The 69,981-nt window shown below is 43.0% G+C and overlaps 10 protein-coding genes across 10 annotated transcripts; 6 read left to right on the top strand and 4 right to left on the bottom strand.

Annotated features, from left to right (window-relative positions):
* Positions 1–14,329: 14,329 nt before the first annotated feature.
* Positions 14,330–15,684, bottom strand: MYCFIDRAFT_78138 (uncharacterized protein; the record flags this gene model as incomplete). The annotated part of the gene is made up of 2 exons (XM_007930750.1): positions 14,330–14,562; positions 15,048–15,684. The coding sequence occupies 2 exons, from the start codon at positions 15,682–15,684 to the stop codon at positions 14,330–14,332; spliced, it is 870 nt and encodes a 289-aa protein (XP_007928941.1).
* Positions 15,685–16,003: 319 nt separating this feature from the next.
* On the bottom strand, positions 16,004–17,525 carry MYCFIDRAFT_212052 (uncharacterized protein). Its single transcript, XM_007931153.1, has one exon. The coding sequence runs from the start codon at positions 17,286–17,288 to the stop codon at positions 16,269–16,271; it is 1,020 nt and encodes a 339-aa protein (XP_007929344.1). The 5' UTR covers positions 17,289–17,525; the 3' UTR covers positions 16,004–16,268.
* MYCFIDRAFT_208577 (uncharacterized protein) lies at positions 16,004–18,396 on the top strand (the record flags this gene model as incomplete). The annotated part of the gene is made up of 10 exons (XM_007931152.1): positions 16,004–17,314; positions 17,338–17,370; positions 17,399–17,420; positions 17,452–17,624; positions 17,653–17,843; positions 17,879–17,937; positions 17,965–18,118; positions 18,150–18,216; positions 18,253–18,303; positions 18,381–18,396. Exons 1-10 carry the CDS (start codon positions 17,280–17,282, stop codon positions 18,394–18,396), a joined length of 801 nt encoding a protein of 266 aa, XP_007929343.1. The 5' UTR covers positions 16,004–17,279.
* A 12,502-nt stretch (positions 18,397–30,898) lies between these two features.
* Positions 30,899–32,271, top strand: MYCFIDRAFT_183545 (uncharacterized protein). The gene is made up of 3 exons (XM_007931151.1): positions 30,899–30,950; positions 31,008–31,429; positions 31,492–32,271. The coding sequence occupies exons 2-3, from the start codon at positions 31,058–31,060 to the stop codon at positions 31,918–31,920; spliced, it is 801 nt and encodes a 266-aa protein (XP_007929342.1). The 5' UTR covers positions 30,899–30,950; positions 31,008–31,057; the 3' UTR covers positions 31,921–32,271.
* Positions 32,272–32,313: 42 nt separating this feature from the next.
* On the top strand, positions 32,314–33,483 carry MYCFIDRAFT_32009 (uncharacterized protein; the record flags this gene model as incomplete). The annotated part of the gene is made up of 2 exons (XM_007930619.1): positions 32,314–32,582; positions 32,634–33,483. The coding sequence occupies 2 exons, from the start codon at positions 32,314–32,316 to the stop codon at positions 33,481–33,483; spliced, it is 1,119 nt and encodes a 372-aa protein (XP_007928810.1).
* A 7,968-nt stretch (positions 33,484–41,451) lies between these two features.
* Positions 41,452–44,182, top strand: MYCFIDRAFT_86878 (uncharacterized protein). Its single transcript, XM_007931150.1, has 10 exons — positions 41,452–41,661; positions 41,714–41,794; positions 41,849–41,901; positions 41,952–42,209; positions 42,279–42,943; positions 43,010–43,165; positions 43,229–43,439; positions 43,509–43,566; positions 43,619–43,831; positions 43,881–44,182. Exons 1-9 carry the CDS (start codon positions 41,524–41,526, stop codon positions 43,649–43,651), a joined length of 1,653 nt encoding a protein of 550 aa, XP_007929341.1. The 5' UTR covers positions 41,452–41,523; the 3' UTR covers positions 43,652–43,831; positions 43,881–44,182.
* A 6-nt stretch (positions 44,183–44,188) lies between these two features.
* Positions 44,189–46,880, bottom strand: MYCFIDRAFT_86877 (uncharacterized protein). Its single transcript, XM_007931149.1, has 4 exons — positions 45,999–46,880; positions 44,704–45,942; positions 44,435–44,642; positions 44,189–44,379 (listed from the first exon to the last, which is right to left on the bottom strand). The coding sequence occupies exons 1-4, from the start codon at positions 46,347–46,349 to the stop codon at positions 44,336–44,338; spliced, it is 1,842 nt and encodes a 613-aa protein (XP_007929340.1). The 5' UTR covers positions 46,350–46,880; the 3' UTR covers positions 44,189–44,335.
* On the top strand, positions 46,837–47,048 carry MYCFIDRAFT_177339 (uncharacterized protein; the record flags this gene model as incomplete). The annotated part of the gene is made up of 3 exons (XM_007931148.1): positions 46,837–46,894; positions 46,923–47,010; positions 47,036–47,048. The coding sequence occupies 3 exons, from the start codon at positions 46,837–46,839 to the stop codon at positions 47,046–47,048; spliced, it is 159 nt and encodes a 52-aa protein (XP_007929339.1).
* Positions 47,049–50,692: 3,644 nt separating this feature from the next.
* MYCFIDRAFT_31919 (uncharacterized protein) lies at positions 50,693–52,072 on the bottom strand (the record flags this gene model as incomplete). The annotated part of the gene is made up of 1 exon (XM_007930614.1): positions 50,693–52,072. One exon carries the CDS (start codon positions 52,070–52,072, stop codon positions 50,693–50,695), a length of 1,380 nt encoding a protein of 459 aa, XP_007928805.1.
* Positions 52,073–53,334: 1,262 nt separating this feature from the next.
* On the top strand, positions 53,335–54,390 carry MYCFIDRAFT_110089 (uncharacterized protein; the record flags this gene model as incomplete). Its single annotated transcript, XM_007931147.1, has 3 exons — positions 53,335–53,508; positions 53,561–53,711; positions 53,762–54,390. Coding segments are annotated over 3 exons (954 nt in total), but the record flags the coding sequence as incomplete, so codon positions are not given.
* Positions 54,391–69,981: the final 15,591 nt, after the last annotated feature.

The raw sequence follows: 69,981 nt of genomic DNA, 5'->3' as shown, positions 1-69,981 counted from the left end.
ATATCTATTACTAGATCGACGTAGAGTATCTCTTAGTTTTTTCAGTTCCTTTATTCGTAGTATTAAGCTCTGTTGCGGTATCCTAAACTCTAGTATTATTATTCTCGGCTATCTAAACATCTCCGTTACTATCGGTCGTATCGATAGAGGTAGCGGCTATAGGTCTAAATACTATTAGTTAACGTCTTAAAGAAAAATATGCCGGCTATAGCTACCGGCTGTAGCTACTAGCTACGGCCGCTAGCTAGATTAACTTACGCTACTAGAACTTTACGCTCGAAAACTAGCCGCAATTCTTTCCTTCTCTTAGCCTTCTCTTAGGTTATCTTCTTATTCTAACCTTTACTTTTTTCTATAGGCGCTAGCTATCGATAGAATACCTTATTCCGCGCCTTTCTTCTCTTATCCTTAGCTCTTTTATCCTTATCTATCTTCTCCTTTCTCTCGCGGTCTCGTACGGAATTCTTCTTCGTAGAGTACTCCTCTTTAGTCTTACGCCTTTTAGTTAGATACTTAGGCAAAACAAACTCGCGGTCTTTAGTTCTATCTTCTATTTAGCGCGCGGCGCGCTTCTCTTTTACTATTATAAGGAAAAGGGGCGGGGGCGTAGCGTATAGCAGTTATTATCGGTATAGATATAGAGGAAGAAGTTAAAAGGTATAAGAATATTGCGAAGCCCTAATTGTTGCCGCCTACGTAACGTTATATAGGTAAGCTTTCGCAACTATAGTAACTACGCCCTAGTAATAGCAAGTACGCCCTAGTAACGGTAACTACGCCCTAGCAACGGTAACTACGCCCTAGTAATAGCAATAGAGTGTAGCAAATATAACCTAGTAACTATTATAGCCGGCAATCGTAGCCGGTAGTCGAATAAGAGTGTCCTTATAGTAAAACTACGCCCTAGTAACGGTAACTACGCCCTAGTAACGGCAAAAGAGCGTAGTAAATGTAATAGAGTTACTATTATAGCCGGCAATCGTAGCCGGCAGTCGAATAAGAGTATCCTTATAGTAAAACTAATATAGTCTCTAGTTCGAACTAGGAATCTATATAGTTCGAAAAAACCAAACTAGAACTAGGGAGCTAGTTCGCCGCTAAGAAACTAAACTATATACGTTTAGTAGTTCGGAAACCGAACTACTACGGGGTCTAAAGGTTAGTTACGAGAGTATAATAATATAATGCTAGAAGAAGATCTTACCTATACTAAGAAACTAGTAAAAGAATACAACCCGAAGCTAAGGGAAAGAGGGAGTCTTTAAGGCCCTTCTTAGGTACCTTAGAGGTACTCGAAGAGGCTTCGTAGGAGTTTAGAAGAATAAGGGGGTTTATAAGAATTACGAGCGGGTAGGACTTAGTTAAACATACGGACACTTTAAACGGGATTACTATAAGTATAAAGAGAAGCAAGAAAAGGAGGGAGATAATAAGGATCCTAAGAGAAAGGAAAATAAAAATACGACGAGAGTAGCGGCTTAGACTACTCTATTATACGATACGGATAAGGATCTAGACGATTAGATCCTAGACTCGGGATGTATACGGCATACGACCTATAAACGGGATATATTTGCCGACTATCTAGAGGAAACTAGAGATATTACGCTAGCCGATAGAAAGAGAGTACTAGTAAAAGGTACTAGAACGATACTAGTTACCTTTAATAGTACTAAGACTAGTATTAAGGACGTCCTATACGTACCGGACTTAGCCTATAACTGTTACGAGACAGTAAGGTATAGGAGATAAACGAGTTGTCGTACGGTTCTATCTAGAGGTAGAAGGAAGCGTGCGAGGAAGTATCCTCGCTAAGACTTGATGCCTTAGGCCCTAACCTAGGTCTAAGCAACCACTCCGTAACAGTATTCCCCTCCACAATAAGGAGCTCCTGCGACGACTTAACGACGTGCAAACAGGCCTTTCTTTCCTATGTCTATAACTATGCTTCGTACCGCTATGCTATAGCATGCAAGTTATACAAGTCCGGGCGGGCGTTACGGGCACCTTACGCTATCCGTTTACTAGCAGCTTACCGGAACAGCGTTATGCCCTAGCAGGAGGCAAATGTCGCTGCAAGTGCTAGGTTCTGTCTCAACTACTCGGCAGCGAGTCTGTTTAGGGTCGGACGGTCTAGCATGAACTCTAAAGATCGTTACGGTAGAACAGTATAGCCCTTTTGTATTACCGACAGTCTATACTGCTTTATAGGCAGCAAGTCCTTAGCTACGGCAGGTTTCAGTCTACGTAGATATCGCTAATAATACTCGGCTACTAGCTCTTCCGCACTAGGAAGGAAGTCATCCTATCGGTTCTTAGTCTCTAACCTATCCTTCTATCGTGCCTTGTACTATATCTCTCCGTCGGCAGCTTTCCTAGAGCTATAGATTCTCTCTAACTCCCACTCTTCTTCGGGCTGTCTACCTTCTTCCCTAGTAATTAGTACAGGCGGTAGAGCGTTAATAAGCTCTTGCCCTAGTAGTAGGTCGTCGGCGGCAGGCCGCAATATTACTATATAGAAGACAGGGTGAACTAATCGCATCGAATCTAGCAGGTTAAGCTTATATAAGCGACGACCTATCGCTTTGTTAATAGTAAAGGGTCCTAACTACTTCCTGTCTAGTTTCTTGCTAGGGCGGTTAGTTCGGAGGTTTCGAGCATCTAGCTATACTAGGGTTCTAGGCTAATAGTTAGCAGCAACTGTTCGGTAAGTATTCGCTTAGTCTACGTTAGTAACCTATGTTAGTATATGCGAGGCGCGGCATTCTTCGAGAATGCTACGTATTCGCTTAGCGAACTCATCCGCTGCCTCGAGTTTAGGCAGTTGCTATTTAGTAACCTATAGGCGTAGAATGTCGTAGAAACCTATAAAGGGGTAGCGGCCTATGTTAGCGAAGAAGGGCGTTATACCTGTCGCGGAGGCGACGTGGTTGTTTATCGCGAATTCCGCTAGCGGTAACTAGGCAGACTAGTCGTCTTGTTGTTAGGAGCAAAACACGCGTAGGTATTGTTCGAGCGTTTAGTTAGTACGCTTAGACTAGCCGTTAGTCTTAGGGTAGAATGCTAAAGACAGGTTTTGCTTAATGCTAAGATTGACGCACAATCTTTTAAAGAATACGCTAACGAATTGCGAACCGCGATCGCTAAAGATGACATTAGGTAATCCGTATACGGGCAAGATAAAGTAAAAGAACAGCTACGTAGCATCTTCCGCATCCAATCGGTTAGTAGGTAGCAGGCGCACTTGCTTAGTTAAGCAATCCGTTACCGTAAGGATATAGCAATAGGTTTTCTAGTTGCTAAGGTGTTCGTTCTAACTTAGAGGAAGATCGACAATATAGTCGAGGGTAATGTGCTTCTAAGGTTTAGTAGGCGTAGGTAATAGGGATAATGTCCCTAGCTTCTACAGACGGGAGGGTGTAGCGCCTCGGTAGGCCCTATAATTGCGTAGGTACCGAGCGATATTAGCAGTTATCTTAGGCTAGTAGAGGTTGTTGCGCAAGATAAGCTCTAAGGTACGGTTAATGCCTTAATGTCCGGCTAGCGGACTATCGTAGAATCTCTAGATAGCGCGTATCCGGAGGTTCTTGAAAGCAGGGATATAGAACCTTTTGTTAATCTAAAGTCGCTTCTAGTCAATTCGACAATCGCTTAGCGATACCTTATAGATTCTTATCTAGGGCGAGACAGTTCCTTCTCGTAGATGCTAATCCATTTCTTTTATAAATATTAGTATGCTGTCTTGCTCGTATGCCTAGCTGAACATCTAGTTAATAGCCGATTCTATGTCAATCTCCGACTGCGCTTTCTTAGCTTCCTCTAATACAGCTTCGGGCGTCGTTTCTGCTATTTCCCCCCCCTCCTTTTCTTTAGCGTTGTCCTTAACGCTAATATTAAGACAGGATTCGTAACCGCTGTCTTCTTTACACTTCATTGCGAAGCTAGTAACTATATCTAAGTTGTCGCTCTTTAGTACTACTCGTTCTTAGTGTTACAGTCTCGGATCGTTAGCGTTAGAGGGTATGTCTTAAGAGCGTCGCGTAAGGCTGTTAGGCTTTGTTCCTTGCTTGCCGGGTCGATAGGTTATCTTGAAACTGAATTGTAATAGGAATTCAGCCTATCGAGCTTAACGCCTATTGAGCTTCTTAGTAGATATAAAGTATTCTAGGTTGCGATAATCCGATAGTACCTTTACATCTTGCATTATTAGTTCTAGCTCCTACTCTTCGAAACATTTAATAATAGCGAGGAGCTCTTTATTATAGATGTTATAATTGATCTCGGTAGGTACTATCTTCTTAGAAAAGAAGGCGATTAGTTTGAGTTGCCTATTACGTATTTAAGACAGGATACCGGCTGTAACCTAGTCGGATGAGTCGGTTTCTACCTAGGTCTCTTTACCGGGGCGGAAATAAGAGAGAATAGGGGCAGTTACGAATGCTTCCTTTAGCTTGTCGAACGCAGCCTAGCAATCGTTAGACTACTACTAAGGAAGGTCTTTCTTTGTAAGGGCAGTTAACGGTACTACTACGCAAGAGAATCTATAGATAAATCGCCGGTAGAATCTAGCGAACCCGAGGAAGGCTTATACGTCCTTCAGATTTCGGGGTGTCTGCTAGTGCTAAATGGCTTCGACCTTAGACGGGTCTATTTCTATCCCTTTAGTTATAACGAACAGGCCTAGGTATTTGACCCTCTTAATATAGAATTCACTTTTGTCGATATCAATTAGCAGGCCTATATCTAGCAGCCTCTAAATAACCCGTTCGACTTGTTTAGCGTAGTCTTCTTCGGTACTATCGGTATAGATAAGGACATTATTAAGGTATACCGTAACAAAATCGTCGAGGAATTCGCGAAGGATTGTGTTAATGTGCCTTTAGAAAGAACTCGGTCCGTTGTATAGTCCGAAGGGCAGAACTTTATACTAATAGAGGCCGTAGCGCGTAATAAATGCAGTTAACTACTCGTTACCCTTCCGAATACGTAAGTTGTTAAAAGCCGCGACGATGTCTAACTTCGTAAACCACTTAGCGTAACAGAGCCTGTCTAAGGTTTCTCTAATAAGCGGGATCGGATAGCGGTCTTTTACTATAAGCGCGTTTAAGGCACGATAGTCGATATATACTCGGAGGCCGCCTCCTAGTTTTCGGATAAGTAGGACAGGTAACGCGTAGGACGAGTTCGAAGGCTCAATTATTCCTTTTGCTAGTTAGTTATCGACGTACTTCTTCGTAACTGCTAGTTGCTTAGCATTTATAGGATAGCCCTTCTAGTAGGGAGGCTAAGCTCCTAGTTTTAGATCGATAGCATAGTCGGTTTTAGGATCGTAGTTTAGGAGTACCGTATAGTCCTTAGTCTTAAAGGCTTTAGCGAGATGATAATATCGCGGCATTAGCTTGTCTTTCGGATCTATATCTTTGGACTTCTTTATAAAGATCTTATAGTCTTCTAGAGACATTGTAGAGAGAGCGACCTCTTTAAGGCTCTTCAATTGAGGGTCGTTAAGGTCTTTAGGCTATAGCACAAAAAGTTCATTGCCGGGCCTTTTCGCTATTCGGACGAAGGTATTAGCGCTAATAGTGCAGATATTAGCTACGGCTTCGTTCGTACGAGGGACAACCTTCGTCTTATAATCGAGTGCGACTATATAGGGCTTGCTATACAAGTTATATACTAGACAGCATTGAGCTGAATTGAAGTCTAAGGTGCGGTACTGCTAGGAAATATACGGGTTATGCTCTTCTAGCTATAATATGCCGAGGACTAAGTCGTACTAATCGATATTAGTAAGGTAATATAGCGATGTGTCGGTATAATTTCCGATAGTAATAGTAATGTATGCTGCTTTCGTTAGATGCGTACGCCGTCCGTCGGTAAGGCGAAGTCGTCTTAGAGCGGACAAAGAGAAGGTATCGATATAATGCTTACGGATAAACTAAGGATAGGCGAACTATATAGTAGCTCTACAGTCGATTAGCGAGCGTACCTTATTAGGTAACGGCTTAGGTAGTTTCTTACGCGGATTACGATTCCGACGCTTCGTAAGGCGGGGAGACAGGATGCTAGCGGAGCAGACTATATAGCGACTATACTAGGGTTGAACTAGTACCTAACCCTACTAGGACATGCCTATAGATTATATAGAGGCGCTAGCGTAGCCCTCGTCCTCGTTAGACAGCGAGTAGAGTTTCTCTTTATAGTTGCGCTCTTTATTAGCCTTAGGTTTGCGGCTTACTCCTAAGGCTCGTCGTTTTCCGAATACTCGCTATTATTATCCTGTTCGGCTTCGTCGTTGTCGTCTAGCGGCTCTCTATCTTCGGGTCTAGATTCTTCTCTTATAAGTGCGAGGCGAACGTTACGGTTATACTTATTCGTAGGAGTGCTCTCGTTCACATATCCGAAGGTAAATAGGCCCTTACTAAAGTGCATAACGCAGGCTACATCTCGGGACTAATAGCCGATTTCCCGGCAGCGGAAGCAGCGGTTCTTACGCTTGAACCTCTCCTTCTCGGCATCTGTCGCGGGGGTGATCTTGCTATACTTTATAGGAATAACACGCACGGCTTTGCGGTTATTAAATCTAGCAGCAGCTCCGGCGCCTGCTACTCGTAGGGCTCTAGCAGGTCCGGCTGTTAGACGATTGTTATTGTTAGTACGCGCACCCTTCTTCTTATCTCTAGCTTTTGCCTAATCCTTAATTATGCCCTATAACTCCTGTAAAGCTCTTGCCTCCTCGTAGAACTTATTAAAAGGTAGACGCTACTTATTCTTAAGCTCGTGCTTATAGGTGCTATTAAGCTTATTCTAGAGCTTGAAGGAGTTTAGTACTTCGCGGGATTAAGAGAGGGTAGTACGGTACTCGATAATCTAATCGTTAAACGTATCCTTGCCATCCGGTTGTTATATAGTCGTAAGGCGTATCTATGCTAAGACTATTCGTTCCTTAGGATTTTGTCCCTAGTTAGCATCGAAGGCATCCTACATATCCTTAAGAGATTGCTAGACATCCGCTTCCTAAGTGTTGTCGATAAGCATTGTCTACGGCTCTTCGGCAGTAAGCATTACGGCGTACTCAAAGCAGCTCGCTACTTCGTCGTACTCGAAAGTATTCGCGAATTTAGCCTTTATCTTAATCTTCTAGGCTTAGTATTTTGATCGGTCTCCGCTAAACACTTCCGGGTCTAGCTATCGCACTCGGTTCTTTGGAATGTAATATTAAGCGGCGTTAGATAGCGCTACACTTACTCCTCGGGGTATACTAGCGGCGAGGGGAGTAAGGAGAGGGGCTTAGCTAGGAGCCTATAGAGGCTAGACGGACTATAGTCGTTAGAAGGCTCGTTAGTAGACCTACTGCAAAGGATTAGGAGCAGTAGATTGCCGGAGAGGCGGTTGAGGGCGTTAGCCTAGCATCTCTACTAGGCGCTAGCGAGGCGAAGCGACGTTAACTAAGTCTCGCTCGGCTTGAGTCCTTAGATTAATATACGAATACTTATTGAGCTACTGCCGGATAGTAGCAACTTTATCGGTCCGGTACTATAGCTACTACTCTAAAGCCTTAACTTATTGTTCGAGAGCAATCTTCTGCTAGTTTAATATCTATAGCCTATAGTTTGCGAGCGTCTTAAGCGCCTAGTATTCTTTACTAAGCGTTACGTTAAGCGGCTGCTTGCCTATCTTCTTCGCTTCTTAGAGCTTTTGTTCTAGGTTAGCGTGCTTTATTTTCTACGATACTGCTTTACTTATCTATTTCTTATAATCTCGGGCATTAGCGGACTAGTTCTGCTTAAGGGACTAGTATTCTCGGAAGAGGTGTATAGTACCGTAGAACTAGGCGCGCGGTCGGACAGCCGTCTTCGTTGCGAATTCTATAGTGCTAGAGGCCACGTAGTACTCCGGTCGAAAGTTGCTCTCGTCTTAATCGGCTAGGTCGAACGTAGGCGGTTCTATAAAGAAGTCGTTTAAGTCGATCCGGTATAAAGTGCTATCTAAGTCGCCCTTATCGTCGGAATATTAGTTAGGATCCATTATTTAATCTTGCTACTCGATATAAGCAATATCCGGATAGTGCTTACTTACGATGCGCTCGCTCTCTAGTAAGATTGCTTCGATTTAGTCGATAAACGCAGTATCGATAGGACCTTCCTCTTCTTCGTTATTGTTTATATCGTTGTTAGTGTCTAACGGAACTAGCCCTAAGGCATACGACTTGTTAACTTTAGACCTATTATCTAGGAAGGCGCCTAGGGTTTGAGGCATTCGAGGCGACTTCTTAGTCCTTCGCGATAGAAGGGCCGGAGGCTGCTAAGAGCGCCCTTAAGTTTAGCTCTAATCGTTAAAGTTGACCGGTATACGCACGGGAGACATATATTCTACTAAGGGTTCGCGTTTAGGGTGTTTGCGTCGTACGCGGGCTCGAGCACTATTGTCGCGAATGTAGCTATTCTTAGCCTCTAGTGCCTAGATGTCCGATTTAGTGTCCTTATCGACCCTAGGTTAATTTTAATATAGCTATTGCCGCTTAGAGGGAAGATCGCGTCTCGTAGCTAGACTTCCGAAGCTCTTTCCTTAAAACCCTACAAACCTAGTACTCTTTAAGGTAGTTAGCTTCCTAAAAGGGTTAGTTAGCGACAGCTCTAGTTCTTCTCGAATAGGAGGTCGTAGGCTCGCCTAAGGTTGAAGGAAGTCTTTAATTAGCGCTTTCGAAGTAGCCTTTACTATTGCTAGAGGTAGCTCGTCGCCTTTCGCTATAGCGGAGGTTTTTAGTATATTAATGTTAGGGTTCGTATCGATGCCGTCGTAAGTAGGAAAAGTTCGTCTAGAAATTCGTTAAAGAGGAGAAGCTAGTAGATTAGTCCCTTCTAGGAAGGCCTTTTCCTCCGGATCCTCCTCTTATTGCTGTTTATAGGCTAACTGAGCTACTTAGTGTTCTCGTAGTGCTTGACTACCTTTAGCTTTAATTTTGGCGATATCTTGTAGCAGCTTTCTCTGCTTATTAGGATCGGTAGGAGCCGACTGTTGCGACTCCGGTATACTAGATATAGGACAATTGAATAGTAAGCAGTATGTAGAAACTGAACCGTAAATAGACTTGAAATAAGACTAAAACTGCAGTATATAGAAACTAAGTATAGAGAGTATAAAGACCAACTGTTTAGTTAGTACCTAACCTAATTTCCCCCGCTCCTACTCGAGCGGTAAATGCTCGTTAAATGGTTCTGCAGCTACTATATCGCTGCTATATAACTTTTATCTCTCTCTTAACGTGTTTCGGATTGAAGACCCGACTAGATATACTAGCGCTCTATAGCTAGCACAGCTCTCGGACTAACGGCTCGTAATACGCCGATCCTAGTAATAATCTATCGTCTATTCCTAATTGTATCGACTCTGCTAATAGTTAGTCGTCTAACTAGTGGATGCATATACGCGCTTCTCGCGTTGCTCGAAGGGTAGTAAAAATTTCCTATCTCTTCCTAACTAAGTATGCCGCACCGGCGCTTCTCCGATAGCCCTAAAACCTTTCTATAATAGACTTAACGGGTAGTACGACAAAATGTTACGAGATAGTAAGGTATAGGAGATAAACGAGTTGTCGTACGGTTCTATCTAGAGGTAGAAGGAAGCGTGCGAGGAAGTATCCTCGCTAAGACTTGATGCCTTAGGCCCCAACCTAGGTCTAAGTAACCACTCCGTAACAATAACCTACTCTCTATAAGCTAACTCGCGGAGCGAGGGATTACTACTCTCTTTAATAAAGAAGTAGCGATTCTAAAGCGAAATAATAATATACTCGCTAAGGTAATTAAATAAGGAAAGACCTATATCCTAAAGGAAAAACGGTCTATACGAGTAGTAGATAGTACTACGGATAGTACTAGTCTACTATAGTATCGGCGCCTAGGACATTCTAGAGAATCTAAGACCTCTAGGCTAGATAAAGCCTTAGAAGGAATACCGAAGACAGTAAGTAGACTAAACTACTCTACCTATATTACGGCTAAGAGTACTAAAGTACAAAGTATAGAAGAGCTAGAACAATCTAAGGAACCCTTAGAGAGGGTATAGATCGACTTTTAGGGCCTATATAAATACGAGACCCTAGGCGGAAACCGCTATGTATTAACGATAACCGACGAGGCTACTAGACGGTCCAGTATCCGCCTTACTCGCTATAGGAGCGAGGTATACACTAAGTTCCGAGAATGGAAATACGAGGCCGAGCGGGACACTAAACTAAACCTCACAGAACGATGCTATGAAGAGCAACAATGGCATTGACGTGGCCTCACATGGTCGTGAGGGGCCAACAGCATCACTAAGGGAGATGCGCAATCCTAGCCTGTCCGATCCGTGAATTCACGCATCTCCGTGAATCGCAAAGCCATCGGCCTAGATGTGAGCACGCATGAGAGCCTTTACGAACATAGTCGCGCATACTCAGATTGAGGATGGCGTGTATTGCTGATAGCCAACTATCATTCCACTTTGCTTGCCATGCAAATGAGAGCCGCATAAAGATGTGGGAACGTTCAGCCGATTTCAATCTACCAGCCAGCACTGTACATGTTATATGATCCGCTACGAAGTACTAATCGAGATGAACAGGCCCAACTTCACGTCTTCGCAACCTCCTGCGAGCACTGTATTCATTCTGCCACTGGTTCAGCGCATCAACGCCTTTGACCATAGCCACGAAAGGCCAGATGGCAACAGGAACGACTCTTTCTTGCACGAAGACCCAGCTCTTCTGGCCAAATTCCTTGCCTCTTTTAGCTGCGTTTCGCAGGCGTTCGCGCGCTGCTTGTCGAGCTTGCCTGGCCTGCTCTGCTCTTTCAGCCTCCGCCTCTTCTTCTCTGCGTATCTCTTCTTCCCTGCTGGTGCTTCCTTGTTGCTCTGCTTCGTCTACTTGATAATTTTCCCTTGAGCTGCCAAGAGCGAGACTCTGTTCCTAGAAGCCTGCTGGCAAACTGTTGCATACCCGTCGAAGTCTCCCACTGATGTCTGTCCAGGCATATCTGAGGCGTGAGGAACTGTTTCTAAATAAGATGCGAACTCTATCGGCAACGGACCTGTCATCGTACGACTGGTACAAAAAGATATAGTCATGAAGTCGTGTGGTAGCGAATCCAGCAAGCACTATGTACAAGAATACAGTAATCCCGATCGATAAAACGGCGAATAATTTTCGGCCGAGGAGAATGAAGAGACCACCTATAATCGAATGGTCGAGAGAAAAGCCACTGAAGAAGAGTCCAATTAAAGGCCAGAGGAGGTAGTCGTAGAACCAGTTGATACTATCCTTTTCCGGAAGGTTGAGAATGCCAAGACCTGGGAAACCCTACTAAGATTTTGCTAGTAAATCGACTATTTTGTCCCATTCTTTAGCTATATAGCCCTAAACACGAGAAAATATATGTTGTTAGTATAGCCGTTGAATATACAGTCTAAGGTATTGTTATTAGTATTGTTCTAGCTCTTCTACGCCGTACGCGCCCTCCCTACGGCCCTACCTACCGATACTACGCGACTCGCTAAGTACTATTTTAACGCCGGTTATAAGGTGGTTAATATCGTATTAAAGACAGGTACGAGCTAGTCGACTGTATATCGTTAGAAGTTCTATTATAATCAATTTAGTAAGGTGTTCTTACTATCGAAGCGGTTTAAATCGAGTCGTAAAAGGAAGATAACGAAGGAGATAGAAATCTATCTGCTTAAGTACTTGTCGAAGCGACCGGAGGCATACCTCGAGGAGATATATATCGTACTATTCGATCGCTTCGATATCGAGGTAGATCCGTTAATAGTATAGCGCTATTTATATAGTACTAGATAGATACGCAAGGCCGCTCGGAAGATCGCGAAGGAGCGTAGTACGCTAGCAAGAGCCGCCTAGTATACTAGGAGTTAGAAATAGCCTGTCGATAAGTTAGTATTTATCGATAAGACGGCTTCTAATAAGAAGACTAGACACCGCAAGTTTAGATAGTCTCCGAAGGGTATAGATTGCTACGACTATTAGTATACGCAACGGCAAGAGCGAATGTTAGTACTTCTAGCGCTTACAATCTATAGCTATTTACCGTATACGCTCTGTGTCTAAGGCGCTATTAATTAAGTTACCTTTAACGACTAGATTAAGAATAAAGTACTACCGCTTCTAGACGAGAAGATAATTATTATAATAGATAACGCGTTAATCTACTATAGCGATAAGGTTAAGTCGATAATCCGGTTAGCTGGATATACGCTCGAGTACTTACCGCTATACTCTCCTAACTTAAATCCTATCGAACAGACCTTCGCGCTACTTAAGAAATAGCTTAAGAAGAATAGAGACCTTATAGCCGACTTCGAGACCTTCTAAGAGTTCCTTATATAGGCGCTAGACTATATTAGAAAGATAGATATAACAGGGTTGTTTAAGCATAGTAGATATAACGTAAACGGCTTTAATAAAGCTAAAGCTAAAGCGGAGATTAAAGCGGAAAGCTAGCTTACTCGGAATTTCTAGTCGCTTCAAATCTAACTACTATAACCTTGATTATATATCTTAGTATTTATAGGATACTAAGATAAGATGGATATAAAGCTCCGTTATGATTTTTATATATATAGCTAGTATAGTGTTAGTATAGCAAAATTAATAATAGGATTGTAGGTACTGCTAAGCTTTATATATTACCTCCGCTTTCAACTCCGAGAATAAAGCCGGAAAGCACTCTCGAAGCAACGATAGTAATAGAGATATATACAACGGAGCAAATAGCAAGCCCTTAGATTCGTAGTTTGTATATAAACGCCTAACTAAACTGAACAAATAGAAACAGCCGTCGCTCCGTTACGAATATCGTTATTATCTTACTCTCTCTCGGATAGTTTCTCCTTCTAGAAGCGCTTTAAGCAGTTACGTAACGTACCTAAGTCGCCTTTATAGAAGCTAAGCTCCTTCCAATCTCTTATAGGAAGTTGATATAACTAATCGCAGTTATATCGTTTAGTTACAAAGTGTGCTTCTATCTTTAAGAGCTGTTCTTTATCCTTAGCTTCCTTCTATTCGTGCTAAAGAGCGGCCTATTAAAAGAACTGTCTTAGTAGGCTTCTTAGCGGTGTATTCAATTGCTAAGCAACGTATCTTGGAACAGGCGACTCTTACGACTAAGCGTCTTTAACTAGCACGGCGGTAGCGGCGGCGGCGGCGGTACCTAGCTTCTAGTTAACTAAATTGAATATAGTCTATAGAAGACTAATATAATCAACAGCTAGCGGCGGAGCTAGATATATAGGCGTAGAGCGAGCCCTTGCTAGTGTCTGTACTTAGAAGGGCTCCTTCGCGGCGGTAAGTAGACTGTTTAGTTTACGAGCCTGCTGTTTCTCCTTATATAGCTACATCTTCGCGAATACACTATATAGCGGCTTCTTGAGAGTTATACCTTCTTGCTTTGTAGCAAGGGTATAAGACTACAGCTTTGTAGCCTTACTATAGAACTAGTAATAGTAGCGATCGATATCTAGCAATCCTTTAGGCCTATAATAGTAGTTACTATAGTTCTCGCAGCTAGGAAGGGTATATATATAGTTAGCAAGAAGCTTAGTAGTGTAGTTGCCTTCTTTCCGCTCCTTAGCAATAAAGGCAAGGCTATCGATATTCTATTAATTATTCGGCTTCAATTTGCTAACCTTAAGGATAGCTCTAGTTCCGGCATCTTTTATAGCAGTCTTGAACTCGATATTAACCTTAATCTTATCTCGAGCATTATTTATTAATTCTATAGCGTAGTCGAGAGCCTTATTATAATCTTTTACTATAGAAGGAATTAGTATAGGTTAAGCGGAAGAAGCCGTTAGGTAAGAGCGACAGCAATAGCAAGAATATCGTTACCTTACCTTTCTTCTAACTCTGCTTAAACTAGTTACCCTTCGACACCTTCGCGGCGGATACGACTAATATATAGTTACCGACGTAGAGCTGCTTCTTCTACGCTTCTTCGTTAGCCTAATAGTACGTATCTTTAGCGTATTAAGTGCTAGTACTAGTACGGTTATAGTTCTTAAAAGCTAGCTTATTATTGCTAGTAAGAAGGCGCTAGGTTTGCTTATACTAAAGGTCCTTACGAGGGTTATAAGACAGCGTAGATATATCTTCCTCGTTTATCTACTAACTATTAACTAGGCGCCGCGCCGGCGAGGCATTAGCTAAACGCGTTAACTCGCTAGCCTTAACCGCTATATTGTTATCTTCTACTATAGTAGTAGCGGCATTATTAACCTAGAAGTCCTTATACGTCGCTGCCTCGAAGGCCGGCATATTACTAAACTTCTCCTACTACGCCGTCTTCTTCTTTCTACCGCTACCGCTACCGCCGCCGCCGACCGCCTTCTTCTCGACCGCCTTCTTCTCGACCGCCTTCTTCTCGACCGCCTTCTTCTCGACCGCCTTCTTCTTAACCGCCTTCTTCTTATCCTTCTTAGTAGGCGACTCGCGCCGCTTAACCGCTTCCTTATACGCTAGAAGGTCCTTCGAGGCCTGTTTCCGCGATCGAGACGCGCGCTCTATAGCTACCGAGTATTCGAGATATAGGCGCTACAAATTAGTTGCTATTAATATAGCGATAAGAATAGCAACCTCTAGCGGCAATAAGGCGTAATAATACATATTAAAGAGGCTGGATTAATAAGCGGTATAATAGTAACCACAACAGGCCTAAGGAAGTCTAATCTTAGAGTTCTATAAGGCTTAAAAAACCAGGAGTCTTGGCATTCTCAACCTTCCGGAAAAGCATAGTATACCACCTTTCGGAAATTCGAGGTTTCGCTTTGTAGGATAGCTTCGTATAACATGAATACCACTGCAACGAGGCTGATGGCAACAATCGAGAGGAGAGGTACAACTGCGAGAACTTTGATAGCCGTTTTCTGTCTGCTCTCCGAGAATTCTAGGCCGGATGGCTGTCTGTCAAGTTCCTCGTTCTCAGGGATCGGCGCTATGTGGCAAACATCAGCAAAGTGCTCCCCATAGCATTAACGCGGTGATAGAGACTTACTGCACTTCATTTCGAATAGATGTGCCCCATTGAAATCCTCCTCGCCTGCACAAGCGTTTTCCACTGTGTGCTTCAAGCACCGTCCTGCAAATGCGACATCTCCACCTCGTCGAGGATCTGACACAGATTTGGTGAGTAGAACAAGGCAATAGTAGATCATTTCAAGTCTGGACAGACATTCCACATCCTCAACGAATGGTTGACCAGGGGTCACGTAGAGACAAGCACCGCGAGAGACCGGGCTGAGATCATCCGGTCTCTCCTCGAAGAAAAAACAGGTACTAATACATTTGTCGCCATCCTGCTCGAAGGCAAATTCATCCGACTCATCGACAAAGCAGAGAACATGAAATGTATATCCTCCGTCAAGTAGGGTATATTCCTGCACTTTTGGCACAGGATGGTCCACATAGATGACCTCAATGTCTCCCTCAAGAAACAATGGAACCTTCCAGTCTCTCTGTTGACCCTCGTCGAAGTCAGCGAATAGAACCATGCTTGCGCCGTTCTCGATATAGTCACCCAACTCCGTTGGCACCCATCTGTTGTAATGATGTTCTGTTGGTCGTAACCTTGACCCAGTGTTGAAGAACAGCCGCAGTGGCAGGATGTCAGAACTGAGCACGATTCGCTCCATCTTTGCAGAAGCATCGAGTTTGCGAAACTGAGGATGTTTGAAGCCAAAACAGCTCGCCAACACGACCTATATATCGGCAGCCTGCGTCGTAGTGCGGCCGTTGAGAGCATTCCAGACTCTACGGAAAGTCTCAGGTGTGGGGTTAATTATCAAGAAACAGTCATCAAAGATGGCCCGGTAAATGGCATCTCTAGGACGAAGCTTAGATGCGGCCTGATCGAAAGAAATATTCTGGCACCAAACCCTAGCATACTTTTTCTGCGACTCTTCTGAGTCGGGACGGCGAGCAAGATTGCAAAGACTAGCAGGAGATCGAGAGCATAGAGAAACCCGAAGTAGAGATAGCCTGGGCATGGCCAGGCTTTGTCATAAGCTAGATAGTCTGCATACAGTATGATTTCGAAAAGAGAAACCATCAGATGAGTGCTCAGAAGAGAGCGCTGATGCACTCTGCGGTAGCTCATGTGGGTAAAGGTCATGGCGCTAGGCAGCAGACACCCCCCTTGAACCCTCCAACAAAGGACAGCTAGCAGTGTGAGCCTCCTTCTTGCGAACCCTGGGACAAGAACATCGGAACAAGGCATCTAGTTACCATCCTCCGACAAACCGACGGCACCAAAGCTGAGCTTCCACAACTTCTCCTCGGCCGTCTTATCAAAGGCATGAGGAGCATATCCAGGTCCAGCAAAGTGCTCATCTGCGGTAGCGGCGCTTGAGACACCAGCATCGGCGAGGTACACACCACCTTGCTTGTTGAAGTGAGGATCGAGCGCCGCCCAGACAGTGGTCGCTGCGCCCTGCGCAAGAGGTCTCGCGAAAGGTGCCATGGGAGCGAATCCAGCAATCTCTTCCTGCGACATGTGGCGGCCGAGTGATGTCTCGAAGATCATGCCTGGGTGCACGGAAACAGCACGAATTCCGGATGCGCTGTAGTGACGATCGATGGAGTTCGCCAAGTGGATAGTGGCGGTCTTGCTTTGGGCGTAAGCGACCATGGGGTTGTAGCCTTGCCTTTTCAAGTCGAGGTCATCGAAGAAGACGCCTCCGGCCTTGTGACCTGCACTGGAGAGTGTGATGACACGGCTGGGAGACTGTGGAGTAGCGGCGGCAAGTAAGGTGGACTTGATCAAGTGGAAGAGCAAGAAGTGGCCAAAGTAGTTGGTGCCAAGCTGAGTCTCGAAGCCATCGACGGTGCGGCCCTCGGGGACTGCCATAATACCAGCATTCAGCACGAGGATATCAAGGCGTTTCTCCTGATCGAGGAACTCCTTGGCTGCTTTCCTGACGCTCTCGAGGTTGTCCAACTCCAAGCCGATCAAGACGGGCTTTTGGCCGCTGGGGTTGCTTGCGACGAGTGCATCCGCCACTGCCTGGCCTTTGGCGAGGTCACGACCTGTGAGGTAGAGCTTTGCGCCGGTGGTGTGAAGAACGCGAGCGGTTTCTTGACCGAGACCGGCCGATGCTCCAGTGATGAAGATGACCTTGTCTTGCAGCTTGCCCTCGAGGCCAAGATCTTTCACAATGTCTGCGGCCGTTGGACCAGATGCAGGCCCATCGACGTATCTTTCGGCGTACGGCTGGTAGGGAGCGCTGGAATGAGGCATGGTTTGGTGGCGGCAATGGCAATGGCGTTGTGGGTGAGGGTGTTGTGAGTGATGTTGTGATGGCCGCCAGGAGACTATTTGAGTCTGATCTGTTGCAAAGGGAAAGCAAGGGATGGAGGAACAGAGGCTGATGTGGTGTTTCCTGCTTATTCGGTGCCGCCAGGAGACACCGCCAGGACAATATCATGGGACAGCAAGCGCTTTTCTTATACATCATATCATCAATCCTCAAGCAGGTTGTACCCCGCCGCTTTACGAGAGGGGCATCTATACTGACGTGAAACACTATAGTGAAGTTGCTTTCAACTTGACTACATGTCAGCCATCGGCGCTAACGTGGTCAAACCCGATGCCCTGTGTTGAGGCGGCGACGAGCAGGGCTGTTTGCGTACGAGGCTACGAGCGGCCAACGGGTAAACGAGGGTGGCCCGTTCCAGCCAGTGCCGAGCTGTGATCTGCCAGATGTAGGGACGCCACGAACGCCACGAACGCGCAAGGAGCTGAATTCCTCCCGAGGCCGTGGGGCAAAGGATCTCGAATCATTCAGCCTTACCGGTGCTTACTGTAGTACCTGTGGTACTGCCACTCAGCTGCCCAAGCCTCATGTGCGCCATTGACTGCCCGCATGAGCAATGTTCTCGCGCTCCACGTCCGTAGTATACTGTATGCACGCTAGGTATGCCCGTATGTACGCGAGGTGATTTGGTGCGACGAACGAGCTGTGCCTTACCGGCGCATCTGCCACAAGGCGCGTCCTCTAACCCTGCCTCCGCCTCCGTCTTCGTGGCACAACTTCGTGTCGCAGTTGCGCGCGGCTCTCGCCCAGAATTGTATTACAATAGCGGCAATGGCAATCGGAAGCGACACGCCCATGTCACGCTACTGTATACTCGCCTTGGCTTGTCGTACAAGCCTATCTTCTTCCCCGGTGAGGTACTTCGGGTAGAAACGTTGATCGTGGAAGCGATTTATGCCTGAAGTTTGGAATCTTCGACATCTATAGTTGCTGTAACAAGTGTTGTACGACAAAGTTATATAAGCTACTTCTAACTTGGGGTTAGGAGCGGCGTCGCTTTTTACAACAGTTATGAGCCCGGAACGCAAGTGAAGAAACAAGAAAGTTCGAGAAATTACCCGATCAGGCAATCCGCTTGCGTAAGGTTAAACCTTATCCGACGTTACTCCGCAAATCGAAGAAAGCGACTAACTTCGAACAACAATAAGATAACGGTTATTACTCCGCTATAGACGCCGGTCTATAGGCGAAAAGAACCGACTAATACGAACCAAACGATCTAAAAATAATAACGATATAACTAGTACGAGTCGAAAAATCTAACAATAAAGATATCTACTACTAAGACGCCTATCGGTACGGTAAAGGGAATTCCGTAACTTAGTACCGAGAACTATACTATCTAGATCGATCTAATTTAAGACTATTTATCCGGATAAGGCCTTTAGAAGTATAGGAACGGTATACCGGAAGCTATAAGCTAAGATTCGGCTAAAGTAAGAGAGGCTAAAAAAGAAGACGTAAAAGTAGTTGCGTTTATTAAGTCTACGGCCGGGGATAAGCCTATATACCTCCTAGGACTACGTACGACTAGGGAGGTAATCGATAAAATAAAGGAAGTAAGCGAAGTATCGATAAAGGAACGGGTTTCGACGCTACTCTCCTATTTCTATTCCTTTAAAGCTCTTAAGGATATCGATACTACGGCTTTAGCTCTTACGCAAATCTAATCCGAGATTAAGGCCGCGGATAAAGACGAAGTTCCTTCGGACGCCTCTAAGAAAGTAGTCCTTATATCGTCGTTAGAAGAAGAGTATTCGTCTACTATATTCGCCTTAAAGGCGGCCGGTTTATCTACTCTTTCCTACGAAGAACTAGTTCAACGACTACGGGACGTTGAATATACTATTACTACTTCTAAAGGCGATAAAGTAGTAGCCCGATATACTAAGGAATCGGCGAAAGATAAGGCCGGTAACAGAAAGAAAGGCAATACGTAAAATACGCCTAATAAGGCTAAAGGAAAGACGTGTTACTATTGCCAAAAGATTAGGCACTTTAAACGGGACTATAGGAAATACAAATAGGACTAAAAGAACGGAAAAATCCAAGAAAATAATAAGGAGGAATCTAAGATCGCGGCTTAGATAGCTATCGATTCTACGACTCGACTATCTAATAAAGGGGATTAGATCCTAGACTCCGGATGCACTAGACATATATCTAACGACAAGAACTACTTTACGGACTATAAGGAAATAACCGGAAAAGTTACTCTAGCGAACGGCAAAACAATAAAGATCGCGGGATCCGGTATAATCCTCGTCTAGTTTAAGGGAATTCCGACTACGATTCCGGACGTTATATACGTACCCGAGATCGGTTATAACCTGCTTTCGATAAGCTAACTCTCGAAACGAGGTATTACGACTCTATTTACTAAAGAAGAGGCTATACTTCGAAGAGAAAACGAAGAACTAGCAAAAGGAGTACGCGTCGGAAGGTCCTATATTCTAAAGGAATCCGGATCTATCGAGACTTCGAGAGTAGCTACTACTACGACTAAAGGTACTACGCTACTTTAGTATCGACGCCTAGGATATCTAGGAGACGAAAAACAACGAAACGTATATAAAGTACTACTAGGAGTCCCGGAGCTTTCGACGTTAAATAAGTCTTATATTATACGACAAAGTTATATAAGCTACTTCTAACTTAGGGTTAGGAGCGGCGTCGGTTTTTATAACAGTTATAAGCCCGGCTTTACGCTTCCGAGAGATCGCCGACGGCGATATAGCGTAGTAGTTATAGCGTAAAACTAAAAGAATAGAACTAAGCCCGTTTAAGAAAGGTTACTAGCACTTCTATTATACCGCGAGTAGGAGTATACTACGCTAGTAGCGGGATAAGGATACCTAAGTCGAGAGGACTTCTTTACTTCCCTAAAGCAAAGAAGTAGAGGGAGTATTATACGACAAAGTTATATAAGCTACTTCTAACTTAGGGTTAGGAGCGGCGTCGCTTTTTACAATATCTTACGAGACTTATATTACTACGAAGTCCGATAGACGATCAAGTCGAGAAGAACCCGAAAAGGCAGACTATTGCCTAGATAGGGTATATATCGATTTTTAGGGTTCGTATAAGTATAGTACCTTAGGGGGAAATAGGTATATACTAACGATTACGGACGACGCTACGAGACGGTTAGATATCCGTCTTACTCGCTACCGAAGCGACGTATACGAAGCCTTTAAGGCTTAGAAAAACGAGGCCGAACTCGAAACCGGGAGGAAACTAAAGGCCGTAAGAATCGATAACGCTCCGGAGCTTATTAAAGCTCTTAAGGCCTATCCGGGACTACGAATCGAAACAACGACGCCCTATACTCTAGAATAAAACGGGGTAGTAGAGAGACAAAGCCGTACTATTATAACTAAGGTACGGGCGGCTTTAGAAGGATCCGGATTACCTAAACAATTTTAGGGCGAAGCGGCCTATACGGTTACCTATTCACATAATAGGCTACCTATTAAAGGAAAGGATATAACTCCCGAGGAGCTCTATACCGGAAGAAAGCCTAGCGGAGAACATTTACGGGTATTCGGCTATCTAGCCTATCTGTTTATTCCTAAGGAGAAAAGGAAAGATAAGCTAGAAAAGACGGTATTTCTAGGAATCTTCGTCGGATATACGAAGTCTACGAAACAGTATAGGATCTATAATCCTAAGACAAACGCTATCGGGATCTATACTAGCGTTAAATTCGACGAATCGACTAAGGGAAGTAGCCTACTACGTAACTATCCGAAGAGGAACTACCTACTCTACGGCCTATTATAGACTCGGATAACAACGATAACGATATCGATCTCCTAGATAAGGGAGAATCTAAAGAAATAGAGGGAGAATCCTGTTAGAGGCTACACGTAATTAGTATATAACTAGCTCGAGTAAAGCTAGGGTCTTAGTACCTTAGGTAGGGCTTAGCGCTTAGCGTTAGGCTAACTAGCCTGCCTTCCTCCTTCTCCTCCTAGATCTCTATCGAATACTACTATATCTACTACTACCCTATCTACCTGCTAATATAACCCTTCTTATATAGTATTCGATCTACCCTTTAAGAGTAGCAGCTAGATAGTCCTTATTTTAAGCTTTTAGCGGTATAGCTACGAAAACTATCGATTTAACTATATTACGCCCGAAGAACGGGACCTATACGTACTATTCTACTAAAACAACCATACTAATTATTAAGCAAGGCCTTCTATACGGCCTATTATACTAAGTTAATCGTACTAGGCCGATACCTACTAATTCCGCTATATCCGTACTATAAGGGGCTACGATACATTATTAGTACTACCCCTTATTACAATAGCCGGCTTATTACGAAACAATAATAACAACCGCGGCGCTACTAGCAGTGCTAGCAATAACAACGCTAGTAGTATAGTTCCCGCTAAAGAGCCTACTAGAGGGCCTACTAAAGAACCTATAATCGAAGGGGATAACCTATCGTTGCCCGTTAACGACATTCTTAGCAATATTGTTAACCGTCGATATAGCTAACTAGCCTTTAGCCCCTAGCTAGTAGCGAGACTTTAAGAAGCTACCTAAAACAGGCTCGCTACTTTACGTTAAGAGTAGTAGCTAAAGGATAACCTCCTCGAGCTTCGCCGCCTTTAGGAGGCCCTAATAACTAATACTAAACTAGTAGTAGGGCCTTCCTTACTAACTATTCAAAAGAAGGATACTAAACTCAAGGATTGTACTGTGTTTAATAGCTCTAGTCGAAAGCAATATAACGACTATATTCGTAACTATAAGCTTAACTAGCGCAATGTACCGAGAGCGCTGCTAGATAACTATTCCTTAGTCGTCTATGCTATATAGTACATTAATAGAGACCTAAAGCGCACCTAGGATAACTATTTTAACTCCCTTAATAATTAGACCGCTATTTAGTAGCAAACCTATAAAACCATTATACTAGATACCCTTAGAAACCCTATACTAAGGCAACAACACGCTTAGGACTAGTACCTTCGAGCTAAACAAAAGACTAATTAATCGGCTCGCTTATTTAAGGCCTATTTAAAGACCCTCGAAGATAACCTTCCGGCTAAGACTAATTCTATCTAGATCTCCGAAATACGCCCTAAATTGAGATAGGAATTAGTCCTTAAATTGGACCGCCGCCGTGTGTTTAAATAGGCTAATCTAATACGCATTTAATTTATAGTCGAAGTAGAAATAGCTAAACGAGCTATTTAGCTCTAGTAACGACTAGAATCGAGGATTCGACTAGCTAGTACTAACCGCGGCAACCGTAGTACCCGCGGAGGAAACTAAGGTTCCTACTAAAACAATAGTGCTAATAATAGGAACGGTAACAATAACCGTAGAAGAGGCCGTAGCCGACGGCTGTATAGAGGAGGCCGTAATAGGGGCCGTAGAAGGGGCTCGTATCCTTATAATACTAACTGCTTAACTAACAATAGTAGTAGCTATAGCAACCTCCTAACCGGATTGAAATGCTTTAACTATAATAGTACTACTTATTTACTAGGCTAATATAATAGGCCTCGAGACTAGGCCCGAGTTAATCGTACTGCCTCTAAGCACCGAAAAAACCTTTTAGCCGCTAATGCTACCCCTATCGGCCCTTCTAATTAGTCGAAAAAAGATTAGGCGCTATACTAACTATTAGCCTCGTACGGCGTAAAACCATCGACATTATACTAGCTATTATACGTACCTGCCTTATATAGGACACATACAGAACTAACTATAAGACTAAGGTTACACTAGATCTAGGAAATTCAGTTAGTACCCTTATTAGCTATCGCTTAGCTAAGCAATTAGATCTTCGATAATTAAATAGGGCTAACCTACTAACTCTTGCTTAGTTTAATAATGCTCGGCACTTAACCTATAGGGCCTACTATATTCCTACAGTTCTAAAGGACGACCTCGGAAATAAGCGCCTACTAGACTTTACTACCTATATAGTAGATATAGACAACCTATATAGGGGAGCTACTATTGTTATTAGCAACCCTATCCTTAAGCACTACGCTATAACTATAGACTTAGGCCTCTAATAGTAGCGATTTGGAATCGCTAGGAAGGAGGATATTAAGTATATCGACGTTAGCGAGTGCCCTAACGATATTAGGGTCCTGTTTATTAGCAACCTAATACTAGTCTCTGCCTTAGCTAACCTAACTGCTAATCTTCTCGGTAGAGATAACGATAAACCTATGCCCCCTAATAGCATAGACCCTAATTAGCTCGCTCGGATACTATAGCCTATTCGAGAAACCTATATTAATGTATTTAAACACTACCTAGTATCGACATTGCCTATATTTAAAGAGACGGACTATAAGATCGATATTATATAGGGCAAGGAGGTTCCTTTTAGGCCGCTTTACAACCTTAGTAAACGCGAGCTTGCTATACTACGTAAGTACCTAGATAAGAACCTAGCTAATAGTCGAATTTAGTATAGTAACAGCCCTGCTAGTGCACCTATCCTATTCGTACTAAAGAAGGATAGTAGCCTACGCCTATATATCGATTATTATAGGCTTAATACTATTACTATTAAGGACCGCTATCTACTTCCGCTTATTAATAAGACCCTCGATCGCCTTTCTAGCGCCTACTTCTATACTATATTAGACATTAAGGACGCCTATTACCGCATTCGTATTCGTAAGGGTAATAAATAGAAGACAGCCTTCCGCACTCGCTATAGCTATTTCGAGTATTTAGTTATACTATTTAGGCTAGCTAATGCCCCTATAATATTCTAGTCCTATATTAATCGGGCCCTATTAGGCCTATTAGACTACCTTTGTATAGTTTACCTAGACGATATCCTAGTTTATATATACTTACCTAATATTGCGGAGTACTAGGCTATAGTCCGTAAGGTACTCGACCGCCTACGGGCCTATAGCTTATATTGCAAGTCTTCTAAATACACCTTTGCTGCTATAGAAGTGCCCTTCCTTAGCTTCCTCGTATTAACTAAGGGTGTTAAGGCTAATCCTAATTGGATTAAAACTATTACTAAGTAGCTAACGCCTACTAGTATTAAGGAGCTTTAATTATTCCTAGGTTTTGCTAACTTCTACCGTCGATTTATCGAGGGTTACTTACGATACGTAATGCCCCTAACTAAGCTTACTAAAACCAAGGCTAACCTATCTAGAGAGTTCAAATAGACTAACAAAGCATAAGCCGCTTTTAACGGTTTAAAGCAACGCTTTACTAAAGTCCCCTTACTACACTATTTCGTACTAAGTAGGCAGATCCGTATTGAGACTAACGCTTTATAGTTCGCTATATTAGCTATTATGTTACAATAGGCTAATAACACCTACTAGCACCCGACTACCTTCTTCTCGCGAAAGATAATCGATATAGAGCGCCGATATAAGACCTACGAGTAAGAGCTCTTAGTAATCGTAGAAGCCTTTAAGTACTAGCGCTACTATCTCGATAGTATATAGCACACTATTTAGGTCTATACGGACTATAACAACCTCCGTAGAATTACGAAGGTTACTAGGGTTATAGGTCGATAGGCTAGATAGGCCGTCTATCTCGCTAGGTTCGATTTTAATATATTATATCGGCTAGGCGTAAGCAACCCTACTAATAGCCTATCGAGGCGACCTAATTACGATAGCGAGACCTAACATATTAATTCTTTGTTTCTAACCCTATAGTATAAGATTGCTATAGCCCGTATTATTAATAAGTAAGCGTAGAATAAGCGGCTTACCGGACTCCGCGACGGCTTAAAGCATGTTAATGCTCTTGCTATATTAATAGTACGTATTAAGGCAAGGGCTAATAACACTAATAGAAAGAGCTATAATAACTCCCTAGTCGATATCGCTATATATAGTAACAGCGATTAGAGTACTAATGCAGTTAATCCGGCTGCTAGTACTACTAGATACATATAGTACGTACTACGTAAGACAGCGAGGGTGCTATTAAGCGAACTTACGGACGGAGATAGCTAAGCCTTTATAAACGAGCTGTTACGCGCTTAGTAAAGGGACGCTTTTACTACAGTCCGTATAGATTAGCTTACTAGTAGTCGCAAAACCAGATCTAGCAAGAATTAGTCGATTAATGCCGATAGCTATTTGCGCTATAAAGGCAGATTGTATATCCCTACCGAGTATTCGATCCGACAAGAGCTTCTTAAGCGACACTATAATAGTAAGCTTGCTAGTTACTATAGTATAGAGAGGTCGCACGAGCTACTATCGCGTATATACTACTAGCTAAATAGTAAGCGGGATATAAAGGACTACGTAAACACGTATGCCGTATATTAACGAGTTAGAGCACTAAGATACCTACTATTCGGCGAGTTGTCTTTACTTCCTATTCTAAAGAAGCTATTTGTAGAGCTAATAATAGACTTTATTATAGGCCTTCCGCCTACTAAGCATAGGGGTAGCAAGGACGTCTTTAATGCTATCCTTGTTATAGTAGATCGATTTACTAAAGGCGCTCGATATATCCCGGCGCGGAAGGATTAGACTGCTATTAATGTGGCTAAAGCCCTATAGAACAATATCTTCTATAGCTATTAGGGAACCCCTAAAGGGATAGTCTCCGACCGGGGCTCGACGTTTATATCCTATTATTAGAGCGAGATATGCCTATAGCTAAGACTTAAGCATCGGCTATCTATAGCCTTCTATCTACAAATAGATAGCTAAACCGAGAGGCAAAATGCTACCCTATAGCAGTACCTGCGTAGCTACATTAATAAGAACCCTAACGACTAGGTTAACCTCCTATAACTAGCCGAATTCGTATATAATAACAGTGTCTACTCGTTAACTAAGGTCTTACCGTATATAGCTATAATAGGCTAGAACGCTACTATGCTATAAGACCCCCTATCGCTCGAGGCCGAGCGTAAGGAAAGGGAAGCAGGTAACCTAAGATACTAGCGGCTATTAAGAGGGTTTAAAAGATACGAGAAATCTATACTAAGATAGCTAAGAAGCTAACAAAGGCTTAAAAGTACTAAAAGACCTACTACGATAAGCGCTATATACTAATAACCTTCAAACAAGGCGATATAGTTATACTTAGTACGAAGAACCTCCGTATCCGCAAACACCTATCCCCTAATAGCAAAACAAGGCCCAAGCTCGTACTAAGATATATTAGCCTATTCTGCATTCGAGAAGTTAAGGGCTCTTCCGTATAGGCCTGTTAGTTATAGCTCCTACTGTACTATACTATCTGTAATACCTTTTATATATCCCTTCTTAAACTATACTATTAACGCGAAGGCGATAAAGCGCCTACTAAGTTAGAAGAAGTCTTAGCCGATAGTAAAGAGCTATAGTCTATAGAACGCATCCTAAAGCACTAGACTAGGCAAGGCAAGAAGGAATACCTATCAAGATAGTAAGGCTATTTACCTAAATAGAACTCGTAGGAAGCTAAAGGTTCCTTCGAGGATATAACTAAGTTGTTAGATAAGTATTAGACTAGTATAAAGAACAAGAAGAAGGCTAAATAATGTCGCCTAGGAACAATGCTACCCCTAGGGTGCTATTAGCTAACTAATTAGAGGCCGGCAAACTAGGACAATAATACTATACTACTATAGCGAACGCGTACCGACCGTTAATAAGCGCGCTATAACGCGCTAACTAATCGCCTACTCTTTTAAGGATTTTACCTCTCTGCTAACGCAATAAGGCCCTTCTCTTAGTATTCGGGTCCCCCTTTTATTCCTTTATTCTATCGAGGCCCTAAGGCCTAGGCGGTCGGCGGGGATAGCACGCGCGCAGATAATAATAATAATAATAATAACGATAGCGTCGCGCTATAAGCTAGCGACGGCCGGGGGGACGGCGCGGCTATATTAGTAATAGTATTATAGAGTATATTACTAGTTAAAGTATTGCTAGTCGAAGAAGGAAATTAGAAGTAAGGTAAAGTTAGCGCTAAGACGGCTAGCGCCGCTATTATTAACATTACCTACTATTATCGCTATACCTACGAGGGTAACCTTACCTATACCGCGGCCTAAGGCTAAACCGTACTATACCGACTAGGTTAAAAAGGTTAAGCCGTTCGAAGGGCTTAGGGACTAAAAAGGTTAAGCGATTAATAGACTAACTAAGGGCAAAAATATAGAGCTAAGCTAGCCGGGGTCGATCTTGCGGACAATAGATTACTCCTTAATCTTTCTAACCCTTTAAGTAAGGCGAACCTTAACTATTACACTTATAATAGCCTTTATCTATAGAAACTAGACGAACTGTGTTTTTTCTAAAAAGGTAAGATAAGATTAACAATTAAAGGCTACTAAACCTAACTAATTAGGGCTAGTGAAACTACGATAGTAAATAATAGCCCTCGTAATAACAAGAACAACCCTCGGAGCGGACATTGCTAGGTCTTTTAAGAGTAGACGCAAAGAACTCGAAACGACATTACTTAGAACGGAGGTAGTACTATAATACCTCGTACGTCTACCTATTATAGTAGGGAAGACGAGCCTATATTATAATTAGTCGATAGCCCTTAATTCTTATAGATATATATCGCTTTACTTTATTATATATAAGGATAGCGCAGTTAGAGTTAGACATTATATTAGAAGGTAAGGTTTAGCTTAGTTATATAATTAGGTAGTTAAGCGTTTAATTTAGCGCGGCTAAGCAGCTTAGTTAATATGCTAAGTTAGCGGCTATAGAGGTTAAGATTAGAACATAGATAGGCTACGAGGGCGCGGCCTTTAGAAGGGGAGCGTATATTAGAGGCTATACGTAATTAGTATATAACTAGCTCGAGTAAAGCTAGGGTCTTAGTGCCTTAGGCAGGGCTTAGCGCTTAGCGTTAGGCTAACTAGCCTGCCTTCCTCCTTCTCCTCCTAGATCTCTATCGAATACTACTATATCTACTACTACCCTATCTACCTACTAACATAACCCTTCTTACAACTCCGAAGCCGAAGACAATACTCCGAAACTATAAGACGAAGATAACGATTTAAATAAAAACGACGAAAGGTTTACTACTCCTACGGCTTCTACTACTCCTACGGATTCGAATATAAACGAAGGAGGACTACGAAGGACTACGAGGGTCCCTAAAGCACTAAAGAGACTAAGGGACGAGATAGGGCTAGTAGCTCTAAAAGTCGACTATCGAAAGGCCTTCGAAATACCTATCCCCGAGACCTATACGGAAGCTATTACCGGCCCTTACTCCCGACAGTAGAAAGACGCTATTAAAGAACATATCGAGTCCTTAACGGCTAATAATACCTACGAGATTGTCGACTATTCTAAGCTAAAGGATAGAAAAGGGCAAATAAACGTTATTACTCCGAAATAGGTTTTTAAAGTAAAAATACTACCGAACGGACAAATTAATAAATTTAAAGCGAGATTAGTAGGAAAGGGCTTTACGCAACGCTACGGAATCGATTACTTTAAGACGTTCTCTCCGGTAATACGTCTCGAAAGCCTACGCCTTCTCCTAGCTATCGCCGCTAGTAAAGGACTTACTATATTCCAAATAGACGTAGTAAGTGCCTACCTACTAGGAGAATTAACAGAGGAAGTCTACCTAGCTATCCCGGAAGGCCTAGATGTTCCCGGAACTAATAAAGTACTTAAACTCCTAAAAGGAGTACTAGGACTAAAACAATCCGGACGAGTTTAGAATAAGACTATTACGGCCTTCTTTAAAGAATACGACCTCTACGCTATACCTACGGATCAATCGGTCTTCGTTAATAGCGACTATACGCTAATAGTCGCGTTATACGTCGACGATCCTACTACACTAGCGAAGATAGAAGCGGAGGTTAAACCGCTAAAGGACGGGCTTATATAGAGGTTCGAAATAAAGGATCTAGGTCCCGCTAAGTTTATACTAAGCGGACGAATCGAGAGAGAGGCCGACGGATCTATACTACTAGATTAAAGGCACTATATCGAAAATACGCTTAGAGAAGAGGGCTTAGATCTAAACGAAACCTTCTAAGTATCGACTCCGGCAAACGGATATACGAATCTACTACCTATTATAAAGGACGAGGAGGTAGTAGACGTCTAGAGATACTAACGACTTATCGGAAAACTCAATTAGACCGTACGAGCTACGAGGCCGGATATATCTTTTCTAACGTAAAGACTAAGCTAATCTACGGTAAATCCGGCTAGGAGATACTACGACGGAGGTATCTACGGCCTTAGATACCTAGGGAACGCTCGGGACTACTATATAAAGTACAGTCCTATCCCGAAGAACGAAAACAATACGAGTACTTTAGTTACTCGTTTACCGGTTATCTATACCGATTCGGATTACGCGGCGGACTCGACTAGGAAGTTAACGATAGGATATATATCCCTACTAGCCGGAGGACCTATATCTTAGTCTACTAAACTATAAAGGTCCGTAACGACTAGCACTACGAAAGCCGAATACTTAGCGCTATCCTACGCCGCAAAAGAAGCTATTTAGATCCGAAATTTCCTCGAGCAAGTCGGATACCTTACGGAAGACGACTTTAAAGAACCTACGATTATCTACGGGGATAATAAGGCGGCTATCGCTTTAGTACGAAATCCGGAATTTTATTCGAGAACGAAACATATCGACGTAGTAGTATATTACGTACAGGAACTAGTCGAGGACAAGCTAGTCGATATAAAGCATATTCCGATAAAGGACTAACTCGCGGACTTCCTTACTAAGCCCCTAATAAAAGGGAAGTTCGAAGAAAACGTAAAAAGAGTCCTAGGGATAAAAACGATTAAGAAGGATTAGGACTTAGCTATTTAGTTTACGACTAGATAGCTAAGTAGAGGCTAGGGAGTATTAGAATACTCGAGAATATACGAGTCTAGTCGGATTTATAAGTAGGAGAAGGAGAAGGAAGTTAAAAGATTATTTACTTACGGCTTAGTAATAGCTTATAATTCTTGGCGCTAGGGTATATAAGTAGCTGGTAAGTCCTTTGTTCGGGTGGCAAGCAATTCTAACGGTTTACCGCTTGTCTGTATTATTTGTAATATGTTAGAATGCTCGAGAATGTGCGAGTCTAGTCGGATTTGTAGGTAGGAGAAAGAGAAGGAAGTTAAAAGATTATTTACTTACGGCTTAGTAATAGCTTGTAATTCTTAGCGCTAGGGTGTATAGGTAGCTAGTAAGTCCTTTGTTCGAATAGCAAGCAATTCTAATAGTTTACCGCTTATCTATATTATTTACAATAGTTATAAGCCCGGCTTTGCGCTTTCGAGGGATCGCCGACGGCGATATAGCGTAGTAGTTACAGCGTAAAAGAAGAGAACTAAGCCCGTTTAGGAAAGGTTGCCGGCACTTCTATTATACCGCGAGTAGGAGTATACTACGCTAGTAGCGGGATAAGGATACCTAAGTCGAGAGGACTTCTTTACTTCCCCGAAGTAAAGAAGTAGGGGGAGTGTTGTACGACAAAGTTATATGGGCTACTTCTGACTTGGGGTTAGGAGCGGCGTCGCTTTTTACAACAACAAGGACCGCAATGGTAGAAGATGCCGCAAGTCGGAAGAAAGTCCAGAATCGCATTGCGCAAAGGGCCTACCGTGAGTTGCAAGCCATGAGAATCTCGGCCAAAAGTCACTAACACGAAATCAATACAGGCAAGCGACTGAAGTCTCGGATGGAAGAGCTGGAATTATTTAGAGATACCATGACCGTGGGAAAGATGACCCTCGTCGTTGGCGCATCACCAGGGTCGGAACAGGATGAATCGAACAAACAGGCCGTCTCCAACCAACTATCAATACCAACATTTGGCGCGCCGATGCTTGGAGGTTCCATCGAGAGCACAAAGCCCGTGTCTTACTGCGAAAGCCGCGACAACGCCATAGCGATTAGTAGAACCGGGCTCCAAACACCGTCGGCGATTGTAGACACTTCTTATAACCCAGACCAAGACATACCGTCCCTTGGCTCATGGGACTTGGGCGAAGCATACCCGGTGGCTCTGATTCTGAATGGCATTGGCGGCGGAAATGGTGAACATGCTAGTTCACAGGTCTGCCCGAGGTCAACTGAGGATGTTAGTACCGTACCAAGACATCTGTTTCTTCATCAGCAAGCACTAACATTGGTCTTCTCTAGCCAAGTAGCCACGCCGCATCCGACGTACCTCAAGATGGCAAGACTGCACTGCATATTGCAGCCGAGAGCGGCAGACTGTCTACTGTGCAGCTCCTCTTGCGATTAAACTCCAATGTGCTTGCCCAGGACTCAATGGGCCGTACCAGCCTGCACCTCGCCGTAGGGAACCAACAGCAAAGCGTCGTGGAAGAACTCGTCAAGCGTCCTGCGTGTCTCGACGTGCGGGAAAAAGATGGGCGGACAGCATTACACATTGCGGTGACTCAAGGTCATGATGGTATCGTCGGAAGTTTGCTGGGCGCTGGTGCTATGCTTGAGGTGAAGGATGCCCGAGGTCAGACACCATTACACATTGCGGCGGCGAATGGGCAAGACGCGATTTTGCAGCTTTTGTTCGTAAGGGGAGCAAACATAAATGCAACAATGTGAACCAAGCTGCGTCTGTTTTGACGATCGGAGGACTTGCTTATGCACCATGACCCTCCTCGAGCTGCCGACATTCATGCTCTAGCCAACATCTAGTTGTAGACATTTTATGCAGTATATGCACATTCTTCACCACAATACCGGGATCTGGGATGCATCGCAAAGTCGCAAGGTGTGAAGTCCATATAGACGCAGTGGACCTTGGAGTGCCCCGAAGCGCTTCGGGCCATTCTGACAAAAGCTTCATGTCAGTCGCCAAGATCTTACGTGAGGTTCGGTACGAGTATTTAATGATAGTCTTTACGCGGGGATTGGCAATCAGATAGAGACCTTGGCCGCAGTGCCGTTCTTTCCAGATATATTCGCACGTTAACCACCATGGGCATTTCAGTCGAGATGAATATTCCACTGAGCAGTGAGGTCCACGCCTTTGCTACCAAATCTCATGCAAGTCTTATCGACAAGGACCTCCTTCAGCGTTTCACGGATGTGACTGGCCGGAAGCCGCATCGCTTTTTACGAAGGGGTATCGTCTTCAGTCACCGAGACCTGGAGACCATCCTCGACAAATACGAACGAAAAGAACCATTTTATTTGTTCACTGGCCGCGGTCCAAGCAGTGACAGTCTACATCTCGGACACTCCATACCGTTCGAATTCACAAAGTATGTTTGACTATCTGTCTCTCCGAGATACTAGCACTGACGCAGTATCAGATGGCTCCAAGATGTCTTCGGTGCTCCGCTTATCATGATGCTCACCGATGACATGAAACTCTTGCATTCCGCTTCCTTGGATGTATCCACAGTGAAGCGGTACACAGTGGAAAACGCCAAAGACATACTAGCTTTCGCGTTCGATCCTGTGAAGACTTTTATGTTTTCGAATCTCGATTTTGTGGGAGGGCCCTTCTATCAGAACATCATCCGCGTGGCCAGAATGATCAGAGTCTCGGACATCAAACAAGCCCTTGGGTTTGAGGATCGACACAATGTCGGCATGTTCTATTGCTGCTCGACTCAAAGCGCAGGCACATTCGCAACGTCGTTTCCTGGCATCCTCGGACCCGACACTACAGAGGAAGACCGAGCGACACTGCAAAACATGCGATGTTTAATTGTGTGCTCTTGGGACATCGACGGCTATTTCAGTGAAGTGAGGAAGCACGCCGAAGCTTTGGGACTCAAACGAGCTGCGTTCCTTTACTCCAGCCTGCTGCCGTCTTTGCAAGGGCCAGAGGAAAAAATGTCGGCTTCGGTGCCGGTGTCCGCGGTTTTCCTTGCAGATGATGGCGAATCGGTCCGACAGAAGATTGAGCTTGCCTTCCCCGACGATGGTGGCTTCAAGATGGAAACGCTTTTCGAATATCTGAACTTCTTTCTGGAGGATGATGAAGAATTGGCACGACTCAAGATGGGCTTTGCGCACGGCACTGTGCGGTCGATTGAGCTCAGGGAGTCTCTCATAGTCGCAATACAACAGGTTGTCTTGTCGTTCCAGGAAATCAGGGTTCGGGTCACGGACGACTATCTGGAGGAGATGATGACGCGGAGGTTGATTCGCTGATGGTCATACTACTACCTATACTAAACAGTCCATCTCTTCTCGTCGAAAGCATTTTCTGCCATACTTTTGATGTTGTTGCTCTAGCTGTAGTTCTATCAAGCGACCAAGATCTGCATGGATCGATCGAAAGATGAGATGCCGTGCAGGTTCGAAGATTTCGCATTATTTGATATTCGTTTGGAAGTGACGCTGGTGAAGTCCTCGCTGCAATCGTGGCCATGTCTTAGTTCTATCCGAGAGTCACTACGCCAAGTCGCGCGGACCACCGTCTACCCTACTACTGCCTGGATATCACGCACAGCGCAGTGGATTACTTACGTAATACTGCATTGCCGGCGGTTGAATTGGCTTCGTTGATTGCCTATGTTCTGCTCTATTCTATAGTCTAAAATACAATGAAAATTCTTCAAGCTAAGAAGTTACGTACTTGTTATATAACTAAGCTGACGCGTTATACACCCCTTTAGCTTGTACAAAAGAGGTTGCCTTCTATTTTAGGCAAGGTAGTCAATGCTTCTTTATATGCAAACAAAAGAAAAATTAATCTTTTCAACTCCTTATATAGTACTTCATTAAAATACTAAAAAAATGGTTTGAATCTATACTATATATAAGAGAGTCTTATTTCATACCCCGATTACCCTAGAAGGATATCGTTATATAATCCGGACTGCATATACACCTTCACATATAGTCCCTATTACTAGGAACTGTTGTCTTCCTACGTAGTCTAAGCACAGACCGACACTATTAAGCCTTATCTAAGTACTCGTATCGTACAGTAAAGTTAGTTCAGCTAAACTAAGCCCGTTACATTATTACTATCGGTTATTATATCAATCGCATAGGTAGCGTCTATTTGATTAGATAAAGGATTAGGTGAGATGTATATTAGTTAAACAGATTTGATAAATTAGGATAGGTAACTTAACTAAGGACGCCACCCTTAGCTAAGACTACTGCACTATTATTACTAGCACTAATACAATCGCCGCAGACTTGTTATTAGTTAGTAGAAGTGACGTTCGAAGTAATAATATAGGCGATAATAACGTATTAGGAAGTGAGGTTGAATCCTTTGTCCTAATTAGTCGTCGCTATCGTATTAGACACTTTTGTTAGCGCTAATCGATAAAGGTGTACTTAATCGACTTAGTTACAATTAATAGGGGGGGCGGCGCCTACTACCTATTATATAGAGTTATCTTCGTGTTGCTAAAGAGGAAGAGGTTGTTAGAGGAAGAGTTGCTTCCTTATATACCCCTACAACTATATATCTTAGTTAGTTGTTAGGTTAGGTAGTCTAGTTAGTCTTAGTTGTTTAATGAACCTCTTCTAGTTCTAAGGGCTATAGAGCTTAGTCAACCCATTAGCTAGCATGTCCTGTGTTGCTAGATACTCGCATTGTATACGACCTAATTTATGTTCTTAGCGTAGCTAGCATTAATGAATGTCTATATGCCTAAGCTTAGTATCTAACTTGCTAGCATCCGCCTTGATGATTCGAATAGTCTGTATATTATTATAGTATAGCACCGGTGTGCTGTCTAAGGTAAGGCCAATATTGCTAAAGAAGCGCTTCTACTAGATTAGTTCTAAGCCTGCATATAAGGCAGCTAGCAGCTCGGCTTTAGTCGTAGACTTAGTGATAGTTGACTATCGCGCTGCTTTCTAATCAACTGGTCTATTGAATAGACTGAATATCCATCCTTCTAATAACTGTCTCGTACCCGTATAGTCGCTATAGGAAGCGTTAGAAGCTCCGTAAAATTCGTAAAGCTGTTAGCTTGAATAGGCGGTAACTGCTAGTCTATCGGCGTTGTACTCTAAGCATAGGTGCCTTATCTGTAGTAGGTACTTGATACACCAATTGGCTGCGGCTATATCCTCTTGTCGTAGGTTCTAAAGGGCCTTTAATAGCATAGAAACTGCTTTGGCTATATCCGGCCTAGTTTAAACTACTAAAAAGTTGAGCGATCCTATACGGCTCTAGTAGGCTAGTATTGCTGATAAGTCTATATAACGAGTCTCCTTGTTAGTGGGTTTCTCGTATAGTTCGTATCTAGTTAGCAATAGTGCCTCTGCTCGCCTGCTAGTCTTAGGATCAATTCTATAACGCTGACCTATCTTCTTAGTGTATGCCTTTTATAACAACTATAGCTTCCTGTTCTGTCTGTTACGTATGACTTTAATACCGAGAAACTATAAGAGCTTTCCTAGGTTACTAATTTTATATTCCTTTATTAACTTCTACTTAAGGTCTATTGCCTTTTACATATGCTGTCGGTAATATAATAGTACAATGTCGTCTACGTAGAAGAAGATGAATACCTGTTTGTCTAGGTCGGTGTATAGGCAGTCTATATTGTCTACTAGTTGTATGCTAAGTTTGTTTTCTAGTATTGTAGTAAAGTAGTTGTACTATAGTCGAGGTGACTCCTATAGACTATAGAGTGCTTAGATTAGTTTCAATACCTTGCCCTTCTACTTAAATCTATTAGGCGGCCTAAGGTATAGCGTATATAGGAATATAGTATTGAGGAAGGTATTGACTGTATCCATTTGCTTAGCTTCTAGGTCAAACTTAGCTACGATCGCTATAAGGGCTCTAAAAACTCGTACAGCTAGTGTTAAGGCATAGGTGTCTAAGTGTGCGTTCTTCTAAAGGTCCCCTCTCGCATATACTCTTACCTTAAACTTGATCAGTCGTCTATTAGCATTACCCTTATATTTGAATACCTAGGTAAGAGGTAGGAGATTAGGCTTATCTAGTGTATTCAGATCTACCTATTTAAAGGTACGTGTCTTTAGTGCCTTGTTGAATTCAACTCTTGTAGTATGTATCTATTGTTCCTTAAACCGGCTCTTAAGTACTTATCGCTAGTTACGTAGCTCTGCTAGTAGGTCTAAGATCTTCGGTGTAAGGCTTGAATCATGTTCGTCTCGTAGAAGTAGTAGCGGTTCTAGGGGATTAGGTAGATCGCTGCTAGCTTGATTATTGTCGGCGCTGTTACTATATATTAACCTAGCTTCGTGCTCTGCTGCTATATACAGGTTGCTAAATAGAAGGAGGTTTCTCGCTTAGTCTCGGTCGTTGATATAGTAACGGATCGCGGCTACTCGTTATCGCTTGTTTGGATTGTTAATACGATAGTATAGACCTCCTATATTTAGTAAGTAACGATGAGATACATTAGCTGCTTCAATTGGCATTGGCAATTTAGCAAGCTCTACACGTAGCAAGTTAAAGTCTATATCATCTATATAACCTAGTGCGTCTATATTGTTAGTAGGGGCTTTATTGCTAGTATCGTTCTTAGGTTATTGAGGTTGCTGATTAATAGTTGGTTCTACTAACCTATCTAGCACATTATTACGCGGCTCTAGTGCTTCGCGTAGATCAATTGGAAAGTCTTGTTCCTATAGTTAAGGCTCTAGAAATAGCCTTTTTAGCACCTGTGTAAGCTGCAGCTCGCTTAGTAGTGCTTATGGTAATTGTTTAGGTGGTTTAACTAGCTCATCTGCTAGCCTTGCAGAGTCAACTATTATAAGTCGACTAGGTCCTGTTAGTGTATCTACCCCCTCAATTCCAAACCTAACAAGGTCTTAAGGTGTATCGTATGCTTCTCGAAGCTCGTTAAATTGATGCTCCGAGGCGGGTGCTTATAGCTCTTCGAGATCACTATATTCTTCTAAAAGCTCTTAGTCAGTTATAATAACACCTAGGTTATTATTGTAGCTATTGTAGAACTTGGTTTTATCAAATACAACGTCCCTCGTACGTAGCACTGTCATTCGTAAGGGTACCTATATCCTATAGATAGAGTGTCCTTTATATCTATATAGGTATCTAATATAGGTGCGTGAGGCTACTTTTATAGTATTTAGCAGTATAGCCTTCCTTTTGCTATTAGTTGTCTCTATTCCGTAGATTACTAGATATGCTCTCGCTCTAAACTAGTAGATGTAAGCTACATTTGGTTTATAGCCAGTACCTATCTTATATAGAGTTCGCATTAGTAGGTCGGCAGTGCGTAATCTTAGTAACCTGTTAGCTAGGAAGGTTGCTACATAGACTGCTTCTAGCTATAGGTTGTATAGAAATCCGGCGTGTATTATCAAGGCTCGAGCTACCTTAATAATAGTACGGCCTGCTCGCTCTACTAGGTCCTGCTCTAATGTGTATAGGGCTGTTAGCCTCCAAGTAGTGTAGTTATTGCGTAGATAGGATCGAAACCGAAATCCTGATATACCCCCTTTATTATTAGATGACAAACAAATAATGTCTCTGCTAATACTGCGTACGAAGGTAGCCAACTAGTTCTAGCACTAAAGGAGAGTTGATTCCTGGCGATTACTGATTGTCTATATAAAGTGAAGTCCAGTATTTAGATCGTATACATAGAACATGTACTAATTATTATTGTAGGCTAGATCTAGCTGTATTAGGTCGGCTGCAAGGTGTCTATATAGAGTCAGTATCGACATATTATAGTGCCTTAGCCTCCTAGAGATGAGCCTCTTTCCCTTTGCTTATGCACATATAGGACAAAGTAGTGTTCTTAGTACCTTATTGTTATATATGTAATCTCTTGTTATCCTATCAACCCTGTTAACTAGCTCTTCTGCTCTTTTAGCACCTAGGTGCCTAAACACCTTATGTATTTGCTTTAGTATAAGCTTCCTTAGCGGCAGTAGGCGTGCGGAGCGACGAGCTGTTGCGTAGGCTAATAGTATAGTTGTCGACTGTGCTAGTTAGAAGGGGTATAGGTGTAGCTTACCTTTATCCCCTGTTAGCTATTCGAGCGGGGGTTTACTATCTGCTTTATAGGTAATATCGAAATAGGGCATGTAGTTGTTAGGTCTAACAAGAGGGACTAGTAGTTTCCCCTATAGGTTATAGAGAACATTATCAAGCTTATTGTGCTTAAACCTACGGTAATAGAAGATTGCCCCTCTAACAATATTAGTATAGAAATTAGGGACATAGAGGCACTCTTTTAGCTTAATAGTTAGGGGTTTACCTACTACTGACTTAACAGTAAAGGATGCCCTTCTAATAGCGATAACTTTGTTGTATCCAGTTCCTATTATAACAGTAGCTCGCGGAGGAATAAACATTGCCTGAAAGTTGAAGCGACTAGGGTAGTTAACAATGTTGCAGTTAGATCTACTATCGTATATAAGGGCAATAAAGGGGTTCCATTTCTTGCTCCTGTTTGTAGCTATTAACAGATAGTTAGTAGTTGGTGCTAGGGTAACTAATGCAAAGGCTAATAGGTCTAGAGTGTCTGCCTTAAAGAAGCAGGCTAGCGAGACTTTATCTGATCCATTTCCTATTCTAGCATCGTCTCTATCTTTAGCCGAAAGTCTATAGTGTTGCTATACAATCTTGATAGCTAGTAGGTCCTTGAAGAACTTAGCTTGTCTTAGGTAGAACCCTTTATTCTTACGTAGGTAGGACTCGAAGTACTTCAGTTTTCCTTTCTACTTATTGTCCTTATCCTTCTCTTTAACCTATTCTCGAAGGCGGTAGTTTACTATAGTACATTTGCCGCGGTTTTTATATGCCTTCTTCTCGCCTACTCTAGTAAGCTTAGTATATGTCTTTAGTATACGGTTGCTACTATTACTGCGGCCCTTGTTCTTATTAGGTTTGTCGTTGTCGTCTATAGCTTATAGGGCGGCGTTAGCACTAGCTTCACCTTCTTCGTAGATAATACTAAAAGATAAACCCTTCTTCGTAGAAGTACCTAGCATATTGCGGGCATATTCTCGTACTATACTAATAAGTTGATAGAAGTTGTTGACCGATAGCCCTACCTAGTACATTATATAGAGCCCTTTACTATAGGTCTTATCCACATTTGTAACTGCAGTGTATAGGTAGGTTACCAAGTTGTTAAATTCCGGGTATTGTATACGTTTCATTGTCTTATAAAGATTAAGCCATTCCTTATACTAGTGCTCGGGGTCCTTTACCTGCTTAGAATTTACAAGGCGGTAAAGCTCTTTACTAAGGGCAGTCCTTTGCTATTAAGTATTAGGTACAAGCTTATTCTTTAATCGAGTCAGAATAAGCCGCATAGTTAGTGCTACGTTGTCTATATTAGGATTAGTAATCTCTAAATAATAGCGAATGTCTACAGTTGTAGCTAGATATTTAATTGTCTTATTGCGAGCTGTCCTAAAGCGTTTAAACTCCGCCTTCCTTATATTAAAGTGTTCCTTAGTAAGCTTTGCCCTAGCCTAATATAGGGGGTTGCTTATAAGTTGTTCTATATCGAATTCCGGAAGAAGGGGTTGTACTAGTTTAGTTAGCTTAGTCGAATATAGATTAGTAAGGACCTAGGTCTTATATCTAGTTAGGTACGTCTTGGTTTGCTTAAACTATCGATCCTAATCGTTAGGTCTACGAAGGATTACTAGCTTGCTACTACTAAGGCGGCTAGCTAATAAAGGAGCTATTATTAAGGTTATATTAACTTTGAAGCGATTGTAGAGGTTTATATAGTTGTTTCTTAGTGCCGTTAAGACTGTCTATTATTGTCGATTGTTAAAGGTCTTATAGGATAGAAAAATTCTTTCCTGCTATAGAAGTCTCTAATACCGCGGATTAAATCCGGGCTTATAACTATTACGTACAGCGCAGTGGATTACTTACGTAATACTGCATTGCCGGCGGTTGAATTGGCTTCGTTAATTGCCTATATTCTGCTCTATTCTATGGTCTAAAATACAATGAAAATTCTTCAAGCCAAGAAGTCACGTGCTTGTTATGTGACTGAGCTGACGCGTCACACTGGATCGGGCTTGCCGGCCGTGAGGTGCGGTCCTTGTGTGGCTAGCTGAGGGCACGCCGTCTGCACAAAGTTACAAACACAGTAGGAGGTACGTGAGCACTCCAAGCTATCAATAGCTGTGCGGCTGAGCCCGCTGGATTGCTATTCTACTGTAAGCTCTGTTGTCAAACGCGTGCAAACACGGATTTAGGCTACCTCCATTCAGGCTTGCGGGATGAAGAATTACGTCACATCGACTTTCATTAACATTTGATGGGACTTTTACGACATTTCAACGACACACAACTAATTCTTCTCCTACAAGCCTGAGAACAAACCGGGCCAAACCAGCCTACAGAAAACAGCTGTTTGCCCTCGAAGGCTATAACTCGATAGCAACACGACTTTGTAGTCTACATAGCACTTGGAGATCGCTTGGAAGAAGGCATACAAGAGCCTCAACTATACAGTCTATATCGAGCCTGTGTGCTGCTGCTATAGGAGACCTTCTGAGCTGGACTAAATTGCGACAAAAGTCTTGGCATTTGCCCTCGAGGGCAAGACAGCAGCAACAACGTGTATACCCCGAGACCTGAACACCTGGAGGGCCGAGCTACAGATGTATAGAAGGGCCCCTTCGTATTATACAAGAGTTGTTGGTACTGAATGGTCGTATTACGTCCTAGAAGCCGAGGAAATCTACGGGAAACCTAGGAATCGTACGGACAACTGGCCTTAGTATACAGAAGATAGAGCCTACAGTACTAATATTAGCGATAGGCTTGTATGAAGACAATTCTTCTTCTTATCATTGCGCAGAACAGCTTTTTTGGGTTTGTCTATCTAATATATGGTTGTGCTTCTATAAATTCGAATTCTCGTTTGTATACCGGACGGTTGTATAGGAGCCGCACGGTTTTCTTTCAGGCGCTTCGCTGTAGGCTCAGCATAGACCGCTAACCAGATACATATTAGTGCAGATGATGTAAGAACGAGCGAGAATAGAAACAAATACGTATAGACGGTGGAAGGTGGAAGGTGGAAGGTGCATGCAAGCCTACAAAGCGGGGCGCCTGAATGGAGGTAGGATTTAGGGGCTCTACGCCATTACAAGGCTGCTTCCGGCCTCGCGGAATTGTCAACTCATCCGGAGCCCAGGCGTCTTCAATCTGTACAAGCCTCCATACTTCCATGTAATTTCCATCACGCTGCTCTTGTTTTGCAGCACTCTCTTTACCAGATCATAGAAGCGCCCACAATGGGTCCAGCAGAAAAGCCGTCTCTTTCAGACGCCCAACCTACCCATCTCATCGCCCACGATGTTGAATTTCTTGCAAGCACTGCGTCAGAACCACCGAGCGAACTACCTGAGATTCGAACGCTCAGAGGACTCAAGGTAACATCTGCGTGGTTCCAAAAATCAGAACTACATACTCATATGGTTACAGTGGTTTCTTGTTGTACTCAGCATCTTGTCGAGCGTGTTGCTCTATGCTCTGGACAACACCATCACCGCCGATGTCATTCCCGTTCGTGAATAGACCTGACCGCATTTGTAAAACATGAAGCTCACAAGGGTATAGGTCATTGTGAGAGACATGGGTGGAATAGACAAGTTGCCATGGCTCTCAGTCTCGTGAGTCCCGGGGTCTTTGGCCTTTGGAAAACCGACTGACACAACAGCAGGTTCATGATCGGAGGCGTCTGTTCTGTACTCCCCTTCGGCAGCATGTACGCCCTGTTTGATGCAAAGAAGCTGTACATCACTTGCATTCTTCTCTTCTTGATCGGCTCCGCTGTGTGCGGTGCAGCGCCGAGCATTGACGCTTTCATTGTCGGTCGTGTCATCGCTGGCATTGGCGGCATCGGGATCTACCTGGGCGTTATGACATTGTTGTCATGTAACACGACCGGCAAGGAAAAGCCCATGTACTTAGGGCTCGTGTAAGTCTCGGTCATTTTCTGGAGCACGTCAATTTCTTTGTCGTCAGCATAGATTTCTGACCCTCACAGCGGCCTTATCTTCGGTATCGGAAATGTCATCGGTCCTCTCATTGGTGGCGCATTTGCTGATTCGAGCGCAACATGGCGATGGGGCTTCTACATCAACCTCTGCTTGATCGGCCTGCTGAGTCCAGTCTATCTCTTCCTCATTCCAAGCTACAGGCCACAGCCTGGGCGAACCATACTCGCCCGCTTTGCACAGATCGATGCACCTGGTACAGTCCTCAGCATCGGATGTCTTGTCTGCCTGGTCATGGGCGTCAATTTTGGAGGCACCCTCTATGCTTGGAAGAGTGCGGCAACCATTGTGCCGTTCGTCCTCGCTGGGGTTCTTCTTGCAGCATTCGTTTTCCAACAACGAGCGACATTTCTCACCCCCAAGACAACTCGCCTATTTCCGGCCACGCTTCTCCGGGATCGAGAAGCAATTCTCCTGTTCGTCTTGACAGCTACCTTCAACTCTGCCGGCTTCATCCCAATCTACTATATCCCAACGTACTTTCAATTCACACGAGGCGACTCGCCGCTCCAGTCTGGTGTGCGTTTACTCCCGCTCATCATCACAATCACTTTTATGATCATGGTCAACGGCAGTTACTTGTCCAAAGGTGGATACTATATGCCATGGTTCCTGGCTGGCAGCTTGCAGGTGCTAGTCGCTGGTGTTCTCTTCTGTAAGTTCGACACTTACTCTCACTCGATCATTGACTCAATCGAGATACTGATATGCCTTTTGCTAGCATTCATTGACGTCAATACATCAATGGCACACATCTATGGATACTCTGTCCTACTCGGCATAGGATCTGGATGTGGCATGCAGTCTGGATTTTCTGTCATTCAAGCGATTACAAAACCTGAACTCATGTCATCGGGTATTGCGTTCATCATGATTGGTATCTCTTTCCAAATAATGCTCTCCACCGAGTCCATGCATCAAGTTGCTGACATTTCTCTAGCTCAATTGCTCAGTGTTTCTCTAGCCTTGTCGATCTGTGGCACAATATTCGTGAACACCGCCCTCGAAAGCTTGCAATCACTGCTCGTCGACTACTCAAGGACAGAACTCCAAGCAGCCTTACTCGGTCTGAGTGGAGAGTTTCTGGCATCCCTAGACTCCACGCAACGTGCCCAAACCCTCAGTATCATCGTTGAGTCGATGGCGAAAGTGTCAGTATCTGGTCTTGACTAGAACAAACCGCATAGTTCGTCCATGGCTAACCCGAATCGCTGTGACAGTTTCATCCCCGTCTATGTCGCTGCTGCTGTCGGTATTGGAGCTTCGCTTGGTCTGAGAGTATGTCATTTGAGTTCCACGCGTCTTACATGACACTAACATACTTTCACAGATGGTCAAGATGACGCCTGCTGTCGCGATGTGAGAAGACGTCAATCGATGATGGCTGGATCACGCGATTTACCTTCATGATTGCCCGAGTACGAAGCACCTGGAGTCTTAGAGTGTCATAGCTTAGAGTGGACTTGTGGTGTGTGCATTGGTTTCAAAAGTATACTTTCTTACTCCGAGGAGAGCCAAACCTGACTCTGAAGTCATAAATCACGTTAGTATGTACAGATTGCAGAAATTGCAGGCCCTGACCCTTTACACAGGAATTTATATGCATTCGAGAATGAAAGCGAGCAAGCTCAACTTCATTTCGACCTGAAATGGGTATCGTGGCATGCTCACCTTCTAAATGAACATGACTGGCAGGAACTGTGGACGGAATTCCGCTTAATGATAAATGTATAAGATATGTGACATACTTCTGCTTGGATTGACTCGTGACTTAGCATATAAGGTGTCACTTTCGGCAAATGCTATCATGGCAACATCTTGATTGAAAATATCAAAAACAAGATAGCGGCACAAGTTGCCAACATAGGTTCAACATATCAACATTTTTAGAGAGGATTGTAATCAAAAAAAACCTTCCATTCGTAAACGCCCTATACAATATATACATCCGAAAATCTCTTGTATCGATCATCTCAAAATTGGACTTGCAGTGTGAAATCGCCAAACACTGTCAATATTCAATGCTGATTTGATAGTGGTTTGGAAATCACGAGCGCAAGATCTGAGCGGCGATCTTCTCGGCCAAGGCATCTATGTCTGTCAGTGGGGCGGGACACTCAGATGCTGCAAGATGGTAGAAACTCACAGACTGTAGCCATAGGATGCCCCGGAGGCAAGAAAGGGAAAGCACTTGCGTCAACCACACGAAGTCCCTTCACGCCGATGACATTGGCATTCGAATCGACGACGGCATTCTTGTCATCTTTCCGACCCATGGCGCAAGTACACGAAGCGTGGAACACAGAACCAACAGATTTCTTAATCAGTTGGAGCAGTTCGGCATCCGAGGAGACCTGTTGTTCAACATCAGCCGCATGTATTTGCAAAAAGAGACACAAGACACAAATCACGTACCTGAGGACCAGGGAAGTATTCCTGGCCAATCAAGGCTGGGGTGATGGCCTTCGTAGCGAAAATTTCGCGCACGCGTTTGTAACCAGCTAAAGCGACTTCTTGATCTATTGGGCTAGATAACCATCGGGGATCAATGACGGGCGCATCGCTTGTGTCGGCACTGCTAATGCTGACTGAGCCGCGTGACTGAGGAGCCTGCAGTGCAATAGCAACAGTAGCGTAATTGTATCCGTCTGTTGGTTGAGCTCCGTTCTCTTGGTATCCCAAGAAGCCGCCCATACTGAGGAACTCAATATCAGGCCAATCTGACGGAAGCGAACTGAGGACTGATCGTGTGGTCGAGGAAAGAGTGCTGCGCAGACGCGAAGGTAGCTTTTCCCAGCCACCAAAGTCGCCCACGGGACTGGTCAAGATACCTGATTGTTGCGTGTTGAAAAGATTCGCCGCCTGAGCGGCAAAGGCAGGGTCCGCCATGGCCGATGCTGTGATGACATTGACGCGGTAGCTAGGCCCCATCAGGATATGATCCTGCAAGTTTTGACCTACACCAGGACGGTCCGCGATGACGGGGATGTTGTATTTGGAGAGGGTGGCAGCAGAGCCAACACCGGAGACCATCAACAGTTGAGGCGATTGGAAAGCTCCCGCCGCGAGGATCACTTCGCGTTTGGCCGACAAGGTAAATTGTTGGCTTCCAGTCGAAACAAGGACCCCTTTTGCGGTCTTGTTTGAGAAGACAATCTTCTTTGCCATAGTGTTGGTGTAGATTTTCAAGTTGGACCGACTTGCTGCAGGAGTCAAGAACGCAGTCGAGGACGACTCGCGCTTCTGATTGCCCTGGAGGGTTGCGATGACATAGGAAGAGCCCATGAGGACTCCACTTGTGATGCCGCTGCTGACCGCGATACCAACTTCTTGCATGCCCTTCTGGACCCACGAGGAGATTGCCTGAGCGTAGTTGGGGAAGGTGATGGAGAGGGGACCACCCCTTCCAAGACTGCCGGAATCATATTGCGGTGTGGCGTTCAATGCTCGCTTGCTCATGTCCGGAGGGTTGAAATCGAGACTCTTTTTGAAGTAGGGCAACCAGTTGTCGTATGTGTACGAGTTGTCCCCGACCATGTTGGCCCACTGTTGGTACGAGCCTTTCGTGGCTCTGAGATAGCCCATGTAGTTACGGGCGCTGCTGCCTCCCAGACATTTTCCTCGAGGGTAGTGGATCTCTGCATCGAAAACTCCCTGTCATGCAAAGTCAGACTCATATGTCTCAAGCCTCAAGAATTACAGTTACTGACCTTCTGCGGGATGGTGACAAAGCCCCAGTCCACATTGGGGTTTGTGTCTTCTGGATCTTTGCCGGTCCATAACGTGTCAAAGAGCGGGATTTCACTCGTATTTCCAAAGCTCTCGTAGTACGTGCCAGCTTCGATGACTGCCACACTTCTCGAGCCCTTCTCTGAGAGTCTTGCGGCCATGGCCAGGCCAGCGGTACCGCCTCCGACAATAACGTAGTCGTAGGTCGCTGCCCCAGGACTTGCTTGAACACTGTTGCGGGGCGACAGATTCTTGTTGTATTGGAAAGGTGCTGCTAGTGAGATGGAAGCAAGAGTCAAAACCAGCCCGGCGGCGCTGAGCAGAGAGTTCATGTTGGCGTTTGAGGATCAGAGTTCGAGGTGATGATAGTACACATTCTTGCGGCAGATACGGTTGTATTAAAGCACTCGATAGAGGCTGCAGTGGAAAGCCAGGAACCGACCATCTGAGAGACGAGGCACACTCTAACATCACGATGCCGCGTTATTCCAATCGACGGCATGGGACTGAGCATGGCTATTCCAAGCCTTAGCTGAGGTGGCGGCTTCGCCACCGCCCGCCAGACGGCCACGATGTCAACAGAGCCAGTAAAGCTGGAAAGGATTCATCCTCAAGCGAGCATTGTCTGAAAAACATACTGTGGTGTAGAGAGTGGGTAGCGGAAGAATCTCCGAGTGTTGGTGGTCTATTCTGAAATGGCTCAGCACAAGGTGGAACGCCCACTTCGTTCGCTATCCGGGCGCTGGCCGTTGTCATTCGTCGTAGATGCAATCAATGAAAAGCCATCAAGCCGATTGAAAGACATAACTTAATGACAGTATGGAAGTGAGTCCAGTGATTGTGGCGCTTGAGGCTGAGGAGCGGGAGCCAAATTTTTGTGGATGTCGCTACAATAGTCGCCGCAGCCGCATGGGTACATTGTCACCGTCCGTTGGTATTACGCCAAATATGGCCCTATTTGATCAAACTGGCCACTTTCATTAGCATAATTTGGTCAAATAAGGCGTCCTTGGTCAAGGTTCATACTTTAATCAAATATAGCGCTTTTAATTAGGTCCTAGGAGTTGTTTAGCTATTATAGGTCCGTGTAGAAGTCCGTATTGCTAGTCAATCCGGTTTATAAGCGCTTGTTGCTAAGCTGTAGAAGCTATATCCTAGCTTAGTAACCATAATCTATATACTATACTACAACACTATAATTATCGCACTAGTATACGCGGAATCGATTATGTTTGTCTCGTTACGTATTCTAATCTAGAAATTATAGTATATAGGTATATTGTTGTGCTATAATAGACGCTAAAATCTAGCAAGCTAGATCTTCTAACTATACTAATTCGACTTTAGCTTCTTCGAAGAAATAGCTTCTCGATAACCCTCTACTACTAACGCTAGCAATAGAGGCCTCGTCTTCCGCGCAACCTCGCTAGATACTACTCGTTTCTATATACGATTGAACCGTAATATACCTCTTCGACCGCTACCGCAGCGACCGAATTAGACCGTTATTGTACCTAGTTTCGAGAGCGACGAAGCGACTCGTATTAATCTATTTCCGCCCTCTATAATACTAGCTTTTTAGCAATACTTGAAGGATAAGAAGAATAGCGGCAAGGATAAGCTTCTTGTAACTCGAGAGCGCTATTTGCGGCTACTATAATAGGTTACATTAGACGATGCGATTATACTAAAAGCGCTCGGATATAACACACTATCGAGGCAAGAATATAACGAGAAGATATAGGCTCGTAAGCGCTTTATATACAACACTAAAGAGGCGCGTTTGTATACTATTAAGAAGGACGGTTCTTCTAAGAAGGTAATCTAAGAATACGAGATTTGGCATATTCTTACTACCGAGCACTGCGCCTTTAGACACGCTCGTTATAGTGCAATATAACACCTAGTAAATAAGCGCTTCTATAGTATAACGAAGGCGGATATCTAAGAGGTGCTAAAGTATTGCTATATATGTAATTTAGTAGCAATAAGGCCGAAGATTTAGACTAGTAACCCACTCGAACATATTGTTGCTAGTAAGACACTTAGTAGGGTGCAAATAGACCTCGTAAGGGCAACTCGGAGGCCTAGGCACCTATTTTACTAACATTTTAATAGGTAGACTTCTCTAGTAATCCCGACGGCCCTTACCTTTACCTACTCTATCTTAAAGACTATAAAACTAAGTTCTGTCGAGTCTACGCCCTTACTTCTAAGGAGTCCGCCGAGGTTGCCTTCTATATATAGGACTTCGCCTGTTTCGTAGGCATTGCAGCACTGTATTAAATAGATAATAGCAAGGAATTTAAGGGTGTTGTTAAGCGGCTATTACAAGCCTATAGTACGAAGATTGCTTACGGTGCGCTATATTATCCTTAGTCGCAAGGCCTCGTCGAACAAGCTAACGGTGTTCTTAAACGCAGAATAGCCGCTATTAAGTTACAACTCGGTCTTAGGGGGTAGGTTATAGCGGCATATAAGGCGGCTCGGATCTATAACAATACGTAGCATTTAGCGATTAAAATGACACCCTTTAAGGCCTTCTTTAATCGTAACCCTCTAACGTAACCTCGTATTATTTCCGAGGCTCTGTCCGCTATAGTAACGGAAGGAGATGCTAACATCCTGTTTAACATTAAAGACCTGCGTCTAGTTAACGAGATTAACGATAATACTGTTAGTATCGCTACTAAAGAGGCGGATAGACACAATATTAAATAGTCTAGCGATAGACTACGGTTTAAGCGAGACTAAGGTGTACTACTACTTCTAGAACAGCCTCGGCAAGTACCTAAGCATCTAGAAGCTAACAGAGTCGACTCAACTGCGTAGTATTAAGCTAGCTAACAACGGCGTACTACCTATATCTCGAGTGCTAGCATTTCCGCTAAGATTGACCACTCTTAGAATATACTTATAGACTATATTCGAGCCGCTTAAGAGGCTGCAAACGCTAAAGACGACCGCCTACGTAAATACAGCAATCCACGTACCTTCTAACTTAGTAATATTGTCGGCTTCTAGATACTATAGCGCTACAAGGTGCTAAATAGACCTAATTCTATTACTTGCTAGGTTATCGAGCAATTTAAGGACGAAGAAGGCAATAAGAAGCCCCTGTTCAAGTTACTAACTCCTTAGGGGCTTCTTAAGCACTACTAGCATACAAGGCACTTCTATAAGAAGGACTCTATCTTCTGTAACGACTTCTCGGTCTATATAGGCTATAAGAACAAGGTAATAACCGTGTCTTATGCCGCTAAGCGACAAGCTAACATTCTACTTACTATATACACCGCTTGTCGCTATACGATTAGTTAATGCCGCACTAGACACTGTAACTGCCGCAAGGCTAGTTATCTATGTTCTAAAGCCTGCTATAGACCTAGCAATACCTGTCTTAATATAGACGACTATAGACACGCAACTAATAAAGATATAATAGGCGATAGCGAGCGAGAATCTACCGCCGAAGAAGACTATAACGACGACAATGTAGCGATTAAGATTAGCAGCGACAACGACTCTACGCTAAGGGCTTCCGCCGCGCCTAAGCCTTCCTTATCTATTAACTAACCGTTAGATTCTTCTACAACCTCTTAAGAGCCTTCGAGTAATGCTATATTGCTTAGCGGTAACGAGACAATAACACTAAGTTAGGTCTATAATAAGCCGTTACTTCTAACGCTTAGAAAGAGGAAGATTAAGCTAACTAAGAAGATAAGGATACAGAAGAGCTTAGACAAGGTAAACAATAAGGTAGTAAAGAAGCGGAAGGTGCCTACTAGAGTCTAGAAGCGACTTAATGCGAAGGCCCTATTGCGGAGGACTTAATATAGTAGTAGAGGTAGTAAGGTCGAAGAAGGGGATATAGGGAGAACCTAGCGCTTAAACGGAGGACTTAGGGCTGTTTCTATATATAATATTAGTCTAATCTCCTCTTCTATACCTATCTATCCTCTACGAAGTATGCTATTGCCTTTAGAAGCCTCTGTTCTATAGTTGTTATCCTCTCTCGAATTTTGAATATATCCCCTACTTATATGTTTATGCTAAGAAAACTAGTATTAGGATTTCCTTATACATTCTATACTAGGAAATAAGACGACAAGTTATCTCCGGATGCGACAGTGAGCGTATAGTAACGACAGCGAGCGTAGTTAGCCTACGAGGGCTTGTTTAGCAAAAGATGGCCTTTTTAGTTAAATACTAAAAGATCAGGCTTTTCATCAAACTGGCGTAAAAGCTTAATCAAATAAGCCTTGTTTGACCAAAGTAGTAGTACGATGAAAAGGCGCGGACAACATGCGCCACTCACGAGATTATTATGTGAGAAAATTCCATCTGCAAGACTTCGTCCCCGACTCCCCACACCCAGGTAGTAGATTGCAATCCCGGATTGATTGTGGACCACACTGCCAGGCGCTGAAGGTGTCTAATTTACCCGCTTAATGGAAGAAGCATCCACCCAATTAAGCCAGCGCCACATCGAGATCTCTGGTTTATTCTGGTCACACCAGGCGTAAGGACTCATGCAGCGTCAAAATTGGAACAAGCAACATCTCTCTGACTACGTAAATGAAGTGCCTTTGTATCGCTTCACAGTGCAGGACGACTTCAGGGCTGTATGCAGTGTCATTCACCGGAGTTCTGTTCTAACTATACGAAGACTAGACTAAGGTCCAACGCCTGCAAGAGCCTTATCCAACCGTTCATGACTGTATTGGAAGGATGCAGGAAGCTTCGTGTCCTGCCACGACTCACCCATCACCAGCTTCACTAGACCAGGCACACAGCTGAAGATGCGAGCCATACCGTGTCCATTGAAGCCGGCACAAATGAACTGGCCCTCAAGACCATCAATCTCGCCAATATAGGGCACCTTGTCAGGGGTCATGGCAATCAGACCCGACCAGGCATGGTCTAAGCCTTCTCCGTGCCTCTTCTTCTGGGGATTTGCTTTCGGGAACAACGAATCAAACGTTTCCAGACCTTCCATCACTAGCTCATCAGTAAAAGACGTTTCATCAAACGTGAACCCGCTAGGTTTTGCGACACCAAAAATGATCATGCTATCTGTCGCCATTTGCGTCAAAGCATAATAACGGTGCTTTTCGTATCTGAGGGCCATCGAAGTCTTCAGCACATTACTGCCTGAAAGAGCTTTGGTCGGTGTCAGTGAATGCATCTGCACTTTGATCGGAGTGAGGAGCATTACTGTTAGCTGAGGAAGTAGAGCGCCCGCGTATGCGTTTGTGCAATGGATGACTTTGTCTGCAGCCACAACTCCTCGATCCGTGTGGAGGTCCCATTTATCGTTTTCTCCCTGACTGACTTGGCTGACAGGGCAGTGGGTGAACAGTCTGCAGCCTTTCTCGATGGAATTGGTGAGCAACCACTGCGCGAGTTTCACAGGGTGGACCGAGGCCGCAGGCCATTCCCATGCCGTAAGTGCGTCGCGCACACCGGTCCGCGTTCTCGCGGCGTCACCTTCATGCAGTTTGATGTGTTCCAAGCTGCCTCCGGCGTTGGCGTACTGTTCGACGTTGTTCAGCTCGTCCTGTGCGATGTCTTGAGTAAGGCAAACATCGAAAGTTTGCTTGGGCTGGAAATCGCAGTCAATGTTGTGCTTTTGCACGAACTGTCGAACCGAATCCAGAACGATCTTCTCATTGTTGACGATATTGAGAGCCTCTCCTGGTCCGTGGATAGCAGCATAATCGCCGAATCCACTGCAAGCGTCAGGACGAACATGGCCTGCATTGCGGCCGCTCGAGCCAGAGACAGCTTCTCTCGCTTCCAAGATCAGGATTTCATCGGGTTTGATGCCCGACTGGATGAGCTCGAACGCTGTCAACGCGCCTGAGAGACCCGATCCGATGATGGCATAGGGGATGGTAGTCGGTGGGGGACCAGTTTCATTTGCTCTGAGGTAAGGATAACCGCGTGTTGTACGGTGCCAATAAGATAACGAAGCATTCGGGTATGGCAGTTCAGGTTGTAAGTTTTGCAATACTGCAAATGGAGAATTTGAATCGATCTCGCGAGAAGGCATCTTGGATTGATTGATAGGCTGTAGTGTAGCTGATTGTTTGCACTCTGGGTTTCGAGAATAAGCGTCGACTTCACGAGCGTGTGACAGCATTATATGTGGAGGCTGGCGGGTGAATTACTCGATAAAATATTACAGAGCAATTTCAGCTGAACCTGCCGTACTTCTAAGATGACTGCATTCTCAACGTAATATCCTAGCCTCGGAACAAACTTACGTGGAGTCGCACAGGATCCCTCTGTATAGTTATAGGAACAGTGGCGCCAGAGTCAACGTGAGAATCTCGAGATCTCAATTTTCTGGTTGGGACAAGACTTTGCTGCAGTGGCTTGCAGGGAACGAGTTTGGTCGGTATTCTTAGTCTTCGGTCTTGCTCGGTTAGTCTATGGTTAGTCGGTCTGGACTCGAGTTATAGACCGGTCAGTATGGTATAGGATACCTAGCTAGACCGGTGACTATGGTCACCAACTTCCTATTCTAGAAGCGATAGCAAGGTCGACTTCCTACCTCTATAGCACAAGGAATCAAGGGGGCAGGTAGTACTAGATAGCGATCTCTACGCAGTATAGCTTTAGCACAATTTAGGCTAGGCTACCCGATATCCAGAAGATGTAGGCTGTTGTTATGCCCTGTCTTAACTAGTTACTATAATGACTAACTAAGGTCCGTGCACCTTAGTACACCATGGTCTTAATGGTCTGCTGCGGCTAAGATTATGGTAGGTATGGTCTGAGGCCTGAGACTATACTGACCCACCAAACTCGTTCACTGGTGGCTTGCGCAGGCGGAGCAAGAGAGTATAACGAAGCGAAGGCTGAAGCGGAGGAGCCGAGAGAGCGTTTTGTCAACCACGCATCGGATCGATTGGTGAGAAGGTTGCTGCGAGTATCATTCTCGTACGCCCATACAGCTCCGAAAGGATCGCTAGATATAGCAGCATTCAAATAGCAGAGGTGAAGCTTTGCTTTTACGCAGGACAACGACAAACTCACCTTTGTATAACGCTTTTGACCTCTAACATCACCTCCAACATTAACAAATTCAACGCTATGGCAACCGCTGGCATTTCGATACTCTCGTCGGATGAGTTTGATCCTGCAAGCAGCATCTCGCGTCTCGACAAGGGAATCCACACGGTCGTTATAACGGAGATCGTCGACGAGTCTCAATTAGACTCCGAAGAGACGCCATCGTCTCATTTAATCTCCTCGCCCAAGCAACTCGGTGATTTCTCTGTCGAGGCAGAAAATTTTCGTCTGTCATTTGAGGTTTTAAATGTCCTAGAGAAGTACGGCACCCATGTCGGGATGTTAGACACCACTACACCCTCTGGTCCTATCCCATGGAGTGGAAAGCTTCGATTCTTGCCCCATGTCTATCATCATATCTCAAGGTCCACCCCGGTCCAGCTCACGATGCCAGCTTTCCCTTGCAAGAGCGTGAGTACAACCCATCGATTGCACGGTATATGTTTGGCTGACAAGGCTTTAGCTGAATCGCGAGAACAAAGTCCTGGGCCATCTTCCCGACCTCGGAGAAGAACTTGCCCTTCGCCGATTGAATGCAATGGCCGAGAATGTGAAGGAGGCCTACGAGTTTGGAGCCGTCGTCAACATTGCGTCTGACGGAGTCTTGTTCAACGGTAAGGCCGACATGATCCACGACAGTTTTAGTGCTAACAGCTGATGACAGACGTCCTCGGTATCAGCGACCAAGACTGCTGGGACTATGGAGTCGAGCTTGAAGCTATCATCAAGAGGGAAAAGTTGGAGAATGTCAGGTTCAGACCTTGCATGAGTGTGCTTGGCTTCATCTGCGACGATGGCTTGACGGAGAAAGTGTTCCTCGACACAGCACAGATGTGCCGCGAGCAGCTCGAAACACGGTTTGCCCCGACAGAGCAACACCTTACACAGCTGATCAAGAGCGATGAAGATACTATGCTGACTTACTGCGGCATGGTCAAGTTTTTGCAGTCCGAGATGGAGACGAGTCCGACACTCATAGGGCTGGGGAGCAGTGCCAAGATCAGACTGTACAAGAAGACGGCAAAGGCGATGATGAGACGGTCTGAAGCGTTCACAGGCGCCATTCGGACTCTGTTCCCTCACCACGTTCGCCTATCGATGCACCCATCCTCGGGTGCTTCAAAGCTTTCTGTCGCATTGATCCCGGCAGCCGATGGAGGATTCCAGAAGTCACCCTGGCACAGTTGTGTTGCTCTGGGATTGAACGGCCAACCAGCTTGTGTCCACTCCGAGGACGTTAGGGACACTCATGACCTCATTCTGCGAAATGGGCGTCCATACTTTTTTCAAGAACGTATCAGAGAACCATTTAGTGAGTGAAGGGCGTTCGGGGAGTCTGATGACGATCTGAAAGATGTTGTTACGTACACATCGATGTACACGGCATTCACTATGGCTAATTTTTAGCAAGCTTGGCAAAGGCTATAGAGGGAGTTACTTTTGGCGGGCTTTCCGATTGGATGGCGCAGTGTAGGCGATGTTTGCGCCCGTAAGTTATATAGCGAATTTGATTAAACAAGCCCTATTCTATTACTAAAAAATCTTTAATAAGATAAGGCCTATCTCGTATTCTAATTAGTAACTATAGCTTATTACTATCTTTAAAGTTATAGTAGTAATACTACTAAATAGTATCTAATACTAGAGACTTATTATATTACTATAAGTACTTATATAGCTTATTAACTAAGATGTAATATCTAGGTCTCTTATAATAATAGAATAGGTATATATAGTAAATAATAGTAATAGTAGACTTATAAATAATATATTCCTTTAAAATCTATATAAGATCTAACGTATTCTATAAGCGAGCTAGTTACCTAAGCGAGCTAGTTAGAATTTCTTAGCACGACTAATCTTTTAATCGATATACTATATCTTAACAATATAACGCACAACTATCTAATTAAGAAGGCAGACTCGTTCTTACCCTTTCTATCTATAACTAGAACTAATCTTAAAGCCTCGGAAGCGTAGCTACGGCATTTAAAGTACCTTCTTCGACCCTAACTACTAGATACTACGGAACTCCTTCTCGACCCTATAGTCGTAATAGCTAGTATAAGCTTACCTCGACTAAAGAGCGAATAGTTATATAATATATTCTTAACCTCGATTCGCGAGGATTTACGCCCTAGTTATATAAGGTAGCATATATAGCGGATAAACTACTTAAGATACGAGGGGGATAGCTAGTTAGTAAGAACTAGCCTATAAACTTAGTAACGCGTTTATTAGAGCTAAAAATAGCTTATAACCGAGCGAAGGACCGTTAGAGAATACTCTAGGAAGACCCCGAAATAATTAGCGCGTAGTTCGAGCTTGTTTAAGAGACGAAAGCTAAGTATAGCGTCGAGGATAATATCGAGCGGAGGAGGGCCGATAGGTATAGATAGATCTTTAACTATAAAAGAAGCTATAAGGAACGTAGGGGCTAAAGTAGGAATAGCAAGTATATTGTTGTTATCTACAGGTTAGAGCTAGACCTAAAAGGTATTAGCTTAGATTAGTTATATAATTGTACTTATATAATCTAGCCTCCCTTAGTATTACCTACTAGGTTACTAACTAGACTATATATTCTAATACTCCTACTTAGGACAGTTAGTCCTTAAGTCTAATCTAAAGGTCTAAGTTCAATTAAGAATTTCGATTAGCTAATTAGATACAGTAGTCTCCTAGTTAGTATAGTGTATCTAACTAGCTAGGTTCAATTCCTAGGTTTAGTATTATATAGAGAAATACTCTTATAAGAGAGTAGTTCCTCTATGTCTTTTGCTTTTAACTATTTATGTAAGTTAGAGTTGTCTAATAAATTCCTAGAACTATAGCCCTGCCTTTGGCTTAGTTAGGCTATTAGCTACTATCTCTTTTGTTAGAGTATATTCTACTGCAATCTTCCTTTGCTACTATAGATTTCTAACCTTATTAAAGCTAATATTAATATGTTTTAATCTCTTATAGATATAAGCATCTTTAACTAGAGTTAAAGCTGCTTAGTTGTCCCCTATAATCTAAACAGGCCTAACTTCATTTACTACATTAGAATTCCCTTTAATTAATAGTTGAAATAAACATTCTCCTACTAACTATATACAGTCTATCTCCCTTAAGAGTGCTGCAAGGAACTAAGATTGCTTTATATATACACTTATTGCTATATACTTAGCTTCTATAGTTGATATAGCTACTAACTTTTGCTTCTTGCTTATCTAAGAAACTAGTAATCTATAGAGAAAGAAGATGCTTCTAAGGATTGAAACTCTATTAGCTTTGTCTATTGTATAGTTAGAGTCTAAATATCCTATTAGCTTTCCTCCTCCTCTTCTAAATATTAAGCCTAAGCTTAGGAATAATCTTAGGTACCTAGCTAATTTCCTAAGTGCCTTTAGATGTCTCTTAGATAGATCTGATATATATAATCTAAGTCTTCTAAGAGCAAAAGCAATGTTAGGTCTTGTTATAGTTATTAGCTACATCTATATACTATTCTAACTTTGGTACTTAGTCTTGTTATACCTTTCTTTATCTAGGTTAGATTTCCTTAGACTTTTATAGCTATTAAGTAGTAACAAGGTTAGGTAGGCCATTTCTTTAGTTATTCTATACTTTGCAAGGTTTTCCTAGATATAATACTCTTAGTCTAGCTTTAGAGTACTATTCCTTCTATCTCTAGTAAGCTTTATCCTAAGAATTTTAGTTAGTTTACCTAGGTCTTTGATTTTGAACACCTTGCTTAGTTCTTTCTTAAACTAAAGAACATCCTCTAGCTTTAGTACTATAATAAGAATGTTACCTATATAAGTTAAAACTATTAGGTTTCTTCCTATTGTAAATGATATAGATAATCGGTAAACCGTTAGAATTGCTTGCTATTCAAACAAAGGACTTACTAGCTACTTATATACCCTAGCGCTAAGAATTACAAGCTATTACTAAGCCGTAAGTAAATAATCTTGTAACTTCCTTCTCCTTCTCTTACTTATAAATCTAACTAGACTCGTACATTCTCGAGTATTCTAACACTCCCTCTACTTAGCTATCTAGTCGTAAACTAAATAGCTAAGTCCTAATCCTTCTTAATCGTTTTTGTCCCTAGGACTCTTTTTACGTTTTCTTCGAACTTCCCTTTTGTTAGGGGCTTAGTAAGGAAGTCCGCGAGTTAGTCCTTTATCGGAATATACTTTATATCGACTAGCTTGTCCTCGACTAGTTCCTATACGTAATATGCCGCTACGTCGATATATTTCGTTCTAGAATAAAACTCCGGATTTCGTACTAAAGCGATAGCCGCCTTATTGTCCCCGTAGATAATCGTAGGTTCTTTATAGTTGTCTTCCGTAAGGTATCCGGCTTGCTCGAGGAAATTTCGGATCTAAATAGCTTCCTTTACGGCGTAGGATAGCGCTAAGTATTCGGCCTCCGTAGTACTAGTTATTACGGACCTTTGTAGTTTAGTAGACTAAGATATAGGTCCTCCGGCTAGTAGGGATATATATCCTATCGTTAACTTCCTAGTTAAGTCCGCCGCGTAATCCGAATCGGTATAGATAACTAGTAAACGAGTAACTAAAGTACTCGTATTGTTTTCGTTCTTCGGGATAGGACTATACTTTATATAGTAGTCCCGAGTATTCCCTAGGTATCTAAGGCCGTAGATACCTCCGTCGTAGTGTCTCCTAGCTAGATTTACCGTAGATTAGCTTAGTCTTTGCGTTAGAAAAGATATATCCGGCCTCGTAGCTCGTACGGTCTAATTTAGTTTTCCGATAAGTCGTTAGTATCTCCGGACGTCTACTACCTCCTCGTCCTTTGTTATAGGTAGTAAATTCGTATATCTGTTTGCCGGAGTCGATACTCGGAAGGTTTCGTCTAGATCTAAGCCCTCTTCTCTAAGCGTATTTTCGATATAGTGCCTTTAATCTAGTAGTATAGATCCGTCGGCCTCTCTCTCGATTCGTCCGCCTAGTATAAACTTAGCGGGACCTAGATCCTTTATTTCGAACCTCTATATAAGCCCGTCCTTTAGCGGTTTAACCTCCGCTTCTGTCTTCGCTAGTATAATAAGATCGTCGACGTACAACGCGACTATTAGCGTATAGTCGCTATTAACGAAGACCGATTGATCCGCGGGTATAGCGTAGAGGTCGTATTCTTTAAAGAAGGCCGTAATAGTCTTATTCTAAACTCGTCCGGATTGTTTTAGTCCTAGTACTCCTTTTAGGAGTTTAAGTACTTTATTAGTTCCGGGAACATCTAGGCCTTCCGGGATAGCTAGGTAGACTTCCTCTGTTAATTCTCCTAGTAGGTAGGCACTTACTACGTCTATTTGGAATATAGTAAGTCCTTTACTAGCGGCGATAGCTAGGAGAAGGCGTAGGCTTTCGAGACGTATTACTAGAGAAAATATCTTAAAGTAATCGATTCCGTAGCGTTACGTAAAGCCCTTTCCTACTAATCTCGCCTTAAATTTATCGATTTCTCCGTTCGGTAGTATTTGTACTTTAAACCCCTATTTCGGAGTAATAACGTTTGTTTGCTCTTTTCCGTCCTTTAGCTTAGGATAGTCGATAATCTCGTAGGTATTATTAGCCGTTAAGGACTCGATATATTCTTTAATAGCGTCTTTCTACTATCGGGAGAAAGGGCCGGTAATAGCTTCCGTATAGGTCTCGGGAGTAGGTATTTCGAAGGCCTTTCGATAGTCGACTTTTAGAGCTACTAGCCCTATCTCGTCCCTTAGTCTCTTCGGTACTTTAGGGACCCTCGTAGTCCTTCGTAGTCCTCCTTCGTTTATATTCGAATCTGTAGGAGTAGTAGAAGCCGTAGAAATAGTAGACCTTTCGTCGTTTTTATTTAAATCGTCTTCTTTATTTTGCGGTTTCGGAGTATCGTCTTCGGCCTATCTAGGCAATAGTCTGCCTTTTCGGGTTCTTCTTAGCTTTATCGTCTATCGGACTTCGTAGTAATACAAGTCTCGTAAGACTTATTTAACGTCGAAAGCTCCGGGACTCCTAGTAGTACTTTATATACGTTTTGTTGTTTTTCGTCTCCCGGATATCCTAGGCGTCGGTACTAAAGTAGCGTAGTACCTTTAGTCGTAGTAGTAGCTACTCTCGAAGTCCCGATAGATCCGGATTCCTTTAGAACGTAGGACCGTCCGATACGTACTCCTTTTACTAGTTCTTCGTTTCCTCTTCGAAGTATAGCCTCTTCTTTAGTAAATAGAGTCGTAATACCTCGTTCCGAGAGTTGGCTTATCGAAAGCAGGTTATAACCGATCTCGGGTACGTATATAACGTCCGGAATCGTAGTCGGGATTCCCTTAAACCGTACGAGGATTATACTAGATCCTGCGACCTTTATTGTTTTACCGTTCGCTAGAGTAACTTTTCCGGTTATTTCCTTATAGTCCGTAAAGTAGTTGTTATCGTTAGATATATATCTAGTGTATCCGGAGTCTAGGATCTAATCCCCTTTATTAGATAGTCGAGTCGTAGAATCGATAGCCGTCTAAGCCGCGATCTTAGATTCCTCTTTATTTTCTTAGATTTTTCCGTTCTTTTAGTCCTATTTATACTTCCTATAGTCCCGTTTAAAGTGCCCGATCTTTTAGCAATAGTAGCACGTCTTTCCCTTAGCTTTATTAGGCGTGTTAGGCGTGTTAGGCGTATTACCCTTCTTTCCGTTACCGGCCTTATCTTTCGCCGATTCCTTAGTATATCGGGCTACTACTTTATTGCTTTTAGAAGTAGTAATAGTATATTTAACGTCCCGTAGTCGTTAAACTAGTTCCTCGTAGGAAAGAGTAGATAAACCGGCCGCCTTTAAGGCGAATATAGTAGACGAATACTCTTCTCCTAACGACGATATAAGGACTGCTTTCTTAGAGGCGTCCGAAGGAACTTCGTCTTTGTCCGCGGCCTTAATCTCGGATTGGATTTGCGTAAGAGCTAAAGCCGTAGTATCGATACCCTTAAGAGCTTTAAAGGAATAGAAACGGGAGAGTAGCGTCGAAACCCGTTCCTTTATCGATACTTCGCTTACTTCTTTTATTTTATCGATTACCTCCCTAGTCGTACGTAGTCCTAGGAGGTATATACGCTTATCCCCGGCCGTAGACTTAATAAACGTAACTGCTTTTACGTCTTCTTCTTTAGCCTCTCTTACTTTAGCCGAATCTTAGCTTATAGATTCCGGTATACCTTACCTATACTTCTAAAGGCCTTGTCCGGATAAATAGTCTTAAATTAGATCGATCTAGATAGTATAGTTCTCGGTAGTAAGTTACGGAATTCCCTTTACCGTACCGATAGTCGTCTCGGTAGTAGATATCTTTATCGTAAGATTTCTCGACTCGTACTAGTCGTATCGTTAATATTTTTAGATCGTTTAGTTCGTATTAGTCGGTTCTTTTCGCCTATAGACCGGCGTCTATAGCGGAGTAATAACCGTTATCTTATTATTATTCGAAGTTAGTCGCTTTCTTCGATTTACGGAGTAACGTCGGATAAGGTTTAACCTTGCGCAAGCGGGTTGCCTAATCGGGTAATTTCTCAAACTTCCTTATTTCTTTACTTGCGTTCCGGGCTTATAACTATTGTAAATAATATAGATAATCGGTAAACCGTTAGAATTGCTTACTATTCGAATAAAGGACTTACTAGCTACTTATATACCCTAGCGCTAAGAATTATAAGCTATTACTAAGCCGTAAGTGAATAATCTTGTAACTTCCTTCTCCTTCTCTTACTTATAAATCCGACTAGACTCGTATATTCTCGAGTATTCTAACATCTTTTATTATATAGATAAAGGCTCTATAATACTTAACTTTAGGGAAATTATTATCCTCTAATTCTCTTAGTCTCTTCTATATAGTTAATCTTGTAATTATACTATAAACTCTTTCTTCTCTTAACCCGTTATTAGAGATTGATTTTCTTCTCTTTGAATTCCCCTCCTAAGCCTAGATATTCTAGTTGTCTTAATAAGGTTCCTCTTAGCTCTGATTTGGAGCCTGCTGTTTATGATTTTGTTTTTCTTCTTCTAGATCATCTATTACCTAATATTAGTCCTTGTCCTTTAGTAGTGGAGGTAGCTAAACTTGCAGTAGTATTAGATCTATTTTCTCCTTTCTTACTAGCCTGCTAACTAGGTTTCTTGCTAGAGCATAGCTTGGCTAGTTGAGTCTAGGAACATTTAAAGTTATATCCCCTCCTTTCTTATCCTCAAACTAGACAGCATTGTTGTAAGCCTTTACAGCCTTTATATTAGGCTCCTAGAACAGCCTTATCTTAGATATGTTAGGCACATACCTAATAAACACAGCAACTTTTCCCTTGTTTATTAGTTTGTCTAATCTTATTCCAATTAGCTAAGATTTGGCATCTATATACACAACTGCTCTACATCCCTAAACCTTAAAGTATAATATATAAGGTCTTTTTCTAGTAAAAGCTTCATCCGGTAAAACCTTGAATCTATCTATATCTAGCCTATTTAGAAGGGCATTTCTTATAATAGTACATGTATCTAATACTTCTAGCTAGAACTTAACTAGTATATTTGATTCTTTAAGCATTGCCCTAATATATTCTTTAGATGTCTAGATTGACCTTTCTATAACTCTATTTTAGATTAAGTTGTACGCCTTAGTTATATAGTAAGAGATCCTAGATTCTTTCTCCTACTGCTTAAGTAATGTAAGCAATTCCCTTGCTCTATTACTCCTTACTACCTAAAGTTAGTTTCCCGACTGCAGTTTAGCTTTCTTCCTCTATTCTTATAGGGTGTTTGCTATATCTCCTCTTGATTTTACTAGGAACACCTACTTCTTTCTTAAAAAGTTGTTAATAATCTTAAGCTACTATTTGAAACCTAGCCTTAAGACAGGTAGTAGTCTATAGATATCAATTAAAACAAGGGAAAGCCTAGCTAGCTTTCTCTTAGTCTCTCTGCCTCTGTGTTTCTTTATCTTAGCTAGAGAACACACTCTACAAGGCTAACGCTTTGTAGGGACAGGAATTCTTTCCTTTAGGTTAGTAACTTTGTAAAGGTCTCTTAGTAGTCCTTCCCTAAAGTGTCTAACTCTTCTATACTACAGCTCCTACTAATCCTAGTTAGTCTAGGCTATAAAGGCACAGGCATTATCATTTATTAGGTCCTAGGGAATGTATATAAATGCAAGTTCATCTAGGTCTTAGCTAATTTCCTTAATGAATAGTACTCCTCCTAAAAGCCTTGTCTAGACTGCTAGCTTCCTGTTAAGTGAATTAAGCGTGAATTTTAGTAGTTAGACACTAAACTGCTTACTAAATTATTTCTAGGAAACAAGATTGACTCTAAGCCTAGGTATAAAGAGAACACGGGCGAGACTATTCGAGAATCCACTCCGGTTATTCGAGAATCCGGGCATCCGATTACGGAGGAGGCCTAAGGCAAATTTGTTAGTTATGTTCTCTACCGCTAGACCTTACCGTTACCGCTGTTTTAATCGCTGTTTTAACCTAAGCTCGCTGTCGCTATCGATAGCTATATTATTAAGCCCTTCTACGTAGTTACAAGCCGAGTATAATACCGCCGCCTCTACTACCGCTACTACCGCCGCCGCCCCTATTTAATTATATAATCCTAAGGTCTTCTAGTTGCAAAGAATGCGTAGTAAGAGGCTACGGTAAGAGCGAGAGCCGTACCTAGGCGACCTTTGTTAGGGCTAAAGAGGCTATACGTAATCGGTATATAATTAGGCCGAGTAAAGCTAGGGTCTTAGTGCCTTAGGCAGGGCTTAGCGCTTAGCGTTAGGCTAACTAGCCTGCCTTCCTCCCTCTCCTCCTAGACCTCTATCGAATACTACTATATCTACTACTACCCTATCTACCTGCTAATATAACCCTTCTTATATAGTATTCGATCTACCCTTTAAGGGCAGCAGCTAGATAGTCCTTATTTCAAGCTTTTAGCGGTATAGCTACGAAAACCATCGATTTAACTATATTACGCCCGAAGAACGGGACCTATACGCACTATTCTACTAAAAACAACTATACCAATTATTAAGCAAGGCCTTCTATACGGCCTATTATACTAAGTTAAGCACATTAGACCGATACCTACTAATTCCGCTATATCCGTACTATAAGGGGTTACAATATATTATTAGTGCTACCCCTTATTATAATAGCCGGCTTATTACGAAGCAACAACAACCGCGGCACCGCTAGCAGCGCTAGCAATAATAACACTAGTAGCATAGTGCCTACCGAAGTACCTGCTAAAGTGCCTCCTACTAAAGAGCCTACTAGAGGGCCTACTAAAGAACCTATAATCGAAGGGGACGACCTATCGTTGCCTATTAACGACATTCTTAGCAATATTATTAATCGACGATATAGCTAACTAGCCTTTAGTCCCTAACTAGTAGGGAGACTTTAAGAAGCTACTTAAAACAGGCTTACTGCCCTACGTTAAGAGTAGTAGCTAAAGGATAACCTCCTCGAGCTTTGCCGCCTTTAGGAGGCTCTAATAACTAATACTAAACTAGTAGTAGGGCCTTCCTCGCTACTTGTTTAAAAGAAGGATGCTAAGCTTAAAGACTATACCGTGTTTAATAGCTCTAGCCGCAAGCAGTACAATAATTACATACGCGATTATAAATTAAACTAGCGGAATGCACTAAGGGCCCTGCTAGACGACTATTCGTTAGTCGTCTATGCTATATAATACATTAATAGAGACCTAAAGCGTACCTAGGATAACTACTTTAACTCCCTTACTAATTAGACCGCTATTTAGTAGCAAACCTACAAAACTATTATGCTAGACACCCTTAGAAACCCTATACTAAGGCAACAATACGCTTAGGACTAGTACCTTCGGGCTAAACAAAAGACTAATCAATTAGCTCGCTTATTTAAGGCCTATTTAAAGACCCTCGAGGACGACCTTCCGGCTAAGACTAATTCTATATAGATCTCTAAGATACGCCTAAAACTTAGGTAGGAGCTTATCCTCGAATTAGACCGCCGCCGTGTGTTTAAATAGGCTAATCTAACACGTATTTAATTTATAGTCGAAGTAGAAACAGCCGAACGAGCTATTTAGCTCTAGTAACGACTAGAATCGAGGATCCGACTAGCTAGTACTAACCGTAGCAATCGTAGCTACGGGGGAAACTAAGGTTCCTACTAGAACAATAACGCTAACAATAGAAGCAGTAACAACGACCGTAGAAGAGGCCGTAGCCGACGGCTATATAGAGGAGGCCGTAATAGGGGCCGTAGAAGGGGCTCGTATCCTTATAACGCTAATCGCGCGACTAATAATAGTAGCAGCTATAGCAACCTTCTAACCGGATTAAAGGGCTTTAATTGTAATTAGACCCCGCAGTAGTTCGGTTTCCGAACTACTAAACGTATATAGTTTGGTTTCTTAGCGGCGAACTAGCTCCCTAGTTCCGGTTTGGTTTTTTCGAACTATATAGATTCCTAGTTTAAACTAGAGACTATATTAGTTTTACTATAAGGACACTCTTATTCGACTGCCGGCTACGATTGCCGGCTATAATAGTAACTCTGTTACATTTACTACGCTCTTTTGCCGTTGCTAGGGCGTAGTTGCCGTTGCTAGGGCGTAGTTGCCGTTACTAGGGCGTAGTTGCCGTTGCTAGGGCGTAGTTTTACTATAAGGACACTCTTATTCGACTGCCGGCTACGATTGCCGGCTATAATAGTTACTAGGTTGTATTTACTACGCTTTATTACCGTTGCTAGGGCGTAGTTGCTATTACCGGGGCGTAGTTGCCGTAGTTGCGAAAGCTTACTTATATAACGTTACGTAGGCGGCAACAATTAGGGCTTCGCGATATTCTTATACTTTCAACTTCTTCCTCTATACCTATACCGATAATAACTACTATACGCTACGCCCCCGCCCCTTTCCCTTACAATAGCAAGAGAGAAGCGCGCCGCGCGCTAAACAGAAGATAGAACTAAAGACCGCGAGTTTGTTTTACCTAAGCGTCTAACTAAAAAGCGTAAGACTAAAGAGGAGTACTCTACGAAGAAGAATTCCGTACGAGACCGCGAGAGAAAGGACAAGATAGATAAGGATAAAAGAGCTAAGGATAAGAGAAGAAAGGCGCGGAATAAGGCATTCTATCGATAGCTAGCGCCTATAGAAAAAAGTAAAGGTTAGAATAAGAAGACAACCTAAGAGAAGACTAAGAGGAGGAAAGAATTACGGCTAGTTTTCGAGCGTAAAGTTCTAGCAGCGTAAGTCAATCTAGCTAGCGGCCGTAGCTAGCAGCTATAGCCGGCAGCCGTAGCCGGTAGCTATAGCCGGCATATTTTTCTTTAATACGTTAACTAATAGCATTTAGACCTATAGCCGCTACCTCTATCGATACGACCGATAGTAACGGAGATGTTTAGATAGCCGAGAACAACAATGCTAGAGTTTAGGATACCGCGACAGAGCTTAATACTACGAATAAAGGAACTAAAAAAAGCGAGGAGATACTATACGTCGATCTAGTAATAGGTACAGTCTTAGGGCCTAACGCTATAGACGATAAGCGCTAGGAGTAGATCGAGTATAGTTAAAGAGACGAGATACTAGTAAAGGGCTAAGGCATAAGTCCTATCAATCTAGAAAATTATAGTTAAAGCTACTACGAAAAGCTAGCAAGGATTGGAATCGAGACTAGTCGTCTTTATATCCTCGATATAGAGTAGAAGTTTCTTTATTAGTATTAGAGCGAAGCCTTTACGTCTATAAAGGCAAAGTAGCTTGCGATTAATACGATCGAGGCTAGGTATCTAGGGACGGTAGAAGTGTTACTATAGGAGGAAGGGGTATAGGTAATTATTCTATACTCGGCATATATAGCCGGCGTTCGTAGCCGGTAGATACTAACAGTTAAATAGAAAGCGTTTCTCGAAGGCAGAGTGCTACTGCTATATAAAATCTTTACTAAGGCAGAGAGGGCTTATATCCGGAATCTAAGCTACTAATAGGATAGGTTAGCGTTAGAATTCTCTGAATCTCTATATAAGCCTCCGAAGGATTACCTATTTTAGCGATACGGCTTTATCTCGACTACTCCGTAGGTACCCGAAGAAGCTCGAGCGCTCTTTAAGGTCTTTACTAAGAAGCGGAAGGAGTTCGAGGATTAGGATTAGTTAATAGAGCTATTAGTTAGTCTTGGGTTTCGTAGTTAGACTCGGCCTAAGCATTTGCTTATCGAGTGTCTTATACCGAAAGAGGATAGATTAAGACTAAAAACGAGCTTAGATTCGTTAGGTATAGTAGCTCGGTTCCGTTAGTAGGAGAGAGCCGCCGTATAGAAGGCAAAATTCAGGTAGTTAGGGTAGCTAGGAAAGAAATTCTAATAGTTAGGCTAGCTAGGGTAGCTAGGAAAAAAAATCTAGTAGTTAGGTAGCTAGGAAACAAAAAAAAAGGTAGCTAGCTATTTACTGCCTAGCTGTTCCTAACGATACGATGCTATAAAAGAAAGGGTGTTTCCCTATAGCTACTAGTATACATCTACTACTCCTAAGTCCTTACCTTACCGTACGAAACCTTAAAACATGCCGACCGACATTGTATATACACTAGGCGCTACACTAGGAAGGGTAATAACGAGACGATAGTCGAAATAGTCTAGTATACGAGCGAGATTGCGACAACGTCGAGAGGAGGTCGTATACTTACCTTCGAGCCTATTAAGTCCTAGACGACGATTAGGGCTAGATTTATCCTCTCCGAATCCTAGTAGTAGGAATTCATTATAGGGTACTACTACCTAGTCCTTACCTTTACGGAGTCTAAGTAAAAGGTTATTCGGAGATATAAGAACATCGAGTATTAACCCGGAAATCTTCGAAAAGGCTAGCTAGGCGTATCTTTAGAAACCCGAGTATATAGAGCAGTTCAATTAATAGGTCTATAAGATATAGTTCCCTTTATACTTACGTTCAAAGGAGTATAAACTCCGGAAGTACTCGATGCGATAGGGGAGTAAAGAGCGAACGGATATATTCTAGAAGTTCTTTATAGAGGGGGCATTGTACCGTTATACGACTTCTCGACTTAAAGGTTAACTAGTAATTGTCTACAACTTCTACGGTTTAATCTTAAAATACCCGAAACTAGGGGATAGGAACTTATCGCCTACGAACTATCTCTATTCTAAACGGTATCGGGAATCTTAAGGAGAGAGGAGAGTTAATATAGATATAGCGTTCTAGAAAGAGGTACGTCTTCTAAAATGCCGGCTATAGCTGCCGGCTATAGCTGCCGGCTATAGCTACCGGCTACAGATTCCGGCTATAGATTCCGGCTACTTAAATCAACCGTAGAGGTCTAGCTAATTATTATAGGCTACGCTTAAGGAAGCTCTAGGATTAAAGGCTACCGATTTCTCCCCCGAAGACTTTAAGCAACTAGCAAACGAAATGCTAGCTATAAACAGTCTTCCGGAAGACTTCTACGAAAGGGAGTCTATATAGAAGACATACCTATATCTTACAAACTACCCTCCCCCATTTCTCGGCGCGACAACCTAGCGTATTATATTCGAAAAGAATAAAGAGGCTACGTTAGACGACATTCGGGAGATCCTCCGTAATACTCGCCGAGTAGCTATTACTATCGATAGCTAGTTAAGCCGGACTATAAGAGCCTCCTTCCTCTCGATTATACTATACTTTATTAATTCGGATTAGAAACTCTAGGAACTTATAATCGGATTCCCTAAAATTCTAGGTTCCTATACTAGTAAGGATATAGCGAAGCTTATCTATATAGTAATAGACAGGGTTAGCGTAACAACGAAACTGATCTCGATTACTACGGACAACGCTAGTAATAATCGAACATTATATAAGGCGTTGTATATACAATTCACTCGTATATATCTTTGAAATCACTAATTGTATCGATAGGGTCGAGTACGTAGAGGAGATTATAAGGTCTACAATCTAGCTTAATCTTCCGAATGTTAAGCTCGCTACGATTCCGGATACGTACGACAATACGTACGATAATAACGATAAAGAGGAGCCTATTAATAGCCCTAGCCCTATTAAATCGGAGCCGACGTCGTTACTAGTTGCATCCCTATAGAAGTTTCCCTACCTCGCTTGTATAGTTTAAATCGCGATCCGAGCCCTCTTTAAGACGCTTAAAATTGCACTATTAAACGACGACTAATAGAAGATCCTAGATAAGGATAAAGTAAAGTCGAAAGTCGAGAAACTTATTATAGCAATAAGACGGGATAAGGTAGAGAGCCTCGCTCTCGTTTTATATAAGGTATAACTTTTGTCCGTAGCCGGCACCTATAGCTAGCAACCTAGTATAGTTCTAACTCTTTTTCTCTAGCTTCGTCGTCTAGCAATATATACGAACTCGAGCTTATAGAGATATAACCGATTCGAGGCTATTTAAAAGAACCTAATCGAGCGCCCTAAAACCGATGCCTAGAATATCGTACAGAATAAGCGATAGTAAAAGCGGCCTCCTTAGCGCCTACTCCGTTTTACTTAAGACGTTAAGACCCGGTTCGATTCGACTTTCTATATAGTTACGAGGGGATATACTTTACGTACCGCTCTCGAGATCTATTAGAGTTCCGAGGGTATTAAGTAGCTCGGCCTTACCGCCGCCGAATAGCGCTATATAGAGTATCTCGTCGATATTAGTAAGTATTACGCGAAGGTTACTGCTACGATTAGAAGAACCCGAGGACCGACGATCTACCTTGTCTTTACGTACTATAACTAGCTCTTTAACGAGCTTAAGGAAACCGCAGCTAAGCTAGCTAAGAAGAGCGTTCCCTAGAAAGTAGCTATAACGAAAGCTATAGACACCTCCTATACTAAGTTGCATAAATATTATAGTACTACCTTTAACTCGTTCGGGGATATCTATAGCGTTACGTACTTGCTTAACCCGGTAGAAAAGGATATATACTAGTAGAGGCCGGAATAGAAGGCGGACGAGGTATAGCCGAAGCATTACTAGACTGTTCTAGAAAAGATGTTCTACGAGCGTCGGAAAGAAACTAGTCTAAATGCAGCTCCTATAAAGAAAAAGAAGGGTTAGAAGGCTCCGATATTATACCTATTTCGTAGGTAGGAAGTAGAGGTAGAAGAGGAAGTAACTACTAAAGTAAATAAAGAAGAGTTCGATCTCTATCGGCGCGCGAGTAAGTATAAACCCGTAGGCTCGGAAAGAGGGCTAATAATCTCTAGATCTTACCGGTCTTCTAGACGAATTCGGAGACGATATTCTCGCTATATAGCAGCGGTTAGAGCCTAAGTTTCTAACGATAGCGTCGGTCGCTCGGGACGTCCTCGCTATCCCGAGCGTAGGCATAGGCTATAAGAGGTCTTTTAGTATCGCTCGTTACTAGGGCCGCTTTAATCGAATATACTCGCCTACTACCTTCGAATCTATTATAGTATTCCGATACTATCTCCTCTACTAGAATCGCTAAGGCAGGTTACTAAAGATTATACTAAAGGAGTTAATCGAGGAATTAGAAAACCTTAAGATCGAAGAAACCTAGGAGCGCGAAGAGAATGCGAAATTTAGTCTAAGCGAAACCCTAATTAGCGATAACGAAGAGGAGGAGGGCGGAGGTAGAAGGCGATACCGGGTCGAGAAGCGGAAACATATATAGGCTTAGAGCAGCTTTAAGGAGACGAAGCGTTTACGTATAAGGTAATATAGCCGGCGTATATAGCCGGTATATATCCGAAATGTGTTTCGAATTCCTAGGACCTAAATAGACTAGTTGCTATAGCAACCGACCCCGCTTACCTACGGACTATTTCTAATTCTCTATTCGCTCTTCCTCTCCTTCTTCCCTTTCCC

This window comes from Pseudocercospora fijiensis, assembly GCF_000340215.1.
Source record: "Pseudocercospora fijiensis CIRAD86 unplaced genomic scaffold MYCFIscaffold_7, whole genome shotgun sequence".
NCBI lineage: Eukaryota > Fungi > Ascomycota > Dothideomycetes > Mycosphaerellales > Mycosphaerellaceae > Pseudocercospora > Pseudocercospora fijiensis.
The sequence above is the reverse complement of the archived record's forward strand: the minus strand, read 5'-3'. Positions and strand labels throughout refer to the sequence as shown.

What these genes read in the sequence shown, in the direction of transcription:
- MYCFIDRAFT_212052 (XM_007931153.1), bottom strand. Translation starts at nt 17,288, where the DNA reads ATGCCTCATTCCAGCGCTCCCTACCAGCCGTACGCCGAAAGATACGTC.
- MYCFIDRAFT_183545 (XM_007931151.1), top strand. Translation starts at nt 31,058, where the DNA reads ATGACCGTGGGAAAGATGACCCTCGTCGTTGGCGCATCACCAGGGTCG. An exon ending in GCCCGAGGTCAACTGAGGAT is followed by an intron (nt 31,430 to 31,491) that starts GTTAGTACCGTA and finishes GGTCTTCTCTAG; the next exon opens with CCAAGTAGCCACGCCGCATC.
- MYCFIDRAFT_86878 (XM_007931150.1), top strand. Translation starts at nt 41,524, where the DNA reads ATGGGTCCAGCAGAAAAGCCGTCTCTTTCAGACGCCCAACCTACCCAT. An exon ending in AGTCGCTGGTGTTCTCTTCT is followed by an intron (nt 42,944 to 43,009) that starts GTAAGTTCGACA and finishes GCCTTTTGCTAG; the next exon opens with CATTCATTGACGTCAATACA. An exon ending in TATTGCGTTCATCATGATTG is followed by an intron (nt 43,166 to 43,228) that starts GTATCTCTTTCC and finishes ACATTTCTCTAG; the next exon opens with CTCAATTGCTCAGTGTTTCT.
- MYCFIDRAFT_86877 (XM_007931149.1), bottom strand. Translation starts at nt 46,349, where the DNA reads ATGAACTCTCTGCTCAGCGCCGCCGGGCTGGTTTTGACTCTTGCTTCC. An exon ending in TTGTCACCATCCCGCAGAAG is followed by an intron (nt 45,943 to 45,998) that starts GTCAGTAACTGT and finishes TTTGCATGACAG; the next exon opens with GGAGTTTTCGATGCAGAGAT. An exon ending in GCATCCTATGGCTACAGTCT is followed by an intron (nt 44,380 to 44,434) that starts GTGAGTTTCTAC and finishes TGACAGACATAG; the next exon opens with ATGCCTTGGCCGAGAAGATC.